We start from the raw sequence: 71,192 nt of genomic DNA, 5'->3' as shown, positions 1-71,192 counted from the left end.
TCCATAGTGACCCCTGCACACAGTATTATGTCCAATAGTGGTCCCTGCACACAGTATTATCCCCCATAGTGGCCCCTGCACACAGTATTATGTCCCCATAGTGGCCCCTGCACACAGTATTATGTCCCATAGTGGCCCCTGCACACAGTATTATGTCCCATAGTGGCCCCTGCACACAGTATTATGTCCCCATAGTGGCCCCTGCACACAGTATTATGTCCCATAGTGGCCCCTGCACACAGTATTATGTCCCATAGTGGCCCCTGCACACAGTATTATGTCCCATAGTGACCCCTGCACACAGTATTATGTCCCATAGTGGCCCCTGCACACAGTATTATGTCCCATAGTGACCCCTGCACACAGTATTATGTCCCATAGTGGTCCCTGCACACAGTATTATGTCCCATAGTGGCCCCTGCACACAGTATTATGTCCCCATAGTGACCCCTGCACACAGTATTATGTCCCATAGTGGCCCCTGCACACAGTATTATGTCCAATAGTGGCCCCTGCACACAGTATTATGCCCCATAGTGGCCCCTGCACACAGTATTATGTCCCATAGTGGCCCCTGCACACAGTATTATCCCCCATAGTGACCCCTGCACACAGTATTATCCCCCATAGTGGCCCCTGCACACAGTATTATGTCCCATAGTGGCCCCTGCACACAGTATTATGTCCAATAGTGGCCCCTGCACACAGTATTATCCCCCATAGTGACCCCTGCACACAGTATTATGTCCCATAGTGGCCCCTGCACACAGTATTATCCCCCATAGTGACCCCTGCACACAGTATTATGTCCCATAGTGGCCCCTGCACACAGTATTATGTCCCATAGTGGCCCCTGCACACAGTATTATCCCCCATAGTGGCCCCTGCACACAGTATTATGTCCCATAGTGGCCCCTGCACACAGTATTATCCCCCATAGTGACCCCTGCACACAGTATTATGTCCCATAGTGGCCCCTGCACACAGTATTATGTCCCATAGTGGCCCCTGCACACAGTATTATGTCCCATAGTGACCCCTGCACACAGTATTATACCCCATAGTGACCCCTGCACACAGTATTATGTCCCATAGTGACCCCTGCACACAGTATTATCCCCCATAGTGACCCCTGCACACAGTATTATCCCCCATAGTAGCCCCTGCACACAGTATTATGTCCCATAGTGGTCCCTGCACACAGTATTATGTCCCATAGTGACCCCTGCACACAGTATTATCCCCCATAGTGACCCCTGCACACAGTATTATGTCCCATAGTGGCTCCTGCACACAGTATTATGTCCCATAGTGTCCCCTGCACACAGTATTATCCCCCATAGTGGCCCCTGCACACAGTATTATGTCCCATAGTGACCCCTGCACACAGTATTATCCCCCATAGTGGCCCCCTGCACACAGTATTATGTCCCATAGTGGCCCCTGCACACAGTATTATGTCCCATAGTGGCCCCTGCACACAGTATTATGTCCCCATAGTGGCCCCTGCACACAGTATTATGTCCCCATAGTGGCCCCTGCACACAGTATTATCCCCCATAGTGGCCCCTGCACACAGTATTATGTCCCATAGTGGCCCCTGCACACAGTATTATGTCCCATAGTGACCCCTGCACACAGTATTATCCCCCATAGTGACCCCTGCACACATTATTATGTCCCATAGTGGCCCCTGCACACAGTATTATGTCCCATAGTGGCCCCTGCACACAGTATTATGTCCCATAGTGACCCCTGCACACAGTATTATCCCCCATAGTGGCCCCTGCACACAGTATTATGTCCCATAGTGGCCCCTGTACACAGTATTATGTCCCATAGTGACCCCTGCACACAGTATTATGTCCCATAGTGACCCCTGCACACAGTATTATGTCCCATAGTGGCCCCTGCACACAGTATTATCCCCCATAGTGACCCCTGCACACAGTATTATGTCCCATAGTGGCCCCTGCACACAGTATTATGTCCCATAGTGGCCCCTGCACACAGTATTATGTCCCATAGTGGCCCCTGCACACAGTATTATCCCCCATAGTGACCCCTGCACACAGTATTATGTCCCATAGTGGCCCCTGCATACAGTATTATGTCCCATAGTGACCCCTGCACACAGTATTATGTCCCATAGTGGCCCCTGCACACAGTATTATGTCCCATAGTGGCCCCTGCACACAGTATTATGTCCCATAGTGGCCCCTGCACACAGTATTATCCCCCATAGTGACCCCTGCACACAGTATTATGTCCCATAGTGACCCCTGCATACAGTATTATGTCCCATAGTGACCCCTGCACACAGTATTATGTCCCATAGTGGCCCCTGCACACAGTATTATGTCCCATAGTGGCCCCTGCACACAGTATTATCCCCCATAGTGGTCCCTGCACACAGTATTATCCCCCATAGTGGCCCCTGCACACAGTATTATGTCCCATAGTGGCCCCTGTACACAGTATTATGTCCCATAGTGACCCCTGCACACAGTATTATCCCCCATAGTGACCCCTGCACACAGTATTATGTCCCATAGTGACCCCTGTACACAGTATTATCCCCCATAGTGGCCCCTGTACACAGTATTATCCCCCATAGTGGCCCCTGCACACAGTATTATCCCCCATAGTGGCCCCTGCACACAGTATTATCCCCCATAGTGGCCCCCGCACACAGTATTATGTCCCATAGTGGCCCCTGTACACAGTATTATGTCCCATAGTGGCCCCTGTACACAGTATTATGTCCCATAGTGACCCCTGCACACAGTATTATGTCCCATAGTGGCCCCTGCACACAGTATTATCCCCCATAGTGACCCCTGCACACAGTATTATGTCCCATAGTGACCCCTGCACACAGTATTATCCCCCATAGTGGCCCCTGCACACAGTATTATCCCCCATAGTGGCTCCTGTACACAGTATTATCCCCCATAGTGGCCCCTGCACACAGTATTATCCCCCATAGTGGCCCCTGTACACAGTATTATCCCCCATAGTGGCCCCTGCACACAGTATTATGTCCCATAGTGGCCCCTGCACACAGTATTATGTCTCATAGTGGCCCCTGCACACAGTATTATGTCCCATAGTGGCTCCCGCACACAGTATTATCCCCCATAGTGACCCCTGCACACAGTATTATCCCCCATAGTGACCCCTGCACACAGTATTATCCCCCATAGTGACCCCTGCACACAGTATTATGTCCCATAGTGGCCCCTGTACACAGTATTATCCCCCATAGTGGCCCCTGCACACAGTATTATGTCCCATAGTGGCCCCTGCACACAGTATTATGTCTCATAGTGACCCCTGCACACAGTATTATGTCCCATAGTGGCCCCTGCACACAGTATTATGTCCCATAGTGGCCCCTGCACACAGTATTATGTCCCATAGTGACCCCTGCACACAGTATTATGTCCAATAGTGGCCCCTGCACACAGTATTATGCCCCATAGTGGCCCCTGCACACAGTATTATGTCCCATAGTGGTCCCTGCACACAGTATTATCCCCCATAGTGGCCCCTGTACACAGTATTATCCCCCATAGTGGCCCCTGCACACAGTATTATCCCCCATAGTGGCCCCTGTACACAGTATTATCCCCCATAGTGGCCCCTGCACACAGTATTATGTCCCATAGTGACCCCTGCACACAGTATTATGTCCCATAGTGGCCCCTGCACACAGTATTATGTCCCATAGTGGTCCCTGCACACAGTATTATGTCCAATAGTGGCCCCTGCACACAGTATTATGTCCCATAGTGGCCCCTGCACACAGTATTATGTCCCATAGTGACCCCTGCACACAGTATTATGTCCCATAGTGGTCCCTGCACACAGTATTATCCCCCATAGTGGCCCCTGTACACAGTATTATCCCCCATAGTGGCCCCTGCACACAGTATTATCCCCCATAGTGGCCCCTGTACACAGTATTATCCCCCATAGTGGCCCCTGCACACAGTATTATGTCCCATAGTGGCCCCTGCACACAGTATTATGTCCCATAGTGACCCCTGCACACAGTATTATGTCCCATAGTGGCCCCTGTACACAGTATTATCCCCCATAGTGGCCCCTGCACACAGTATTATGTCCCATAGTGACCCCTGCACACAGTATTATCCCCCATAGTGGCCCCTGCACACAGTATTATGTCCCATAGTGACCCCTGCACACAGTATTATGTCCCATAGTGGCCCCTGCACACAGTATTATGTCCCATAGTGGCCCCTGCACACAGTATTATGTCCCATAGTGGCCCCTGTACACAGTATTATGTCCCATAGTGGCCCCTGCACACAGTATTATCCCCCATAGTGGCCCCTGCACACAGTATTATCCTCCATAGTGGCCCCTGCATACAGTATTATCCCCCATAGTGTCCCCTGCACACAGTATTATGTCCCATAGTGACCCCTGCACACAGTATTATGTCCCATAGTGTCCCCTGCACACAGTATTATGTCCCATAGTGACCCCTGCACACAGTATTATGTCCCATAGTGGCCCCTGCACACAGTATTATGTCCCATAGTGGCCCCTGCACACAGTATTATGTCCAATAGTGGCCCCTGCACACAGTATTATGTCCCATAGTGGCCCCTGCACACAGTATTATGTCCCATAGTGGCCCCTGTACACAGTATTATCCCCCATAGTGGCCCCTGCGCACAGTATTATCCCCCATAGTGGCCCCTGCACACAGTATAACATCCCATAGTGACCCCTGCACACAGTATTATGTCCCATAGTGGCCCCTGCACACAGTATTATGTCCCATAGTGGCCCCTGCACACAGTATTATGTCCCATAGTGGCCCCTGCACACAGTATTATGTCCCATAGTGGCCCCTGCACACAGTATTATGTCCCATAGTGGCCCCTGCACACAGTATTATGTCCCATAGTGGCCCCTGCACACAGTATTATGTCCCATAGTGGCCCCTGTACACAGTATTATGTCCCATAGTGGCCCCTGCACACAGTATTATCCCCCATAGTGGTCCCTGCACACAGTATTATCCCCCCATAGTGGCCCCTGCACACAGTATAACATCCCATAGTGACCCCTGCACACAGTATTATGTCCCATAGTGGCCCCTGCACACAGTATTATGTCCCATAGTGGCCCCTGCACACAGTATTATGTCCCATAGTGGCCCCTGCACACAGTATTATGTCCCATAGTGGCCCCTGCACACAGTATTATGTCCCATAGTGGCCCCTGCACACAGTATTATGTCCCATAGTGACCCCTGCACACAGTATTATGTCCCATAGTGGCCCCTGCACACAGTATTATGTCCCATAGTGGCCCCTGCACACAGTATTATGTCCCATAGTGGCCCCTGCACACAGTATTATGTCCCATAGTGGCCCATGCACACAGTATTATGTCCCATAGTGGCCCCTGCACACAGTATTATCCCCCATAGTGGTCCCTGCACACAGTATTATCCCCCCATAGTGGCCCCTGCACACAGTATAACATCCCATAGTGACCCCTGCACACAGTATTATGTCCCATAGTGGCCCCTGCACACAGTATTATGTCCCATAGTGGCCCCTGCACACAGTATTATGTCCCATAGTGGCCCCTGCACACAGTATTATGTCCCATAGTGGCCCCTGCACACAGTATTATGTCCCATAGTGGCCCCTGCACACAGTATTATGTCCCATAGTGACCCCTGCACACAGTATTATGTCCCATAGTGGCCCCTGCACACAGTATTATGTCCCATAGTGGCCCCTGCACACAGTATTATGTCCCATAGTGGCCCCTGCACACAGTATTATGTCCCATAGTGACCCCTGCACACAGTATTATGTCCCATAGTGGCCCCTGCACACAGTATTATCCCCCATAGTGGCCCCTGCACACAGTATTATGTCCCATAGTGGCCCCTGCACACAGTATTATACCCCATAGTGGCCCCTGCACACAGTATTATGTCCCATAGTGGCCCCTGCACACAGTATTATATCCCATAGTGGCCCCTGCACACAGTATTATCCCCCATAGTGGTCCCTGCACACAGTATTATCCCCCATAGTGGCCCCTGCACACAGTATTATGCCCCATAGTGGCCCCTGCACACAGTATTATGTCCCATAGTGGCCCCTGCACACAGTATTATGTCCCATAGTGACCCCTGCACACAGTATTATGTCCCATAGTGGCCCCTGCACACAGTATTATCCCCCATAGTGGCCCCTGCACACAGTATTATCCCCCATAGTGGCCCCTGCACACAGTATTATCCCCCATAGTGGCCCCTGCACACAGTATTATCCCCCATAGTGGCCCCTGCACACAGTATTATGTCCCATAGTGGCCCCTACACACAGTATTATGTCCCATAGTGGCCCCTGCACACAGTATTATGTCCCATAGTGACCCCTGCACACAGTATTATGTCCCATAGTGGCCCCTGCACACAGTATAACATCCCATAGTGGCCCCTGCACACAGTATAACATCCCATAGTGGCCCCTGCACACAGTATAACATCCCATAGTGGCCCCTGCACACAGTATTATCCTCCATAGTGGCCCCTGCACACAGTATTATCCCCCATAGTGGCCCCTGCACACAGTATTATGTCCCATAGTGGCCCCTGCACACAGTATTATGTCCCATAGTGGCCCCTGCACACATTATTATGTCCCATAGTGACCCCTGCACACAGTATTATGTCCCATAGTGGCCCCTGCACACAGTATTATGTCCCATAGTGGCCCCTGCACGCAGTATTATGTCCCATAGTGACCCCTGCACACAGTATTATGTCCCATAGTGACCCCTGCACACAGTATTATGTCCCATAGTGACCCCTGCACACAGTATTATGTCCCATAGTGGCCCCTGCACACAGTATTATGTCCCATAGTGGCCCCTGCACACAGTATTATGTCCCATAGTGGCCCCTGCACACAGTATTATGTCCCATAGTGGCCCCTGCACACAGTATTATGTCCCATAGTGGCCCCTGCACACAGTATTATGTCCCATAGTGGCCCCTGCACACAGTATTATGTCCCATAGTGGCCCCTGCACACAGTATTATGTCCCATAGTGGCCCCTGCACACAGTATTATGTCCCATAGTGGCCCCTACACACAGTATTATGTCCCATAGTGGCCCCTGCACACAGTATTATGTCCCATAGTGGCCCCTGCACACAGTATTATGTCCCATAGTGGCCCCTGCACACAGTATTATGTCCCATAGTGGCCCCTGCACACAGTATTATCCCCCATAGTGGCCCCTGCACACAGTATTATGTCCCATAGTGGCCCCTGCACACAGTATTATGTCCCATAGTGGCCACTACACACAGTATTATGTCCTATAGTGGCCCCTGCACACAGTATTATGTCCCATAGTGGTCCCTGCACACAGTATTATCCCCCATAGTGGCCCCTGCACACAGTATTATGTCCCATAGTGGCCCCTGCACACAGTATTATGTCCCATAGTGGCCCCTGCACACAGTATTATGTCCCATAGTGGCCCCTGCACACAGTATTATGTCCCATAGTGGCCCATGCACACAGTATTATGTCCCATAGTGGCCCCTGCACACAGTATTATGTCCCATAGTGGCCCCTGCACACAGTATTATGTCCCATAGTGGCCCCTGCACACAGTATTATGTCCCATAGTGGCCACTACACACAGTATTATGTCCTATAGTGGCCCCTGCACACAGTATTATGTCCCATAGTGGTCCCTGCACACAGTATTATCCCCCATAGTGGCCCCTGCACACAGTATTATGTCCCATAGTGGCCCCTGCACACAGTATTATGTCCCATAGTGGCCCCTGCACACAGTATTATGTCCCATAGTGGCTCCTGCACACAGTATTATCCCCCATAGTGGCCCCTGCACACAGTATTATGTCCCATAGTGGTCCCTGCACACAGTATTATCCCCCATAGTGGTCCCTGCACACAGTATTATCCCCCCATAGTGGCCCCTGCACACAGTATAACATCCCATAGTGACCCCTGCACACAGTATTATGTCCCATAGTGGCCCCTGCACACAGTATTATGTCCCATAGTGGCCCCTGCACACAGTATTATGTCCCATAGTGACCCCTGCACACAGTATTATGTCCCATAGTGGCCCCTGCACACAGTATTATCCCCCATAGTGGTCCCTGCACACAGTATTATCCCCCCATAGTGGCCCCTGCACACAGTATAACATCCCATAGTGACCCCTGCACACAGTATTATGTCCCATAGTGGCCCCTGCACACAGTATTATGTCCCATAGTGGCCCCTGCACACAGTATTATGTCCCATAGTGGCCCCTGCACACAGTATTATGTCCCATAGTGGCCCCTGCACACAGTATTATGTCCCATAGTGGCCCCTGCACACAGTATTATGTCCCATAGTGACCCCTGCACACAGTATTATGTCCCATAGTGGCCCCTGCACACAGTATTATGTCCCATAGTGGCCCCTGCACACAGTATTATGTCCCATAGTGGCCCCTGCACACAGTATTATGTCCCATAGTGACCCCTGCACACAGTATTATGTCCCATAGTGGCCCCTGCACACAGTATTATCCCCCATAGTGGCCCCTGCACACAGTATTATGTCCCATAGTGGCCCCTGCACACAGTATTATCCCCCATAGTGGCCCCTGCACACAGTATTATATCCCATAGTGGCCCCTGCACACAGTATTATCCCCCATAGTGGTCCCTGCACACAGTATTATCCCCCATAGTGGCCCCTGCACACAGTATTATGCCCCATAGTGGCCCCTGCACACAGTATTATGTCCCATAGTGGCCCCTGCACACAGTATTATGTCCCATAGTGGCCCCTGCACACAGTATTATCCTCCATAGTGGCCCCTGCACACAGTATTATGTCCCATAGTGACCCCTGCACACAGTATTATGCCCCATAGTGGCCCCTGCACACAGTATTATCCCCCATAGTGGCCCCTGCACACAGTATTATGTCCCATAGTGGCCCCTGCACACAGTATTATCCCCCATAGTGGCCCCTGCACACAGTATTATCCCCCATAGTGGCCCCTGCACACAGTATTATCCCCCATAGTGGCCCCTGCACACAGTATTATCCCCCATAGTGGCCCCTGCACACAGTATTATCCCCCATAGTGGCCCCTGCACACAGTATTATGTCCCATAGTGGCCCCTGCACACAGTATTATGTCCCATAGTGGCCACTACACACAGTATTATGTCCTATAGTGGCCCCTGCACACAGTATTATGTCCCATAGTGGTCCCTGCACACAGTATTATCCCCCATAGTGGCCCCTGCACACAGTATTATGTCCCATAGTGGCCCCTGCACACAGTATTATGTCCCATAGTGGCCCCTGCACACAGTATTATGTCCCATAGTGACCCCTGCACACAGTATTATGTCCCATAGTGGTCCCTGCACACAGTATTATGTCCCATAGTGGCCCCTGCACACAGTATTATGTCCCATAGTGGCCCCTGCACACAGTATTATGTCCCATAGTGGCCCCTGCACACAGTATTATGAGCCCTGACAGTGTCATACACTATGTATTATAGATATATATATAGTCCTAGGAGTCCTGACAGTGTCATACACTATGTATTATAGATATATATATAGTCCTAGGAGTCCTGACAGTGTCATACACTATGTATTATAGATATACAGTCCTATGAAAAAGTTTGGGCACCCCTATTAATCTTAATCATTTTTAGTTCTAAATATTTTGGTGTTTATAACAGCCATTTCAGTTTGATATATCTAATAACTGATGGACACAGTAATATTTCAGGATTGAAATGAGGTTTATTGTACTAACAGAAAATGTGCAATATGCAATAAACCAAAATTTGACTGGTGCAAAAGTATGGGCACCTCAACAGAAAAGTGACATTAATATTTAGTACATCCTCCTTTTGCAGAGATAACAGCCTCTAGTCGCTTCCTGTAGCTTTTAATCAGTTCCTGGATCCTGGATAAAGGTATTTTGGACAAACAATTTGCGTTCAGTTAAGTTAGATGGTCGCCGAGCATGGACAGCCCGCTTCCAATCATCCCACAGATGTTCAATGATATTCAGGTCTGGGGACTGGGATGGCCATTCCAGAACATTGTAATTGTTCCTCTGCATGAATGCCTGAGGATTTGGAGCTTTGGTGTTTTGGATCATTGTCTTGCTGAAATATCCATCCCCGGTGTAACTTCAACTTCGTCACTGATTCTTGAACATTATTCTCAAGAATCTGCTGATACTGAGTGGAATCCATGCGACTCTCAACTTTAACAAGATTCCCGATGCCGGCATTGGCCACACAGCCCCAAAGCATGATGGAACCTCCACCAAATCTTACAGTGGGTAGCATGTGTTTTTCTTGGAATGCTGTTTCTTTTTGGACGCCATGCATAACGCCTTTTTTTATAACCAAACAACTCAATCTTTGTTTCCAAAATGAAGTTGGCTTGTCCAAATGTGCTTTTTCATACCTCAGGCAACTCTATTTGTGGCGTACGTGCAGAAACGGCTTCTTTCTCATCACTCTCCCATACAGCTTCTATTTGTGCAAAGTGCGCTGTATAGTTGACCGATGCACAGTGACACCATCTGCAGCAAGATGATGCTGCAGCTCTTTGGAGGTGGTCTGTGGATTGTCCTTGACTGTTCTCAGCATTCTTCTTCTCTGCCTTTCTGATATTTTTCTTGGCCTGCCACTTCTGGGCTTAACAAGAACTGTCCCTGTGGTCTTCCATCTCCTTACTATGTTCCTCACAGTGGAAACTGACAGGTTAAATCTCTGAGACAACGTTTTGTATCCTTCCCCTGAACAACTATGTTGAACAATCTTTGTTTTCAGATCATTTGAGAGCGGGCTGTCCATGCTCGGCGACCATCAAACTTAACTGAACTTGAATTGTTTTGTAGAAAGAAATGGTCCAAAATACCTTCATCCAGGATCCAGGAACTGATTAAAAGCTACAGGAAGCGACTAGAGGCTGTTATCTCTGCAAAAGGAGGATCCACTAAATATTAATGTCACTTTTCTGTTGAGGTGCCCATACTTTTGCACCGGTCAAATTTTGGTTTAATGCATATTGCACATTTTCTGTTAGTACAATAAACCTCATTTCTATCCTGAAATATTACTGTGTCCATCAGTTATTAGATATATCAAACTGAAATGGCTGCTGCAAACACCAAAATATTTAGAACTAAAAATGATTAAGATTAATAGGGGTGCCCAAACTTTTTCATAGGACTGTATATATATATAGTCCTAGGAGCCCTGACAGTGTCATACGCTATGTATTATATATATATATATATATATATATAGATATAGATATAGATATATACAGTCCTATGAAAAAGTTTGGGCACCCCTATTAATCTTAATCATTTTTAGTTCTAAATATTTTGGTATTTGCAGCAGCCATGTCAGTTTGATATATCTAATAACTGATGGACACAGTAATATTTCAGGATTGAAATGAGGTTTATTGTACTAACAGAAAATGTGCAATATGCATTAAACCAAAATTTGACCGGTGAAGCCGACGGCAACGAACAGTTTTCTTGATTGGTCTAGCTGTCACCCTGACCCCCTAAAAAAAGGTATACCTAGGGGACAATTTGTGAGGGCTCGACGTAACTGTTCAGCCTACTCTGATTTCTTGGAGGAATCAAGAACTCTTGCAAATCGGTTTGAAAGGAAGGGCTTCCCAAAAAAAGTGGTTGAAGATGCATTTATTAGAGCAAAACAGACGGATAGAAAAAATCTACTTGTGCCTAAGAAAGGAGATTCATCTCAGGGTCCCATAAGGCTCATTGGAACATTTGACTCAGGTCACCAAGAGGTTAGAAACATCATGAAAAAGTTCTGGAAAATTTTAACAGCCGATCCTGATGTAGGAGGCATGGTGGGGAAACAGCCCAGCATTACTTTTAGACGAGGAAAAAATCTTAAAGATCGTCTGGTGCATAGTGTCTTACCAATTGAAGAAGAGAAAGGGACTTGGTTATCAACAAAAAAAACCCTGGGAACCTACCCATGCGGAAAATGTACAGCATGTCCTTTTATCCTCAAAAAACCATCTTTTCAGAGTGTAGCCACTGGTGCAATCTATGAATGTAGGAGTTTCGCAAATTGCGAGACTGTCGGGGTGGTGTATCTGCTAAGTTGCCCATGCCCTCGTGTCACGGGATGGTTAGAGTCCGGCAATAGGCAATGTGTAATATATATTTCATGTGGAATGTATTCTCTAACCTGTTGTAAATATCAGTGTGTAGTTGGCTGATTAGGGTCTAGTGTGTTAGCACATTGTATGCAAATACCTCTAACTAGTGAGGACAATGGGTGGAGATAATCTGATCGGTGTCTCCAAGAAGATGTTGGACTGTGCATTGTCCATAGTAGACAGGGAGTCTGCTCTCCTTGGTATAGGTGAGGGGGGAAGGATCTGTGACTCAGCCCTTCCCACCCCCAGGTATAGGAAGTAACAGTTTAGTATATAGTATATAGCTAGCAGTTAGTATGTGTTAGCCGGCCTGTGCACAGCTCTGCAGAGAGCCAGGACTTAGTTACAGGACCAAGGAACCAAAGTTATCATTGGATTGTGACTTCTGTGGACTTATTGTTATTACGGTTGATGTGACCGCCACCGGCTACTAACTTTGTGGATTACAATAAATTGCTGTTGTCTCCCGACCTCTTGCGTCCGTGTTGATTCAAAAGACCATCCGGAGGAAGACGTATACCTTTGCTCCGTGACAACTGGTTGGCAGCGGTGGGATCAACAGCGGACAGCGAGATGGACTACAGCAGCTCAGCGATTAATGGAGCCACAACCTCAGAATACAGGAACTGGACTATGGCACGTCTACAAGTAAGGGCCCGGGAACTAAACCTGAGTTACCAGGGAAGAACGAAAGATCAACTGATCGAGGCACTGGAGGAGATGACCCTGCAAAGCGACCATGAGGAGGGCTGCCCCCAGGAGACTGGAGAGATACGGGAGTGGCAGGTACAGACCCAAAAGAGCAGATGGGTTGTTTTGTATGAGGAGGAATTGGCAGTGCTGGGGCTAGGAGCAACTGCAGAGCAAAGGAGTAGAGCATTACAGAGGGCTCAGGAAACGGAGAAGGAGGAACAGAGAATGGCGTATGAAAAGGAAAGAATGGCGCATGAAATGCGAATGGCTGAGATAACTACGCGGAATTATAATCAAACGTCGACCCCCAGCCCAACAGTGAGAGAACCACCATATGTCTCCCATAAACACTTCAAGACCTTTGATGAAGCGGCTGGGGATGTTGATGGATATTTTCAGGACTTCGAACACCAGTGCCGCCTGATGGAAGTCCCAGAGAAGGATTGGGTCCGGTATCTGGTGGGGCACCTACGAGATGGGGCTGCGGAAGCTCTCAGAGCCATGGACCCTAGTGATCAGCGGGACTATGAGGCCATTAAAAGAGCGGTGCAGAAGTATTATGCAGTCACTCCAGAATCCTACCGAGTTCAGTTCCGCTCTTTGTCTTACAATGGGGGAAGCTCCTTCCACATGTTCGCCCACAAGTTGAAGCAAGCATGCAAGCGCTGGCTAGAAGGAGAGGAGGCTGTCACAGTCGATAAGATCCTCCAAGTCATACTTAAGGAACAGTTCTTTTCCCAGTGCCCCGCTGAGATCCGTGAGTGGGTGCTGGAACGGAACCCAGCCACAGTGGAGCAAGCTGCTTCTCTTGCAGATGAGGGCCTGACCATCAAGCCGCAGTGGAAGAGGTTGTTTGCAGAGGAGCGGAAAACTACCACAGTCCGCCAGACACCCTTCAGCCAGCCACCCACCTTTCGTGCCCGGCCTCAGGATTACAATTCCCCCTCTACCCCTGCCCCAGCCCATCGGCCTCCAGCTATGAACAACCCTGTCCCTAGACAACGACCTACTGGAAGAATGCTAGAGCGCAGATGTTTTGGGTGCGGGCGGCCTGGACATTTGCAAGCTAGTTGCCCTGTTAACATGGGGGCACGGGCCACCGTGGCATCCCGGCCTATTCACTACCTGGGAACCACCCCTAGGACAGAAAGTTTGGCCCCATTTCCAGATGACTCCATGAATGACACATCTGTTCCACCTCCAGGGGTCTATGGGATTCAGCCTTCCGCCACACATCCCGCAAACCTTCAGAGGAAGCACTTGCAGGAGGTCCTACTGAATGGCCGAACAGTTGTTGGATTCCGGGACTCGGGAGCTTTCCTAACGGTAGCGGACCCCCGAGTGGTTCGACCCGAGGCCCTAGAGGAGGGCCTGGCCTTTCTATCAAGTTGGCAGGGGGTACTCAAAGACGTATTCCTAAAGCTACCGTGGAACTCGACTATGGTTATGGACCAAAACGATGCACAATTGGTGTGATGAGCGGGCTGCCGGCCGATGTTCTGTTAGGCAACGATGTTGGAAATCTACAGTGCCACTTTGTGGGAGCAGTGACCCGAAGCCAAGCTCAGAGAGACGCCAACATGGATCCACCGGATTTTCTGCCAGATGCCAGCCCTTCAACCCTACAACTTTACCATTCAGTACCGCCGAGGGAACCAACACCAGAACGCAGATGGGTTATCCCGGCAGGAGGAAATATGAGCTATAGAGACTGATGTGCATTCCCCAATTTACCTGTGTAGGCCAATTGTGTCATGCACATGTTTTGACAGGGGGAGGGGTTGTCACGGGATGGTTAGAGTCCGGCAATAGGCAATGTGTAATATATATTTCATGTGGAATGTATTCTCTAACCTGTTATATACATCAATGTGTAGTTGGCTGATTCGGGTCTAGTGTGTTAGCACATTGTATGCAAATACCTCTAACTAGTGAGGACCAGTGAGGACAATGGGTGGAGATAATCTGATCAGTGTCTCCAAGAAGATGTTGGACGGTGCATTGTCCATAGTAGACAGGGAGTCTGCTCTCCTTGGCATAGGTGAGGGGGGAAGGATCTGTGACTCAGCCCTTCCCCCCCACAGATATAGGTGTAACAGTTTTAGTATATAGTTGTAGCTGGAGTTAGTATGTGTTAGCCGGCCTGTGCACAGCTCTGTAGAGAGCCAGGATTTAGTTACAGGACCAAGGAGCCAAAGCTATCATTGGATTGTGACTTCTGTGGACTTATTGTTATTACGGTTGATGTGACCGCCGCCGGCTACTAACTTTGTGGATTACAATAAATTGCTGTTGTCTCCCGACCTCTTGCGTCCGTGTTGATTCAAAAGACCATCCGGAGGAAGACGTATACCTTTGCTCCGTGACACCCCGTAATTATGTGGGCAAGACTCGTAGGCAATTAAGGAGAAGAATAAGAGAGCATGTTTGTGATATACAAAACCAAAGGGATACTCCGGTGGCTAGGCACTTTGTTAATCAACATTCAGGGGAAACAAGAGATTTGACTGTTCAGGTTGTAGAAGTTGTCAAACCCCCACGGAGAGGAGGGGACTGGGACAGGTTCCTTTTAAGGAAAGAAACTCAATGGATTTATAGAATGGGAAGCATGGTACCAATAGGATTGAATGAACAATTGGATTTTTCATGCTTTCTAGAATGAGTAGGTAAGCAGAGTGCTGTTTTTATGGGTGGTGTTCAGTAAGTCCCTCCTAATAAGTGCAGGACACTAAATCTAATGTTAATATGATGCCATATGTAATATGGCGTGTAAACTGTTGAGCATATATGTTGTTTAGTAGTATGCTCCACACCACTGCAGTCCCCACTGACATCTGTGGCTGAGTTAGGCCGTGTAACATAATACCCCCCAGTGGCGTTTGCCGCTGTATTTTCCTTATTCAATTGATTAGTTGGGGAAGAAATATTCCTCTTTACCCCACTTCAAATGGCACATTAGAAAGAAGGGCCCACTTTGAGGAGATGGATAATCCTATATGGAGTCTCACCTACTTGTTAGGTGAAGCGCTGGGTATGTAGAGGCTCTAAAAAAACTCTAAGTTCATGCGCAGGCGCGAGTTACTCGCTTCACAGTGTTCACCGATGGACACGGGCTTGTGTTTCTAGTGCGCATGTGCGTGGAATATGAAAGGAGCATTGTACTCCGTAAACTAGCCTGAATAGGCATGATATCAATACGCGCATGCGCGGGTGAGTTTTATTGCGCATGCGCGTAATAACAGGTGGGCGTTTTGTTTTTGTTCTCGGCCAATAGTAATCAAGGGCGGTACAGTCCTGTGACGAATCACCGCCGATATGTTATGCAGCGGCTATTGGCGGGCTATGAGGAGTGGGAGGGACCCCGGGCACGATAAAGAGGTGCCTTTCAGCTGGGCAATCTACCGCTGACAAAGGGAGCGGCGGTCCTGCTGGCGGTCAGAATATCAACCGCACTTTTTTCACAATAATGACAGCAGTCTCTACTGCTAATAGACAGAGGGAGAATTATTATGATTGACCCCTGATGAGTCAAACGAAACGCATTGGGTCAAAGAAAATACGCATTTTTTACTACAGTCGGCGTTTACTAATCTGTACTGGGTCTTAACCAGCATTTACCCTTCCCCCCCTGGTTGGCGCGGCATGTAGCCAGCACTCCAGAAGGCTGGGGAATGATATGCTGAGAATTACTGAGAGTCCCTTGCAGGAATTATATTAAGAGTTAGTCCGGCTGTATATGGCAGGGAGTTAGTGTGATTGGACACATGTGTCATACTCTCTCCCTGGTACCAAGTTGTTTCTCACGAAAAGGTGTGTGTTGTTTGTGCTAAAGTTTTAATAGCATAGATTAATAAAAGTTATATTTTATCTTTTTTATCCTATTTTTGAGATTTGATCAATCTCTTCAGAGAATATATTTAAATAATAGGACATTAGTGAAAACTATATAGCACTGTGAGCCATAGGGGGAGTCTGCCTAGCTCTGCCCTGCAGGCCATGTTGGTGGTGTTGCGATGGACATGGAGCAGGTATTTGCAGAACTCCAGGTGGAAGGTCTCTGTTGGGCTGGAATCCCACCTTGACTGGTCTGGGTAGGTGGCTGGGCCCCAAACCTCACTGCCATAGAGAAGGATCGGGGAGATGACAGCGTCAAATATCTTCAGCCAGACCCTCACCGGTGGTTTGAGGTGGTACAGTTGTCTTCTGATGGCGTAGAAGGTTCTGCAGGCTTTTGCTTTCAGGGTTTCTATTGCTGCTTTGAAGCTTCCTGATTGGCTGAGCTCCAGCCCCAGGTCGGTGTAGCTGTTGGTTTTCTCCAGTGTGGAGCCGTTCAGTGTGAATTGTGGGGTGGTGGAGGCTTTATTGTGGCCCTTCTTCTGGAATACCATGACTTTGGTCTTCTTCTGGTTGATGGGTAGGGCCCATGTGGTGCTGAATTTTTCCAGCACTGACAGGCTTTCTTGGAGGTCTTTCTCGGTGGGGGCCAGGAGTAGGAGGTCATCGGCGTATAGCAGGAACTTCACCTCTCGATTGTTCAGGGTGAGGCCTGGGGTTGGTGAGGCCTCCAGGGCTGTAGCCAGTTCATTGATATAGATGTTGAAGAGCGTTGGGCTCAGGCTACAGCCTTGTCTGACCCCTCGGGCCTGTTGGAAGTATGCTGTCCTTTTCCCATTCACCTTCACACTGCACTGGTTTCCGGTGTAGGAGCTCTTGATGACGTCGTACGTTCTTCCTCCTATTCCACTCTCTAGGAGTTTTAGGAGTAGGCCTGGGTGCCATACTGAATCAAACGCCTTCTTAAAGTCCACGAAGCAGGCGAATATCTTGCCTCTTCTGGTGTTGTGGACGTGCGTCTTGATGAGGCTGTGCAGGGTGTAGATATGGTCTGTGGTGCGGTGGTTTGGCATGAACCCTGCTTGGCTCTTGCTGAGGACCCCGTGTTGTGTGAGGAAGGTGAGGATTCTGTTATTGATGATGCTGTTGAACAGTTTCCCCAGCTATGTGCTGCTGACGCAGATCCCTCTGTAGTTGTTGGGGTCATATTGGTCCCCATTCTTGTAGATGGGGGTTATGAGCCCTTTGTTCCAGTCTTCGGGGAAGTGTCCAGCATTGAGCACGAGGGTGAATAGCTTTGCCAGTGCCGCGTGTATTGCTGGAGGGCTGTATTTCATCATCTCTGGTAGGATGCCGTCAGGGCCACTGGCCTTTTTGCCTTTCAGCAGGACAATTCTTTCCTGTATATCTTTTATGGTGATTGGTGAGTCCAGAGGGTTCTGGAAGTCTTTGATGACTTTCTCCATGTCCCTCAGTTTGGTGATTATCTGTTGCTGTTCTGGAGTTAGTTCTTCTTCTGGGATGTTTTTGTAGAGACCTCTGAAGTAGTTGAGCCAGATATTGCCATTTTGGATGTGGAGAGAGTTTTTCTTGGGCTTTGTGCCCATGTGGTGCCAGGTCTCCCAGAATGAGCTGTCCTGGAGGGAGTCCTCTAGTTGCTCTATTTATATAGTCCTAGGAGCCCTGACAGTGTCATACGCTATGTATTTATTATAGATTATATATATATATATATATACAGTCCTATGAAAAAGTTTGGGCACCCCTATTAATCTTAATCATTTTTAGTTCTAAATATTTTGGTGTTTGCAGCAGCCATTTCAGTTTGATATATCTAATAACTGATGGACACAGTAATATTTCAGGATTGAAATGAGGTTTATTGTACTAACAGAAAATGTGCAATATGCATTAAACCAAAATTTGACCGGTGCAAAAGTATGGGCACCCTTATCATTTTATTGATGTGAATTCCCCTAACTACTTTTTACTGACTTACTGAAGCACAAAATTGGTTTTGTAACCTCAGTGAGCTTTGAACTTCATAGCCAGATGTATCCAATCATAAGAAAAGGTATTTAAGGTGGCCAATTGCAAGTTGATCTCCTATTTGAATCACCTCTGAAGAGTGGCATCATGGGCTACTCAAAACAACTCTCAAATGATCTGAAAACAAAGATTGTTCAACATAGTTGTTCAGGGGAAGGATACAAAACGTTGTCTCAGAGATTTAACCTGTCAGTTTCCACTGTGAGGAACATAGTAAGGAAATGGAAGAGCACAGGGACAGTTCTTGTTAAGCCCAGAAGTGGCAGGCCAAGAAAAATATCAGAAAGGCAGAGAAGAAGAATGGTGAGAAGAGTCAAGGACAATCCACAGACACCTCCAAAGAGCTGCAGCATCATCTTGCTGCAGATGGTGTCACTGTGCATCGGTCAACTATACAGCGCACTTTGCACAAATAGAAGCTGTATGGGAGAGTGATGAGAAAGAAGCCGTTTCTGCACGTACGCCACAAATAGAGTTGCCTGAGGTATGAAAAAGCACATTTGGACAAGGCAGCTTCATTTTGGAAACAAAAATTGAGTTGTTTGGTTATAAAAAAAGGCGTTATGCATGGCGTCCAAAAAGAAACAGCATTCCAAGAAAAACACATGCTACCCACTGTAAGATTTGGTGGAGGTTCCATCATGCTTTGGGGCTGTGTGGCCAATGCCGGCATCGGGAATCTTGGTAAAGTTGAGGGTCGCATGGATTCCACTCAGTATCAGCAGATTCTTGAGAATAATGTTCAAGAATCAGTGACGAAGTTGAAGTTACGCCGGGGATGGATATTTCAGCAAGACAATGATCCAAAACACCAAAGCTCCAAATCCTCAGGCATTCATGCAGAGGAACAATTACAATGTTCTGGAATGGCCATCCCAGTCCCCAGACCTGAATATCATTGAACATCTGTGGGATGATTGGAAGCGGGCTGTCCATGCTCGGCGACCATCAAACTTAACTGAACGCGAATTGTTTGTCCAAAATCCCTTCATCCAGGATCCAGGAACTGATTAAAAGCTACAGGAAGCGACTAGAGGCTGTTATCTCTGCAAAAGGAGGATCTACTAAATATTAATGTCACTTTTCTGTTGAGGTGCCCATACTTTTGCACCGGTCAAATTTTGGTTTAATGCATATTGCACATTTTCTGTTAGTACAATAAACCTCATTTCAATCCTGAAATATTACTGTGTCCATCAGTTATTAGATATATCAAACTGAAATGGCTGCTGCAAACACCAAAATATTTAGAACTAAAAATGATTAAGATTAATAGGGGTGCCCAAACTTTTTCATAGGACTGTATATATATATAGTCCTAGGAGCCCTGACAGTGTCATACACTATGTATTATAGATATATATATATAGTCCTAGGAGCCCTGACAGTGTCATACGCTATGTATTTATTATAGATATATATAGTCCTAGGAGCCCTGACAGTGTCATACACTATGTATTATAGATATATATAGTCCTAGGAGCCCTGACAGTATCATACACTATGTATTATAGATATATATAGTCCTAGGAGTCCTGACAGTGTCATACACTATGTATTATAGATATATATAGTCCTAGGAGTCCTGACAGTGTCATACACTATGTATTATAGATATATATAGTCCTAGGAGCCCTGACAGTGTCATACACTATGTATTATAGATATATATAGTCCTAGGAGCCCTGACAGTGTCATACACTATGTATTATAGATATATATAGTCCTAGGAGTCCTGACAGTGTCATACACTATGTATTATAGATATATATAGTCCTAGGAGCCCTGACAGTGTCATACACTATGTATTATAGATATATATATAGTCCTAGGAGCCCTGACAGTGTCATACACTATGTATTATATATATATATATAGTCCTAGGAGCCCTGACAGTGTCATACACTATGTATTATAGATATATATAGTCCTAGGAGCCCTGACAGTGTCATACACTATGTATTATAGATATATATAGTCCTAGGAGCCCTGACAGTGTCATACACTATGTATTATAGATATATATAGTCCTAGGAGCCCTGACAGTGTCATACACTATGTATTATAGATATATATAGTCCTAGGAGCCCTGACACTGTCATACACTATGTGTTTTTCCGTGAGTACAATAACAGTGGGTGGTCCATTATGGGGCTGAGGGGGGACTGGGCACTGTATACGCCATTGATCACTGTATACACCACAGAGCACCCGGAGAGCTGCAGCTAAACATAATCTTTACTGATAGGAGATTGGAGGACAGTTGACAGTCTGATCATTGTGTGATGGCGCCCCCCAGAGGTGAGGCACAGCAGGCGGAGCTCTAAGTAAATCACGTCCCGTCCCTGTAGCCACTATGGATCCATTATGGCGGAGTCATCTGGTCAGCTGGAAGGATTCGATGTAATCTGCAGCAGATCCTCCGGGAGGAAGCGGAACATTCTCCAGCCTTCCTGCTCGGTCAGGTCTCGGGCTCCTCGGGAGCGGTAGAAGGAGATGGCGGTGTGATTCCAATCCAGGACAGAGAGCTGCAGCCGAGCGCAGCCCAGAGACAGGCAGGACTATAGGGGCAAGGAGAGAGGACGGGATTATACAGAGAAGGAAAAAAAGAAGAAACGCCGAGCGCCAATGATAGTCTAGGAAATTCACACGTGAAGTCATGGTCATCAAGACCAAAACATGGCCTCTTACCTTCTCACGTCATGAGATGTCACAACAACAGAATCAGCCAAAAATAGGATCGTGGTGGCAGTGACTAGCCCCCCTCTTGTGAGCCGAGGTGCACCGCAATATTAGGAATACAACGTCCCTCCGGGTCTGGACCCAAACAGGCGTGGAGGTGTGGGGATGAGCGCGCACAAAACCGGTATCAGCCCAAAGAGCTTCCAACACTTTCATTATAATAAACAAGCGCACAACGCGTTTCTGGCCAGTCGCCCTTCTTCAGGTGCATATACAACTACAAATATATATATATATACAGTATATACACACATACATTGGTGAAAATAAAAAACTTCATCCTAAAAGCAAAATAGATGATCGATGACGATGTGAAGCAGCAGGTGATTCCACACATAGTCATATTCACAGGCCATGAAGAACATACACACACACATATAAAGGATAAGATGGAACGGAACCAGGCAGATCCCTGAAGGCGAGCCTATAAGAATTACAGCTATATCCACCAGTACGGCTCCTTAAGGAGTCCAAAGAAACCTCGGGGAATCCAATAGCTGAAACCTATTCCCTTTCTTACCTTGGCTGGCGGGATTAATCTCTGCAGGTAAGGCATGGCACCAATGTATGTGTGTGTATATATATATACTGTAGTTGTATATGCACCTGAAGAAGGGCGACTGGCCAGAAACGCGTCCTGCTTGTTTATTGTAATGAAAGTGTTGGAAGCTCTTTGGGCTGATACCGGTTTTGTGCGCACTCGTCCCCACACCTCCACGCCTGTTTGGGTCCAGACCCTGAGGGACGTTTTATTCCTAGGATTATATAGAGGTATGTGATAACACAAGACCTGGGATTATATACAGGCCGGGGATTATATAGGGGTATCTGGTAACATAGGAGCTGGGATTATATACAGGCCGGGGATTATATACAGGCCGGGGATTATATACAGGCCAGGGATCATATACAGGCCGGGGATTATATACAGACCTGGGATTATATACAGGCCGGGGATTATATACAGGCCGGGGATTATATACAGGCCAGGGATCATATACAGGCCGGGGATTATATACAGACCTGGGATTATATACAGGCCGGGGATTATATAGGGGTATCTGGTAACATAGGAGCTGGGATTATATACAGGCCGGGGATTATATACAGGCCGGAGATTATATACAGGCCAGGGATCATATACAGGCCGGGGATTATATACAGGCCGGGGATTATATACAGACCTGGGATTATATACAGGCTGGGGATCATATACAGGCCGGGGATTATATACAGACCTGGGATTATATACAGGCCGGGGATTATATAGGGGTATCTGGTAACATAGGAGCTGGGATTATATACAGGCCGGGGATTATATACAGGCCAGGGATCATATACAGGCCGGGGATCATATACAGGCCGGGGATCATATACAGGCCCGGGATCATATACAGGCCGGGGATCATATACAGGCCGGGGATCATATACAGGCCGGGGATCATATACAGGCCGGGGATCATATACAGGCCAGGGATTATATACAGACCTGGGATTATATACAGGCCGGGGATTATATACAGACCTGGGATCATATACAGGCCGGGGATCATATACAGGCCGGGGATCATATACAGACCTGGGATTATATACAGACCTGGGATTATATAGGGGTATCTGGTAACATAGGAGCTGGGATTATATACAGGCCAGGGATCATATACAGGCCGGGGATCATATACAGGCCGGGGATCATATACAGGCCGGGGATCATATACAGGCCGGGGATCATATACAGGCCGGGGATTATATACAGACCTGGGATTATATACAGGCCGGGGATTATATACAGACCTGGGATTATATACAGGCCGGGGATTATATAGGGGTATCTGGTAACATAGGAGCTGGGATTATAGACAGGCCGGGGATCATATACGGGCCGGGGATTATATACAGGCCAGGGATCATATACAGGCCGGGGATTATATACAGACCTGGGATTATATACAGGCCGGGGATTATATAGGGGTATCTGGTAACATAGGAGCTGGGATTATATACAGGCCGGGGATTATATACAGGCCGGGGATTATATACAGGCCGGGGATCATATACAGGCCGGGGATTATATACAGACCTGGGATTATATACAGGCCGGGGATTATATAGGGGTATCTGGTAACATAGGAGCTGGGATTATATACAGGCCGGGGATTATATACAGGCCAAGGATCATATACAGGCCGGGGATCATATACAGGCCGGGGATCATATACAGGCCGGGGATTATATACAGGCCGGGGATCATATACAGGCCGGGGATTATATACAGGCCGGGGATCATATACAGGCCGGGGATCATATACAGGCCGGGGATTATATACAGGCTGGGGATCATACACAGGCCGGGGATCATATACAGGCCGGGGATCATATACAGGCCGGGGATTATATACAGGCTGGGGATCATATACAGGCTGGGGATCATATACAGGCCGGGGATTATATACAGACCTGGGATTATATACAGACCTGGGATTATATAGGGGTATCTGGTAACATAGGAGCTGGGATTATATACAGGCCGGGTATCATATACAGGCAGGGGATTATATACAGGCTGGGGATCATATACAGGCCGGGGATTATATACAGGCTGGGGATCATATACAGGCTGGGGATCATATACAGGCCGGGGATTATATACAGACCTGGGATTATATACAGACCTGGGATTATATAGGGGTATCTGGTAACATAGGAGCTGGGATTATATACAGGCCGGGTATCATATACAGGCAGGGGATTATATACAGGCCGGGGATCATATACGGGCCGGGGATTATATACGGGCCGGGGATTATATACGGGCCGGGGATCATATACGGGCCGGGGATTATATACGGGCCGGGGATTATATACGGGCCGGGGATCATATACGGGCAGGGGATTATATACGGGCCGGGGATTATATACGGGCCGGGGATTATATACAGGCCGGGGATCATATACAGGCAGGGGATCATATACAGGCCGGGAATTATATACAGGCCGGGGATCATATACAGGCCGGGGATCATATACAGGCCGGGGATCATATACAGGCCGGGGATCATATACAGGCCGGGGATCATATACAGGCCGGGGATCATATACAGGCCGGGGATCATATACAGGCCGGGGATCATATACAGGCCGGGGATCATATACAGGCCGAGGATCATATACAGGCCGGGGATTATATACAGACCGGGGATTATATACAGGCCGGGGATTATATACAGACCTGGGATTATATAGGGGTATCTGGTAACATAGGAGCTGGGATTATATACAGGCCGGGGATCATATACAGGCCAGGGATCATATACAGGCCGGGGATCATATACGGGCTGGGGATCATATACGGGCCGGGGATCATATACGGGCCGGGGATCATATACGGGCCGGGGATCATATACGGGCCGGGGATTATATACGGGCCGGGTATCATATACAGGCCGGGTATCATATACAGGCCGGGGATCATATACAGGCAGGGGATCATATACAGGCCGGGGATTATATACAGGCCGGGGATCATATACAGGCCGGGGATTATATACAGGCCGGGGATTATATACGGCCCGGGGATCATATACGGGCCGGGGATCATATACGGGCCGGGGATTATATACAGGCCGGGGATTATATACAGGCCGGGGATCATATACAGGCCGGGGATTATATACGGGCCGGGGATCATATACAGGCAGGGGATCATATACAGGCCGGGGATCATATACAGGCCGGGGATCATATACAGGCCGGGGATCATATACAGGCCGGGGATCATATACAGGCCGGGGATCATATACAGGCCGGGGATCATATACAGGCCGGGGATCATATACAGGCCGGGGATCATATACAGGCCTGGGATCATATACAGGCCGGGGATCATATACAGGCCTGGGATCATATACAGGCCGGGGATTATATACAGGCCGGGGATCATATACAGGCCGGGGATCATATACAGGCCGGGGATCATATACAGGCCGGGGATCATATACAGGCCGGGGATCATATACAGGCCGGGGATCATATACAGGCCGGGGATCATATACAGGCCGGGGATTATATACAGGCCGGGGATCATATACAGGCCGGGGATCATATACAGGCCGGGGATCATATACAGGCCTGGGATCATATACAGGCCTGGGATCATATACAGGCCGGGATCATATACAGGCCTGGGATCATATACAGGCCTGGGATTATATACAGGCCGGGGATCATATACAGGCCGGGGATCATATACAGGCCTGGGATCATATACAGGCCTGGGATCATATACAGGCCGGGGATCATATACAGGCCGGGGATCATATACAGGCCGGGGATCATATACAGGCCGGGGATCATATACAGGCCGGGGATCATATACAGGCCGGGGATCATATACAGGCCGGGGATCATATACAGGCCGGGGATTATATACAGGCCGGGGATCATATACAGGCCGGGGATCATATACAGGCCGGGGATCATATACAGGCCGGGGATCATATACAGCTCTCCCAGTACTGCCTCACTCACCTCTGCAACTGCAGCAAAGAGCTTAGAACCGATCCCTTTCCCTGTAAAAGAAGAGGGGGGGGGGGGGCACTTATTTACTGACACTGAGGTTTAGGGTTGTCCCATCTAAAGGCCCCCTCTATACTGGTAATTATCTAAATTGAAGCCTTTTCCTAAATATATCCCTTTAGAAATGCTGCTTTGTTTGCCTGCGATGTGACCTTACTCCTCCCATTGATCACACAGCGTTGCTATAACAACAGACCTTTGGGCCAAGTGATGTCACTCAGTGCAGGCCAATCAGACAATTGCAGGTTGCCAATACAAGTCTATTATCTCTCTATGTAAAGACACAGATAACACGGAGTCCATTGTGTACAAGCATCTGCAGATTATCTGTATAAGAAGGTGGTGGGGGGGAGAAAAATATGTAACCCTGTGACCTCCCCTATAGTATCAGCACACTGCTCTCCTGACATCCTCTGTACTGCTGGGACCTGCTCCTCCACTATGTAACCCTGTGACCTCCCCTATAGTATCAGCACACTGCTCTCCTGACATCCTCTGTACTGCTGGGACCTGCTCCTCCACTATGTAACCCTGTGACCTCCCCTATAGTATCAGCACACTGCTCTCCTGACATCCTCTGTGCTGCTGGGACCTGCTCCTCCCACTATGTAACCCTGTGACCTCCCCTATAGTATCAGCACACTGCTCTCCTGACATCCTCTGTGCTGCTGTGACCTGCTCCTCCCACTATGTAACTCTGTGACCTCCCCTATAGTATCAGCACACTGCTCTCCTGACATCCTCTGTACTGCTGGGACCTGCTCCTCCACTATGTAACCCTGTGACCTCCCCTATAGTATCAGCACACTGCTCTCCTGACATCCTCTGTACTGCTGGGACCTGCTCCTCCCACTATGTAACCCTGTGACCTCCCCTATAGTATCAGCACACTGCTCTCCTGACATCCTCTGTGCTGCTGGGACCTGCTCCTCCACTATGTAACCCTGTGACCTCCCCTATAGTATCAGCACACTGCTCTCCTGACATCCTCTGTACTGCTGGGACCTGCTCCTCCACTATGTAACCCTGTGACCTCCCCTATAGTATCAGCACACTGCTCTCCTGACATCCTCTGTGCTGCTGGGACCTGCTCCTCCCACTATGTAACCCTGTGACCTCCCCTATAGTATCAGCACACTGCTCTCCTGACATCCTCTGTGCTGCTGGGACCTGCTCCTCCCACTATGTAACCCTGTGACCTCCTCTATAGTATCAGCACACTGCTCTCCTGACATCCTCTGTGCTGCTGGGACCTGCTCCTCCCACTATGTAACCCTGTGACCTCCTCTATAGTATCAGCACACTGCTCTCCTGACATCCTCTGTGCTGCTGGACCTGCTCCTCCACTATGTAACCCTGTGACCTCCCCTATAGTATCAGCACACTGCTCTCCTGACATCCTCTGTGCTGCTGGGATCTGCTCCTCCACTATGTAACTCTGTGACCTCCTATAGTATCAGCACACTGCTCTCCTGACATCCTCTGTGCTGCTGGGACCTGCTCCTCCCACTATGTAACCCTGTGACCTCCCCTATAGTATCAGCACACTGCTCTCCTGACATCCTCTGTGCTGCTGGGACCTGCTCCTCCACTATGTAACCCTGTGACCTCCTCTATAGTATCAGCACACTGCTCTCCTGACATCCTCTGTACTGCTGGGACCTGCTCCTCCACTATGTAACCCTGTGACCTCCTCTATAGTATCAGCACACTGCTCTCCTGACATCCTCTGTGCTGCTGGGAGCTGCTCCTCCACTATGTAACTCTGTGACCTCCTATAGTATCAGCACACTGCTCTCCTGACATCCTCTGTACTGCTGGGACCTGCTCCTCCCACTATGTAACCCTGTGACCTCCTCTATAGTATCAGCACACTGCTCTCCTGACATCCTCTGTACTGCTGGGACCTGCTCCTCCCACTATGTAACCCTGTGACCTCCCCTATAGTATCAGCACACTGCTCTCCTGACATCCTCTGGACTGCTGTGACATTGCTCCTCCCACTATGTAACCCTGTGACCTCCTCTATAGTGTAAGCACACTGCTCTCCTGACATCCTCTGTGCTGCTGGGACCTGCTCCTCCCACTATGTAACCCTGTGACCTCCCCTATAGTATCAGCACACTGCTCTCCTGACATCCTCTGTGCTGCTGGGACCTGCTCCTCCACTATGTAACCCTGTGACCTCCTCTATAGTATCAGCACACTGCTCTCCTGACATCCTCTGTGCTGCTGGGACCTGCTCCTCCCACTATGTAACCCTGTGACCTCCTCTATAGTATCAGCACACTGCTCTCCTGACATCCTCTGTGCTGCTGGGACCTGCTCCTCCCACTATGTAACCCTGTGACCTCCTCTATAGTATCAGCACACTGCTCTCCTGACATCCTCTGTGCTGCTGGGACCTGCTCCTCCACTATGTAACCCTGTGACCTCCCCTATAGTATCAGCACACTGCTCTCCTGACATCCTCTGTGCTGCTGGGATCTGCTCCTCCACTATGTAACTCTGTGACCTCCTATAGTATCAGCACACTGCTCTCCTGACATCCTCTGTGCTGCTGGGACCTGCTCCTCCCACTATGTAACCCTGTGACCTCCCCTATAGTATCAGCACACTGCTCTCCTGACATCCTCTGTGCTGCTGGGACCTGCTCCTCCACTATGTAACCCTGTGACCTCCTCTATAGTATCAGCACACTGCTCTCCTGACATCCTCTGTGCTGCTGGGACCTGCTCCTCCCACTATGTAACCCTGTGACCTCCTCTATAGTATCAGCACACTGCTCTCCTGACATCCTCTGTACTGCTGGGACCTGCTCCTCCACTATGTAACCCTGTGACCTCCTCTATAGTATCAGCACACTGCTCTCCTGACATCCTCTGTACTGCTGGACCTGCTCCTCCCACTATGTAACTCTGTGACCTCCTATAGTATCAGCACACTGCTCTCCTGACATCCTCTGTACTGCTGGGACCTGCTCCTCCCACTTATGTAACCCTGTGACCTCCTCTATAGTATCAGCACACTGCTCTCCTGACATCCTCTGTACTGCTGGGACCTGCTCCTCCACTATGTAACCCTGTGACCTCCTCTATAGTATCAGCACACTGCTCTCCTGACATCCTCTGTGCTGCTGGGAGCTGCTCCTCCCACTATGTAACCCTGTGACCTCCCCTATAGTATCAGCACACTGCTCTCCTGACATCCTCTGGACTGCTGTGACATTGCTCCTCCCACTATGTAACCCTGTGACCTCCTCTATAGTGTAAGTACACTGCTCTCCTGACATCCTCTGTACTGCTGGGACCTGCTCCTCCCACTATGTAACCCTGTGACCTCCCCTATAGTATCAGCACACTGCTCTCCTGACATCCTCTGGACTGCTGTGACATTGCTCCTCCCACTATGTAACCCTGTGACCTCCTCTATAGTGTAAGCACACTGCTCTCCTGACATCCTCTGTGCTGCTGGGACCTGCTCCTCCCACTATGTAACCCTGTGACCTCCCCTATAGTATCAGCACACTGCTCTCCTGACATCCTCTGTGCTGCTGGGACCTGCTCCTCCACTATGTAACCCTGTGACCTCCTCTATAGTATCAGCACACTGCTCTCCTGACATCCTCTGTGCTGCTGGGACCTGCTCCTCCCACTATGTAACCCTGTGACCTCCTCTATAGTATCAGCACACTGCTCTCCTGACATCCTCTGTGCTGCTGGGAGCTGCTCCTCCACTATGTAACTCTGTGACCTCCTATAGTATCAGCACACTGCTCTCCTGACATCCTCTGTACTGCTGGGACCTGCTCCTCCCACTATGTAACCCTGTGACCTCCCCTATAGTATCAGCACACTGCTCTCCTGACATCCTCTGTACTGCTGGGACCTGCTCCTCCACTATGTAACCCTGTGACCTCCTCTATAGTATCAGCACACTGCTCTCCTGACATCCTCTGTGCTGCTGGGATCTGCTCCTCCACTATGTAACTCTGTGACCTCCTATAGTATCAGCACACTGCTCTCCTGACATCCTCTGTGCTGCTGTGTGCTCCTGCCTGTAGGGCTGTACCTCGGTACTCTGGCATGATGTATAGATCCTCCAGGTATAGTGACCTCCCCTCCCAGGTGCTGTAGGTGAAGAAGGAGAGTGCGTACCCCAGGAGCCTCGGACCTAGAAGACATAACGGGGGGGGGGGGGGGGGGGGGGGGGGGATACAGGTCAGTATAGCGGGGGAAGGGGGATCAGGTGAGAACTTGTGTGAAGGACCCGACACTATAGAAGGTCCTGACTGTGACTGGAGGAGCCCAGAGCCCAAATGTCAGGAGGGGGAGGGGGGGGGGGTGATAACTATAGGGCCACCGGATCCTCCAGGTCAGGTGGGCGTGGCTTGACTATATTATAATACAATCCAAAAAGAGCAATGAAGATGTAAGACGGAATGTTTAGTGATATAAATATACACAGAAATATATAAAAGTCAGTCCCTATAGGATAGTCCTGGGAAGGGACTAACATCACCCTAAAGCCTAATACAGGGTCATCGCCCCGGAGTGCCAGCGAGTGAGCATCTCTACCCCATGCCGACTTTATAGCCATCCTGAGTGCACATCAATCAGACATCGCACCTGAGAGCCCGCGCCCTACAGCAACCTGCGCACGCCCGCACTCACATTTATTGGAGAAGAGCCCGAAAAGGTGGATATAAGATCCTACCAAAGAGAGCAGTATATAGAACTATCCCGCAAACAAGGAACATCCCACCCAAGCAGGGGATATAATACAGACCCCAGACCAGAGCCCGAAACTAATACAGACCCCAAACCAGACCCCTAAACTAATACAGACCCCAAACCAGACCCCTAAACTAATACAAACCCCAGACCGGACCCCTAAACTAATACAGACCCCAAACCAGACCCCTAAACTAATACAGACCCCAGACCGGACCCCGAAACTAATACAGACCCCAGACCAGACCCCTAAACTAATACAGACCCCAGACCAGACCCCTAAACTAATACAGACCCCAGACCAGACCCCTAAACTAATACAGACCCCGAAACTAATACAGACCCCAGACCAGACCCCGAAACTAATACAGACCCCAGACCAGACCCCTAAACTAATACAGACCCCGAAACTAATACAGACCCCAGACCGGACCCCGAAACTAATACAGACCCCAGACCAGACCCCTAAACTAATACAGACCCCAGACCAGACCCCTAAACTAATACAGACCCCAGACCGGACCCCGAAACTAATACAGACCCCAGACCGGACCCCTAAACTAATACAGACCCCAGACCGGACCCCGAAACTAATACAGACCCCAGACCAGACCCCGAAACTAATACAGACCCCAGACCGGACCCCTAAACTAATACAGACCCCAGACAAGACCCCTGAACTAATACAGACCCCAGACCAGACCCCTGAACTAATACAGACCCCAGACCGGACCCCGAAACTAATACAGACCCCAGACCAGACCCCGAAACTAATACAGACCCCAGACCGGACCCCTAAACTAATACAGACCCCAGACCAGACCCCTGAACTAATACAGACCCCAAACCAGACCCCTAAACTAATACAGACCCCAGACCGGACCCCGAAACTAATACAGACCCCAGACCAGACCCCGAAACTAATACAGACCCCAGACCAGACCCCGAAACTAATACAGACCCCAGACCAGACCCCTAAACTAACACAGACCCCAGACCAGACCCCTAAACTAATACAGACCCCAGACCAGACCCCTAAACTAATACAGACCCCAGACCAGACCCCTAAACTAATACAGACCCCAGACCAGACCCCTAAACTAATACAGACCGCAGACCGGACCCCTAAACTAATACAGACCCCAGACCAGACCCCTAAACTAATACAGACCCCAGACCAGACCCCTAAACTAATACAGACCCCAGACCAGACCCCTAAACTAATACAGACCCCAGACCAGACCCCTAAACTAATACAGACCCCAGACCGGACCCCGAAACTAATACAGACCCCAGACCAGAGCCCGAAACTAATACAGACCCCAGACCGGACCCCTAAACTAATACAGACCCCAGACCAGACCTCTAAACTAATACAGACCCCAGACCAGACCCCTAAACTAATACAGACCCCAGACCAGACCCCTAAACTAATACAGACCCCAAACCAGACCCCTAAACTAATACAGACCCCAGACCGGACCCCGAAACTAATACAGACCCCAGACCAGACCCCGAAACTAATACAGACCCCAGACCAGACCCCGAAACTAATACAGACCCCAGACCAGACCCCTAAACTAATACAGACCCCAAACCAGACCCCTAAACTAATACAGACCCAGACCGGACCCGAAACTAATACAGACCCCAGACCAGACCCCGAAACTAATACAGACCCCAGACCAGACCCCGAAACTAATACAGACCCCAGACCAGACCCCTAAACTAACACAGACCCCAGACCAGACCCCTAAACTAATACAGACCCCAGACCAGACCCCTAAACTAATACAGACCCCAGACCAGACCCCTAAACTAATACAGACCCCAGACCAGACCCCTAAACTAATACAGACCGCAGACCGGACCCCTAAACTAATACAGACCCCAGACCAGACCCCTAAACTAATACAGACCCCAGACCAGACCCCTAAACTAATACAGACCCCAGACCAGACCCCTAAACTAATACAGACCCCAGACCAGACCTCTAAACTAATACAGACCCCAGACCAGACCTCTAAACTAATACAGACCCCAGACCAGACCTCTAAACTAATACAGACCCCAGACCAGAGCCCTAAACTAATACAGACCCCAGACCGGACCCCTAAACTAATACAGACCCCAGACCAGACCTCTAAACTAATACAGACCCCAGACCAGACCCCTAAACTAATACAGACCCCAGACCAGACCCCTAAACTAATACAGACCCCAGATCGGACCCCTAAACTAATACAGACCCCAGACCAGACCCCTAAACTAATACAGACCCCAGACCAGACCTCTAAACTAATACAGACCCCAGACCAGACCCCTAAACTAATACAGACCCCAGACAGGACCCCTAAACTAATACAGACCCCAGACCAGACCCCTAAACTAATACAGACCCCAGACCTGACCCCTAAACTAATACAGACCCCAGACCAGACCTCTAAACTAATACAGACCCCAGACCAGACCTCTAAACTAATACAGACCCCAAACCAGACCTCTAAACTAATACAGACCCCAGACCAGAGCCCTAAACTAATACAGACCCCAGACCGGACCCCTAAACTAATACAGACCCCAGACCAGACCCCGAAACTAATACAGACCCCAGACCAGACCCCTAAACTAATACAGACCCCTAAACTAATACAGACCCCAGACCAGACCTCTAAACTAATACAGACCCCAGACCCCTAAACTAATACAGACCCCAGACCAGACCCCTAAACTAATACAGACCCCAGACCGGACCCCTAAACTAATACAGACCACAGACCTCTAAACTAATACAGACCCCAGACCGGACCCCTAAACTAATACAGACCCCAAACCAGACCCCTAAACTAATACAGACCCCAGACCGAACCCCTAAACTAATACAGACCACAGACCCCTAAACTAATACAGACCCCAGACCGGACCTCTCAACTAATACAGACCCCAGACCGGACCCCTAAACTAATACAGACCCCAAACCAGACCCCTAAACTAATACAGACCCCAGACCGGACCCCTAAACTAATACAGACCCCAGACCAGACCCCTAAACTAATACAGACCCCAGACCGGACCCCTAAACTAATACAGACCACAGACCCCTAAACTAATACAGACCCCAGACCGGACCTCTCAACTAATACAGACCCCAGACCGGACCCCTAAACTAATACAGACCCCAAACCAGACCCCTAAACTAATACAGACCCCAGACCAGACCCCTAAACTAATACAGACCCCAGACCAGACCCCTAAACTAATACAGACCCCAGACCGGACCCGTAAACTAATACAGACCCCAGACCAGACCTCTAAACTAATACAGACCCCAGACCAGACCCATAAACTAATACAGACCCCAGACCGGACCCCGAAACTAATACAGACCCCAGACCAGAGCCCGAAACTAATACAGACCCCAGACCGGACCCCTAAACTAATACAGACCCCAGACCAGACCTCTAAACTAATACAGACCCCAGACCAGACCCCTAAACTAATACAGACCCCAGACCAGACCTCTAAACTAATACAGACCCCAGACCAGACCCATAAACTAATACAGACCCCAGACCGGACCCCGAAACTAATACAGACCCCAGACCAGAGCCCGAAACTAATACAGACCCCAGACCGGACCCCTAAACTAATACAGACCCCAGACCAGACCTCTAAACTAATACAGACCCCAGACCAGACCCCTAAACTAATACAGACCCCAGACCAGACCCCTAAACTAATACAGACCCCAAACCAGACCCCTAAACTAATACAGACCCCAGACCGGACCCCGAAACTAATACAGACCCCAGACCAGACCCCGAAACTAATACAGACTCCAGACCAGACCCCGAAACTAATACAGACCCCAGACCAGACCCCTAAACTAATACAGACCCCAAACCAGACCCCTAAACTAATACAGACCCCAGACCGGACCCCGAAACTAATACAGACCCCAGACCAGACCCCGAAACTAATACAGACCCCAGACCAGACCCCGAAACTAATACAGACCCCAGACCAGACCCCTAAACTAACACAGACCCCAGACCAGACCCCTAAACTAATACAGACCCCAGACCAGACCCCTAAACTAATACAGACCCCAGACCAGACCCCTAAACTAATACAGACCCCAGACCAGACCCCTAAACTAATACAGACCGCAGACCGGACCCCTAAACTAATACAGACCCCAGACCAGACCCCTAAACTAATACAGACCCCAGACCAGACCCCTAAACTAATACAGACCCCAGACCAGACCCCTAAACTAATACAGACCCCAGACCAGACCTCTAAACTAATACAGACCCCAGACCAGACCTCTAAACTAATACAGACCCCAGACCAGACCTCTAAACTAATACAGACCCCAGACCAGAGCCCTAAACTAATACAGACCCCAGACCGGACCCCTAAACTAATACAGACCCCAGACCAGACCTCTAAACTAATACAGACCCCAGACCAGACCCCTAAACTAATACAGACCCCAGACCAGACCCCTAAACTAATACAGACCCCAGATCGGACCCCTAAACTAATACAGACCCCAGACCAGACCCCTAAACTAATACAGACCCCAGACCAGACCTCTAAACTAATACAGACCCCAGACCAGACCCCTAAACTAATACAGACCCCAGACAGGACCCCTAAACTAATACAGACCCCAGACCAGACCCCTAAACTAATACAGACCCCAGACCTGACCCCTAAACTAATACAGACCCCAGACCAGACCTCTAAACTAATACAGACCCCAGACCAGACCTCTAAACTAATACAGACCCCAAACCAGACCTCTAAACTAATACAGACCCCAGACCAGAGCCCTAAACTAATACAGACCCCAGACCGGACCCCTAAACTAATACAGACCCCAGACCAGACCCCGAAACTAATACAGACCCCAGACCAGACCCCTAAACTAATACAGACCCCTAAACTAATACAGACCCCAGACCAGACCTCTAAACTAATACAGACCCCAGACCCCTAAACTAATACAGACCCCAGACCAGACCCCTAAACTAATACAGACCCCAGACCGGACCCCTAAACTAATACAGACCACAGACCTCTAAACTAATACAGACCCCAGACCGGACCCCTAAACTAATACAGACCCCAAACCAGACCCCTAAACTAATACAGACCCCAGACCGAACCCCTAAACTAATACAGACCACAGACCCCTAAACTAATACAGACCCCAGACCGGACCTCTCAACTAATACAGACCCCAGACCGGACCCCTAAACTAATACAGACCCCAAACCAGACCCCTAAACTAATACAGACCCCAGACCGGACCCCTAAACTAATACAGACCCCAGACCAGACCCCTAAACTAATACAGACCCCAGACCGGACCCCTAAACTAATACAGACCACAGACCCCTAAACTAATACAGACCCCAGACCGGACCTCTCAACTAATACAGACCCCAGACCGGACCCCTAAACTAATACAGACCCCAAACCAGACCCCTAAACTAATACAGACCCCAGACCAGACCCCTAAACTAATACAGACCCCAGACCAGACCCCTAAACTAATACAGACCCCAGACCGGACCCGTAAACTAATACAGACCCCAGACCAGACCTCTAAACTAATACAGACCCCAGACCAGACCCATAAACTAATACAGACCCCAGACCAGACCTCTAAACTAATACAGACCCCAGACCGAACCCCTAAACTAATACAGACCCCCAGACCAGACCCCTAAACTAATACAGACCCCAGACCGGACCCCTAAACTAATACAGACCCCAGACCAGACCCCTAAACTAATACAGACCCCAGACCAGACCCCTAAACTAATACAGACCCCAGACCGGACCCCTAAACTAATACAGACCCCAGACCAGACCCCTAAACTAATACAGACCCCAGACCAGACCCCTAAACTAATACAGACCCCAGACCAGACCTCTAAACTAATACAGACCCCAGACCAGACCCCTAAACTAATACAGACCCCAGACCAGACCCCTAAACTAATACAGACCCCAGACCAGACCTCTAAACTAATACAGACCCCAGACCAGAGCCCTAAACTAATACAGACCCCAGACCGGACCCCTAAACTAATACAGACCCCAGACCAGACCCCGAAACTAATACAGACCCCAGACCAGACCCCTAAACTAATACAGACCCCAGACCCCTAAACTAATACAGACCCCAGACCAGACCCCTAAACTAATACAGACCCCAGACCGGACCCCTAAACTAATACAGACCACAGACCTCTAAACTAATACAGACCCCAGACCGGACCCCTAAACTAATACAGACCCCAAACCAGACCCCTAAACTAATACAGACCCCAGACCGGACCTCTCAACTAATACAGACCCCAGACCGGACCCCTAAACTAATACAGACCCCAAACCAGACCCCTAAACTAATACAGACCCCAGACCGGACCCCTAAACTAATACAGACCCCAGACCGGACCCCTAAACTAATACAGACCCCAGACCGGACCCCTAAACTAATACAGACCACAGACCCCTAAACTAATACAGACCCCAGACCGGACCTCTCAACTAATACAGACCCCAGACCGGACCCCTAAACTAATACAGACCCCAAACCAGACCCCTAAACTAATACAGACCCCAGACCGGACCCCTAAACTAATACAGACCCCAGACCGGACCCCTAAACTAATACAGACCCCAGACCAGACCCCTAAACTAATACAGACCCCAGACCAGACCCCTAAACTAATACAGACCCCAGACCAGACCCCTAAACTAATACAGACCCCAGACCAGACCCCTAAACTAATACAGACCCCAGACCAGACCCCCTAAACTAATACAGACCCCAGACCAGACCCCTAAACTAATACAGACCCCAGACCAGACCCCTAAACTAATACAGACCCCAGACCAGAGCCCTAAACTAATACAGACCCCAGACCAGAGCCCTAAACTAATACAGACCCCAGACCGGACCCCTAAACTAATACAGACCCCAGACCAGACCTCTAAACTAATACAGACCCCAGACCGGACCCCTAAACTAATACAGACCCCAGACCAGACCCCTAAACTAATACAGACCCCAGACCGGACCTCTCAACTAATACAGACCCCAGACCGGACCCCTAAACTAATACAGACCCCAGACCGGACCCCTAAACTAATACAGACCCCAGACCAGACCCCTAAACTAATACAGACCCCAGACCAGACCTCTAAACTAATACAGACCCCAGACCGGACCCCTAAACTAATACAGACCCCAGACCGGACCCCTAAACTAATACAGACCCCAGACCGGACCCCTAAACTAATACAGACCCCAGACCGGACCCCTAAACTAATACAGACCCCAGACCAGACCCCTAAACTAATACAGACCCCAGACCAGACCCCTAAACTAATACAGACCCCAGACCGGACCCCTAAACTAATACAGACCCCAGACCAGACCCCTAAACTAATACAGACCCCAGACCAGACCTCTAAACTAATACAGACCACAGGCCACACCCCTAAACTAATACAGACCCCAGACAAGACCCCTAAACTAATACAGACCCCAGACCGGACCCCAAAACTAATACAGACCCCAGACCAGACCCCTAAACTAATACAGACCCCAGACCGGACCCCTAAACTAATACAGACCCCAGACCGGACCCCTAAACTAATACAGACCCCAGACCAGACCCCTAAACTAATACAGATCCCAGACCAGACCCCTAAACTAATACAGAACCCAGACCAGACCCCTAAACTAATACAGACCCCAGACCGGACCCCTAAACTAATACAGACCCCAGACCAGACCTCTAAACTAATACAGACCCCAGACCAGACCCATAAACTAATACAGACCACAGACCCCTAAACTAATACAGACCCCAGACCGGACCTCTCAACAAACACAGACCCCAGACCGGACCCCTAAACTAATACAGACCCCAAACCAGACCCCTAAACTAATACAGACCCCAGACCGGACCCCTAAACTAATACAGACCCCAGACCAGACCCCTAAACTAATACAGACCCCAGACCGGACCCCTAAACTAATACAGACCACAGACCCCTAAACTAATACAGACCCCAGACCGGACCCCTAAACTAATACAGACCCCAGACCGGACCCCTAAACTAATACAGACCCCAAACCAGACCCCTAAACTAATACAGACCCCAGACCAGACCCCTAAACTAATACAGACCCCAGACCAGACCCCTAAACTAATACAGAACCCAGACCGGACCCCTAAACTAATACAGACCCCAGACCAGACCCCTAAACTAATACAGACCCCAGACCAGACCTCTAAACTAATACAGACCCCAGACCGGACCCCTAAACTAATACAGACCCCAGACCAGACCCCTAAACTAATACAGACCCCAGACCAGACCTCTAAACTAATACAGACCCCAGACCGGACCCCTAAACTAATACAGACCCCAGACCAGACCCCTAAACTAATACAGACCCCAGACCGGACCCCTAAACTAATACAGACCACAGACCCCTAAACTAATACAGACCCCAGACCAGACCTCTCAACTAATACAGACCCCAGACCGGACCCCTAAACTAATACAGACCCCAAACCAGACCCCTAAACTAATACAGACCCCAGACCGGACCCCTAAACTAATACAGACCCCAGACCAGACCCCTAAACTAATACAGACCCCAGACTGGACCCCTAAACTAATACAGACCACAGACCCCTAAACTAATACAGACCCCAGACCGGACCTCTCAACTAATACAGACCCCAGACCGGACCCCTAAACTAATACAGACCCCAGACCGGACCCCTAAACTAATACAGACCCCAGACCGGACCCCTAAACTAATACGGACCCCAGACCCCTAAACTAATACAGACCCCAAACCAGACCCCTAAACTAATACAGACCCCAAACCGGACCCCTAAACTAATACAGACCCCAGACCGGACCCCTAAACTAATACAGACCCCAGACCAGACCCCTAAACTAATACAGACCCCAGACCAGACTCCTAAACTAATACAGACCCCAGACCAGACCCCTAAACTAATACAGACCCCAGACCAGACCCCTAAACTAATACAGACCCCAGACCCCTAAACTAATACAGACCCCAGACCAGAGCCCTAAACCAATACAGACCCCAGCCCTGACCCCTAAACTAATACAGACCCCAGACCAGACCCCTAAACTAATACAGACCACAGACCGGACCCCTAAACTAATACAGACCCCAGACCGGACCCCTAAACTAATACAGACCCCAGACCAGACCTCTAAACTAATACAGACCCCAGACCAGACCCCTAAACTAATACAGACCCCAGACCGGACCCCTAAACTAATACAGACCCCAGACCAGACCCCTAAACTAATACAGACCCCAGACCGGACCCCTAAACTAATACAGACCCCAGACCAGACCCCTAAACTAATACAGACCCCAGACCAGACCCCTAAACTATGTGACAACCTCTCAGACATGATATATACAGGGGGCGGGGCTGTGACTACCTCTCAGACATGATATATACAGGGGGCGGGGCTGTGACTACCTCTCAGACATGGTATATACAGGGGGCGGGGCTGTAACTACCTCTCAGACATGCTATATACAGGGGGCGGGGCTGTGACTACCTCTCACATATGCTATATACAGGGGGCGGGGCTGTGACTACCTCTCAGACATGATATATACAGGGGGCGGGGCTGTGACTACCTCTCAGACATGATATATACAGGGGGCGGGGCTGTGACTACCTCTCACACATGCTGTATACAGGGGGCGGGGCTGTGACTACCTCTCAGACATTCTATATACAGGGGGCGGGGCTGTGACTACCTCTCAGACATGCTATATACAGGGGGCGGGGCTGTGACTACCTCTCAGACATGCTATATACAGGGGGCGGGGCTGTGACTACCTCTCACATATGCTATATACAGGGGGCGGGGCTGTGACTACCTCTCAGACATGTTATATACAGGGGGCGGGGCTGTGACTACCTCTCAGACATGCTATATACAGGGGGCGGGGCTGTGACTACCTCTCACACATGATATATACAGGGGGCGGGGCTGTGACTACCTCTCAGACATGATATATACAGCTGGTTGTCAGTAACAGGGGTCGGGGCTGTGACTACCTCTCAGACATGATATATACAGGGGTCGGGGCTGTGACTACCTCTCAGACATGCTATATACAGGGGGCGGGGCTGTGACTACCTCTCAGACATGATATATACAGGGGGCGGGGCTGTGACTACCTCTCAGACATGCTATATACAGGGGGCGGGGCTGTGACTACCTCTCACACATGCTATACACAGGCTGGTTGTCAGTTGTCAGTCTCTCACCCGCCGCTCTCCTCTCCTCCTCATCACTTTCCACCACCAGACATCTGAATAGCGGGGAGGGCTCCTGGAATCCGTCTTGGCGCAGGCCTGTAAGGAGAGGAGATGACGTCACTGGGACATAGCGGATTAGGATTGTGCGCAGGATATGATGGATAGTGTGAACACAGGCGAGGAGAGTATTAACCCCTTCCAGACACTAGGAGACATCCTGCAGACTATTGCACCTCTGACAGTTCCCACCTTCTGCCGTGTTCTTCACTTGGTCTGACAACTTCTCATAATCCGCCAACTCCTAGAAGAGACAGACAAGAGGTGATACAGCAATAGCCCTGACTACTAAGGAAGCCCAGCAGCACAGAGGATGTCAGGAGAGCAGTGTGCTGATACTATAGGGGAGGTCACACGGTTACATAGTGGAGGAGCAGGTCCCAGCAGCACAGAGGATGTCAGGAGAGCAGTGTGCTGATACTATAGGGGAGGTCACAGAGTTACATAGTGGGAGGAGCAGGTCCCAGCAGTACAGAGGATGTCAGGAGAGCAGTGTGCTGATACTATAGAGGAGGTCACAGAGTTACATAGTGGGAGGAGCAGGTCCCAGCAGTACAGAGGATGTCAGGAGAGCAGTGTGCTGATACTATAGGAGAGGTCACAGGATTACATAGTGGAGGAGCAGGTCCCAGCAGCACAGAGGATGTCAGGAGAGCAGTGTGCTGATACTATAGGGGAGGTCACAGGGTTACATAGTGGGAGGAGCAGGACCCAGCAGCACAGAGGATGTCAGGAGAGCAGTGTGCTGATACTATAGGGGAGGTCACAGGGTTACATAGTGGAGGAGCAGGTCCCAGCAGCACAGAGGATGTCAGGAGAGCAGTGTGCTGATACTATAGAGGAGGTCACAGGGTTACATAATGGGAGGAGCAGGTCCCAGCAGCACAGAGGATGTCAGGAGAGCAGTGTGCTGATACTATAGAGGAGGTCACAGGGTTACATAGTGGAGGAGCAGGTCCCAGCAGCACAGAGGATGTCAGGAGAGCAGTGTGCTGATACTATAGGGGAGGTCACAGAGTTACATAGTGGGAGGAGCAGGTCCCAGCAGCACAGAGGATGTCAGGAGAGCAGTGTGCTTACACTATAGAGGAGGTCACAGGGTTACATAGTGGGAGGAGCAGGTCCCAGCAGCACAGAGGATGTCAGGAGAGCAGTGTGCTGATACTATAGGGGAGGTCACAGGGTTACATAGTGGGAGGAGCAGGTCCCAGCAGCACAGAGGATGTCAGGAGAGCAGTGTGCTGATACTATAGTGAAGGTCACAGGGTTACATAGTGGAGGAGCAGGTCCCAGCAGCACAGAGGATGTCAGGAGAGCAGTGTGCTGATACTATAGGAGAGGTCACAGGATTACATAGTGGGAGGAGCAGGTCCCAGCAGCACAGAGGATGTCAGGAGAGCAGTGTGCTGATACTATAGGGGAGGTCACAGAGTTACATAGTGGGAGGAGCAGGTCCCAGCAGTACAGAGGATGTCAGGAGAGCAGTGTGCTGATACTATAGGGGAGGTCACAGGGTTACATAGTGGGAGGAGCAGGTCCCAGCAGTACAGAGGATGTCAGGAGAGCAGTGTGCTGATACTATAGGGGAGGTCACAGGGTTACATAGTGGAGGAGCAGGTCCCAGCAGTACAGAGGATGTCAGGAGAGCAGTGTGCTGATACTATAGTGAAGGTCACAGGGTTACATAGTGGGAGGAGCAGGTCCCAGCAGCACAGAGGATGTCAGGAGAGCAGTGTGCTGATACTATAGAGGAGGTCACAGGGTTACATAGTGGAGGAGCAGGTCCCAGCAGTACAGAGGATGTCAGGAGAGCAGTGTGCTGATACTATAGAGGAGGTCACAGGGTTACATAGTGGAGGAGCAGGTCCCAGCAGCACAGAGGATGTCAGGAGAGCAGTGTGCTTACACTATAGGGGAGGTCACAGGGTTACATAGTGGAGGAGCAGGTCCCAGCAGCACAGAGGATGTCAGGAGAGCAGTGTGCTGATACTATAGGAGAGGTCACAGGATTACATAGTGGGAGGAGCAGGTCCCAGCAGCACAGAGGATGTCAGGAGAGCAGTGTGCTGATACTATAGAGGAGGTCACAGGGTTACATAGTGGAGGAGCAGGTCCCAGCAGTACAGAGGATGTCAGGAGAGCAGTGTGCTGATACTATAGGGGAGGTCACAGGGTTACATAGTGGAGGAGCAGGTCCCAGCAGTACAGAGGATGTCAGGAGAGCAGTGTGCTGATACTATAGGAGAGGTCACAGGATTACATAGTGGAGGAGCAGGTCCCAGCAGTACAGAGGATGTCAGGAGAGCAGTGTGCTGATCTTATAGAGGAGGTCACAGGGTTACATAGTGGGAGGAGCAGGTCCCAGCAGCACAGAGGATGTCAGGAGAGCAGTGTGCTGATCTTATAGAGGAGGTCACAGGGTTACATAGTGGGAGGAGCAGGTCCCAGCAGCACAGAGGATGTCAGGAGAGCAGTGTGCTGATCTTATAGAGGAGGTCACAGGGTTACATAGTGGGAGGAGCAGGTCCCAGCAGTACAGAGGATGTCAGGAGAGCAGTGTGCTGATACTATAGGGGAGGTCACAGGGTTACATAGTGGAGGAGCAGGTCCCAGCAGTACAGAGGATGTCAGGAGAGCAGTGTGCTGATACTATAGAGGAGGTCACAGAGTTACATAGTGGAGGAGCAGGTCCCAGCAGCACAGAGGATGTCAGGAGAGCAGTGAGCTGATACTATAGAGGAGGTCACAGGGTTACATAGTGGAGGAGCAGGTCCCAGCAGTACAGAGGATGTCAGGAGAGCAGTGTGCTTACACTATAGGGGAGGTCACAGGGTTACATAGTGGAGGAGCAGGTCCCAGCAGCACAGAGGATGCCAGGAGAGCAGTGTGCTGATACTATAGGGGAGGTCACAGGGTTACATAGTGGAGGAGCAGGTCCCAGCAGCACAGAGGATGTCAGGAGAGCAGTGTGCTGATACTATAGAGGAGGTCACAGGGTTACATAGTGGGAGGAGCAGGTCCCAGCAGTACAGAGGATGTCAGGAGAGCAGTGTGCTGATACTATAGGGGAGGTCACAGAGTTACATAGTGGGAGGAGCAGGTCCCAGCAGTACAGAGGATGTCAGGAGAGCAGTGTGCTGATACTATAGGAGGTCACAGGGTTACATAGTGGAGGAGCAGGTCCCAGCAGCACAGAGGATGCCAGGAGAGCAGTGTGCTGATACTATAGGAGGTCACAGGGTTACATAGTGGAGGAGCAGGTCCCAGCAGCACAGAGGATGTCAGGAGAGCAGTGTGCTGATACTATAGGAGGTCACAGGGTTACATAGTGGAGGAGCAGGTCCCAGCAGTACAGAGGATGTCAGGAGAGCAGTGTGCTGATACTATAGGAGGTCACAGGGTTACATAGTGGAGGAGCAGGTCCCAGCAGTACAGAGGATGTCAGGAGAGCAGTGTGCTGATACTATAGAGGAGGTCACAGGGTTACATAGTGGGAGGAGCAGGTCCCAGCAGTACAGAGGATGTCAGGAGAGCAGTGTGCTGATACTATAGGGAAGGTCACAGAGTTACATAGTGGAGGAGCAGGTCCCAGCAGTACAGAGGATGTCAGGAGAGCAGTGTGCTGATACTATAGAGGAGGTCACAGGGTTACATAGTGGGATGAGCAGGTCCCAGCAGCACAGAGGATGTCAGGAGAGCAGTGTGCAGATACTATATGGGAGGTCACAGGGTTACATAGTGGAGGAGCAGGTCCCAGCAGCACAGAGGATGTCAGGAGAGCAGTGTGCTGATACTATAGAGGAGGTCACAGGGTTGCATAGTGGAGGAGCAGGTCCCAGCAGCACAGAGGATGTCAGGAGAGCAGTGTGCTGATACTATAGGGGAGGTCACAGGGTTACATAGTGGGAGGAGCAGGTCCCAGCAGCACAGAGGATGTCAGGAGAGCAGTGTGCTGATCTTATAGAGGAGGTCACAGGGTTACATAGTGGAGGAGCAGGTCCCAGCAGCACAGAGGATGTCAGGAGAGCAGTGTGCTGATACTATAGAGGAGGTCACAGGGATACATAGTGGGAGGAGCAATGTCACAGCAGTACAGAGGATGTCAGGAGAGCAGTGTGCTGATACTATAGGGGAGGTCACAGGGTTACATAGTGGGAGGAGCAGGTCCCAGCAGTACAGAGGATGTCAGGAGAGCAGTGTGCTGATACTATAGGGGAGGTCACAGGGTTACATAGTGGAGGAGCAGGTCCCAGCAGCACAGAGGATGTCAGGAGAGCAGTGTGCTGATCTTACAGAGGAGGTCACAGGGTTACATAGTGGAGGAGCAGGTCCCAGCAGTACAGAGGATGTCAGGAGAGCAGTGTGCTGATACTATAGGGGAGGTCACAGGGTTACATAGTGGGAGGAGCAGGTCCCAGCAGTACAGAGGATGTCAGGAGAGCAGTGTGCTGATACTATAGAGGAGGTCACAGGGTTACATAGTGGGAGGAGCAGGTCCCAGCAGTACAGAGGATGTCAGGAGAGCAGTGTGCTTACACTATAGAGGAGGTCACAGGTTTACATAGTGGAGGAGCAGGTCCCAGCAGCACAGAGGATGTCAGGAGAGCAGTGTGCTGATACTATAGGGGAGGTCACAGGGTTACATAGTGGGAGGAGCAGGTCCCAGCAGCACAGAGGATGTCAGGAGAGCAGTGTGCTGATACTATAGGGGAGGTCACAGGGTTACATAGTGGAGGAGCAGGGTCCCAGCAGCACAGAGGATGTCAGGAAAGCAGTGTGCTGATACTATAGGGGAGGTCACAGGGTTACATAGTGGAGGAGCAGGTCCCAGCAGTACAGAGGTTGTCAGGAGAGCAGTGTGCTGATACTATAGGGGAGGTCACAGGGTTACATAGTGGAGGAGCAGGTCCCAGCAGTACAGAGGATGTCAGGAGAGCAGTGTGCTGATACTATAGAGGAGGTCACAGGGTTACATAGTGGGAGGAGCAGGTCCCAGCAGCACAGAGGATGTCAGGAGAGCAGTGTGCTGATACTATAGGAGGTCACAGGGTTACATAGTGGAGGAGCAGGTCCCAGCAGTACAGAGGATGTCAGGAGAGCAGTGTGCTGATACTATAGGGGAGGTCACAGGGTTACATAGTGGGAGGAGCAGGTCCCAGCAGTACAGAGGATGTCAGGAGAGCAGTGTGCTTACACTATAGAGGAGGTCACAGGTTTACATAGTGGAGGAGCAGGTCCCAGCAGCACAGAGGATGTCAGGAGAGCAGTGTGCTGATACTATAGGGGAGGTCACAGGGTTACATAGTGGGAGGAGCAGATCCCAGCAGCACAGAGGATGTCAGGAGAGCAGTGTGCTGATACTATAGGGGAGGTCACAGGGTTACATAGTGGAGGAGCAGGGTCCCAGCAGCACAGAGGATGTCAGGAAAGCAGTGTGCTGATACTATAGGGGAGGTCACAGGGTTACATAGTGGAGGAGCAGGTCCCAGCAGTACAGAGGATGTCAGGAGAGCAGTGTGCTGATACTATAGAGGAGGTCACAGGGTTACATAGTGGGAGGAGCAGGTCCCAGCAGCACAGAGGATGTCAGGAGAGCAGTGTGCTGATACTATAGGAGGTCACAGGGTTACATAGTGGAGGAGCAGGTCCCAGCAGTACAGAGGATGTCAGGAGAGCAGTGTGCTGATACTATAGAGGAGGTCACAGGGTTGCATAGTGGAGGAGCAGGTCCCAGCAGTACAGAGGATGTCAGGAGAGCAGTGTGCTGATACTATAGGGGAGGTCACAGAGTTACATAGTGGGAGGAGCAGGTCCCAGCAGCACAGAGGATGTCAGGAGAGCAGTGTGCTGATACTATAGGGGAGGTCACAGGGTTACATAGTGGGAGGAGCAGGTCCCAGCAGCACAGAGGATGTCAGGAGAGCAGTGTGCTGATCTTATAGAGGAGGTCACAGGGTTACATAGTGGAGGAGCAGGTCCCAGCAGCACAGAGGATGTCAGGAGAGCAGTGTGCTGATACTATAGAGGAGGTCACAGGGATACATAGTGGGAGGAGCAATGTCACAGCAGTACAGAGGATGTCAGGAGAGCAGTGTGCTGATACTATAGGGGAGGTCACAGGGTTACATAGTGGGAGGAGCAGGTCCCAGCTGCACAGAGGATGTCAGGAGAGCAGTGTGCTGATCTTACAGAGGAGGTCACAGGGTTACATAGTGGAGGAGCAGGTCCCAGCAGTACAGAGGATGTCAGGAGAGCAGTGTGCTGATACTATAGGGGAGGTCACAGGGTTACATAGTGGGAGGAGCAGGTCCCAGCAGCACAGAGGATGTCAGGAGAGCAGTGTGCTGATACTATAGGGGAGGTCACAGGGTTACATAGTGGGAGGAGCAGGTCCCAGCAGTACAGAGGATGTCAGGAGAGCAGTGTGCTGATACTATAGAGGAGGTCACAGGGTTACATAGTGGAGGAGCAGGTCCCAGCAGCACAGAGGATGTCAGGAGAGCAGTGTGCTGATACTATAGGGGAGGTCACAGGGTTACATAGTGGGAGGAGCAGGTCCCAGCAGTACAGAGGATGTCAGGAGAGCAGTGTGCTTATACTATAGAGGAGGTCACAGGTTTACATAGTGGAGGAGCAGGTCCCAGCAGCACAGAGGATGTCAGGAGAGCAGTGTGCTGATACTATAGGGGAGGTCACAGGGTTACATAGTGGAGGAGCAGGTCCCAGCAGTACAGAGGATGTCAGGAGAGCAGTGTGCTGATACTATAGGGGAGGTCACAGGGTTACATAGTGGGAGGAGCAGGTCCCAGCAGCAAGGGGGGAGGTCAGGAGAGCAGTGTGCTGATACTATAGAGGAGGTCACAGGGTTACATAGTGGGAGGAGCAGGTCCCAGCAGCACAGAGGATGTCAGGAGAGCAGTGTGCTGATACTATAGGGGAGGTCACAGGGTTACATAGTGGGAGGAGCAGGGTCACAGCAGTACAGAGGTTGTCAGGAGAGCAGTGTGCTGATACTATAGGGGAGGTCACAGGGTTACATAGTGGAGGAGCAGGTCCCAGCAGTACAGAGGATGTCAGGAGAGCAGTGTGCTGATACTATAGAGGAGGTCACAGGGTTACATAGTGGGAGGAGCAGGTCCCAGCAGCACAGAGGATGCCAGGAGAGCAGTGTGCTAATACTATAGGGGAGGTCACAGGGTTACATAGTGGAGGAGCAGGTACCAGCAGCACAGAGGATGTCAGGAGAGCAGTGTGCTGATACTATAGAGGAGGTCACAGGGTTACATAGTGGAGGAGCAAGGTCCCAGCAGCACAGAGGATGTCAGGAGAGCAGTGTGCTGATACTATAGGGGAGGTCACAGGGTTACATAGTGGAGGAGCAGGTCCCAGCAGTACAGAGGATGTCAGGAGAGCAGTGTGCTGATACTATAGGAGGTCACGGGGTTACATAGTGGAGGAGCAGCTCCCAGCAGCACAGAGGATGTCAGGAAAGCAGTGTGCTGATACTATAGGAGGTCACAGAGTTACATAGTGGAGGAGCAGCTCCCAGCAGCACAGAGGATGTCAGGAGAGCAGTGTGCTGATACTATAGGGGAGGTCACAGGGTTACATAGTGGAGGAGCAGGTCCCAGCAGCACAGAGGATGTCAGGAGAGCAGTGTGCTGATACTATAGAGGAGGTCACAGGGTTACATAGTGGAGGAGCAGGTCCCAGCAGCACAGAGGATGTCAGGAGAGCAGTGTGCTGATACTATAGGGGAGGTCACAGGGTTACATAGTGGGAGGAGCAGGTCCCAGCAGCACAGAGGATGTCAGGAGAGCAGTGTGCTGATACTATAGAGGAGGTCACAGGGTTACATAGTGGGAGGAGCAGGTCCCAGCAGCACAGAGGATGTCAGGAGAGCAGTGTGCTGATACTATAGGGGAGGTCACAGGGTTACATAGTGGGAGGAGCAGGTCCCAGCAGCACAGAGGATGTCAGGAGAGCAGTGTGCTGATACTATAGGGGAGGTCACAGGGTTACATAGTGGAGGAGCAGGTCCCAGCAGTACAGAGGATGTCAGGAGAGCAGTGTGCTGATACTATAGGGGAGGTCACAGGGTTACATAGTGGAGGAGCAGGTCCCAGCAGCACAGAGGATGTCAGGAGAGCAGTGTGCTGATACTATAGGAGGTCACAGGGTTACATAGTGGGAGGAGCAGGTCCCAGCAGCACAGAGGATGTCAGGAGAGCAGTGTGCTTACACTATAGAGGAGGTCACAGGGTTACATAGTGGAGGAGCAGGTCCCAGCAGCACAGAGGATGTCAGGAGAGCAGTGTGCTGATACTATAGAGGAGGTCACAGGGTTACATAGTGGGAGGAGCAGGTCCCAGCAGCACAGAGGATGTCAGGAGAGCAGTGTGCTGATACTATAGGGGAGGTCACAGAGTTACATAGTGGGAGGAGCAGGTCCCAGCAGCACAGAGGATGTCAGGAGAGCAGTGTGCTGATACTATAGGGGAGGTCACAGGGTTACATAGTGGAGGAGCAGGTCCCAGCAGCACAGAGGATGTCAGGAGAGCAGTGTGCTTACACTATAGAGGAGGTCACAGGGTTACATAGTGGGAGGAGCAGGTCCAAGCAGCACAGAGGATGTCAGGAGAGCAGTGTGCTGATACTATAGGGGAGGTCACAGGGTTACATAGTGGGAGGAGCAGGTCCCAGCAGCACAGAGGATGTCAGGAGAGCAGTGTGCTGATACTATAGGGGAGGTCACAGGGTTACATAGTGGGAGGAGCAGGTCCCAGCAGCACAGAGGATGTCAGGAGAGCAGTGAGCTGATACTATAGAGGAGGTCACAGGGTTACATAGTGGGAGGAGCAGGTCCCAGCAGTACAGAGGATGTCAGGAGAGCAGTGTGCTGATCTTATAGAGGAGGTCACAGGGTTACATTGTGGAGGAGCAGGTCCCAGCAGCACAGAGGATGTCAGGAGAGCAGTGTGCTGATACTATAGGAGGTCACAGGGTTACATAGTGGAGGAGCAGGTCCCAGCAGTACAGAGGATGTCAGGAGAGCAGTGTGCTGATACTATAGGGGAGGTCACAGGGTTACATAGTGGGAGGAGCAGGTCCCAGCAGTACAGAGGATGTCAGGAGAGCAGTGTGCTGATACTATAGGGGAGGTCACAGGGTTACATAGTGGAGGAGCAGGTCCCAGCAGCACAGAGGATGTCAGGAGAGCAGTGTGCTTACACTATAGGGGAGGTCACAGGGTTACATAGTGGAGGAGCAGGTCCCAGCAGCACAGAGGATGTCAGGAGAGCAGTGTGCTGATACTATAGGGAAGGTCACAGGGTTACATAGTGGAGGAGCAGGGTCCCAGCAGCACAGAGGATGTCAGGAAAGCAGTGTGCTGATACTATAGGGGAGGTCACAGGGTTACATAGTGGAGGAGCAGGTCCCAGCAGTACAGAGGTTGTCAGGAGAGCAGTGTGCTGATACTATAGGGGAGGTCACAGGGTTACATAGTGGAGGAGCAGGGTCCCAGCAGCACAGAGGATGTCAGGAAAGCAGTGTGCTGATACTATAGGGAAGGTCACAGGGTTACATAGTGGAGGAGCAGGGTCCCAGCAGCACAGAGGATGTCAGGAAAGCAGTGTGCTGATACTATAGGGGAGGTCACAGGGTTACATAGTGGAGGAGCAGGTCCCAGCAGTACAGAGGTTGTCAGGAGAGCAGTGTGCTGATACTATAGAGGAGGTCACAGGGTTGCATAGTGGAGGAGCAGGTCCCAGCAGTACAGAGGTTGTCAGGAGAGCAGTGTGCTGATACTATAGAGGAGGTCACAGGGTTGCATAGTGGAGGAGCAGCTCCCAGCAGCACAGAGGATGTCAGGAGAGCAGTGTGCTGATACTATAGGGGAGGTCACAGGGTTACATAGTGGGAGGAGCAGGTCACAGCAGCACAGAGGATGTCAGGAGAGCAGTGTGCTGATACTATAGGGGAGGTCACAGGGTTACATAGTGGAGGAGCAGGTCCCAGCAGTACAGAGGATGTCAGGAGAGCAGTGTGCTGATACTATAGGGGAGGTCACAGGGTTACATAGTGGAGGAGCAGGTCCCAGCAGTACAGAGGATGTCAGGAGAGCAGTGTGCTGATACTATAGGGGAGGTCACAGGGTTACATAGTGGGAGGAGCAGGTACCAGCAGCACAGAGGATGTCAGGAGAGCAGTGTGCTGATACTATAGGGGAGGTCACAGGGTTACATAGTGGCAGGAGCAGGTCCCAGCAGCACAGAGGATGTCAGGAGAGCAGTGTGCTGATACTATAGAGGAGGTCACAGGGTTACATAGTGGGAGGAGCAGGTCCCAGCAGCACAGAGGATGTCAGGAGAGCAGTGTGCTGATACTATAGGGGAGGTCACAGAGTTACATAGTGGAGGAGCAGGTCCCAGCAGTACAGAGGATGTCAGGAGAGCAGTGTGCTGATACTATAGGGGAGGTCACAGGGTTACATAGTGGAGGAGCAGGTCCCAGCAGCACAGAGGATGTCAGGAGAGAAGTGCTGATACTATAGGAGGTCACAGGGTTACATAGTGGGAGGAGCAGGTCCCAGCAGCACAGAGGATGTCAGGAGAGCAGTGTGCTTACACTATAGAGGAGGTCACAGGGTTACATAGTGGGAGGAGCAGGTCCCAGCAGTACAGAGGATGTCAGGAGAGCAGTGTGCTGATACTATAGGGGAGGTCACAGGGTTACATAGTGGAGGAGCAGGTCCCAGCAGCACAGAGGATGTCAGGAGAGCAGTGTGCTGATACTATAGAGGAGGTCACAGGGTTACATAGTGGAGGAGCAGGTCCCAGCAGTACAGAGGATGTCAGGAGAGCAGTGTGCTGATACTATAGGGGAGGTCACAGGGTTACATAGTGGAGGAGCAGGTCCCAGCAGCACAGAGGATGTCAGGAGAGCAGTGTGCTGATACTATAGGGGAGGTCACAGGGTTACATAGTGGAGGAGCAGGTCCCAGCAGCACAGAGGATGTCAGGAGAGCAGTGTGCTGATACTATAGGAGGTCACAGGGTTACATAGTGGGAGGAGCAGGTCCCAGCAGCACAGAGGATGTCAGGAGAGCAGTGTGCTTACACTATAGAGGAGGTCACAGGGTTACATAGTGGAGGAGCAGGTCCCAGCAGCACAGAGGATGTCAGGAGAGCAGTGTGCTGATACTATAGAGGAGGTCACAGGGTTACATAGTGGAGGAGCAGGTCCCAGCAGCACAGAGGATGTCAGGAGAGCAGTGTGCTGATACTATAGAGGAGGTCACAGGGTTACATAGTGGAGGAGCAGGTCCCAGCAGCACAGAGGATGTCAGGAGAGCAGTGTGCTGATACTATAGGGGAGGTCACAGAGTTACATAGTGGGAGGAGCAGGTCCCAGCAGCACAGAGGATGTCAGGAGAGCAGTGTGCTGATACTATAGGGGAGGTCACAGGGTTACATAGTGGAGGAGCAGGTCCCAGCAGCACAGAGGATGTCAGGAGAGCAGTGTGCTTACACTATAGAGGAGGTCACAGGGTTACATAGTGGGAGGAGCAGGTCCAAGCAGCACAGAGGATGTCAGGAGAGCAGTGTGCTGATACTATAGGGGAGGTCACAGGGTTACATAGTGGGAGGAGCAGGTCCCAGCAGCACAGAGGATGTCAGGAGAGCAGTGTGCTGATACTATAGGGGAGGTCACAGGGTTACATAGTGGGAGGAGCAGGTCCCAGCAGCACAGAGGATGTCAGGAGAGCAGTGAGCTGATACTATAGAGGAGGTCACAGGGTTACATAGTGGAGGAGCAGGTCCCAGCAGCACAGAGGATGTCAGGAGAGCAGTGTGCTGATACTATAGAGGAGGTCACAGGGTTACATAGTGGAGGAGCAGGTCCCAGCAGCACAGAGGATGTCAGGAGAGCAGTGTGCTGATACTATAGGAGGTCACAGGGTTACATAGTGGAGGAGCAGGTCCCAGCAGCACAGAGGATGTCAGGAGAGCAGTGTGCTTACACTATAGAAGAGGTCACAGGGTTACATAGTGGAGGAGCAGATCCCAGCAGCACAGAGGATGTCAGGAGAGCAGTGTGCTGATACTATAGGGGAGGTCACAGGGTTACATAGTGGAGGAGCAGGTCCCAGCAGCACAGAGGATGTCAGGAGAGCAGTGTGCTGATACTATAGGAGGTCACAGGGTTACATAGTGGAGGAGCAGGTCCCAGCAGCACAGAGGATGTCAGGAGAGCAGTGTGCTGATACTATAGGAGGTCACAGGGTTACATAGTGGAGGAGCAGGTCCCAGCAGTACAGAGGATGTCAGGAGAGCAGTGTGCTGATACTATAGGGGAGGTCACAGGGTTACATAGTGGAGGAGCAGGTCCCAGCAGCACAGAGGATGTCAGGAGAGCAGTGTGCTGATACTATAGAGGAGGTCACAGGGTTACATAGTGGAGGAGCAGGTCCCAGCAGCACAGAGGATGTCAGGAGAGCAGTGTGCTGATACTATAGGAGGTCACAGGGTTACATAGTGGAGGAGCAGGTCCCAGCAGTACAGAGGATGTCAGGAGAGCAGTGTGCTGATACTATAGGGGAGGTCACAGGGTTACATAGTGGGAGGAGCAGGTCCCAGCAGCACAGAGGATGTCAGGAGAGCAGTGTGCTGATACTATAGAGGAGGTCACAGGGTTACATAGTGGAGGAGCAGGTCCCAGCAGCACAGAGGATGTCAGGAGAGCAGTGTGCTGATACTATAGGGGAGGTCACAGGGTTACATAGTGGAGGAGCAGGTCCCAGCAGCACAGAGGATATCAGGAGAGCAGTGTGCTGATACTATAGGAGGTCACAGGGTTACATAGTGGAGGAGCAGGTCCCAGCAGCACAGAGGATGTCAGGAGAGCAGTGTGCTGATACTATAGGGGAGGTCACAGGGTTACATAGTGGGAGGAGCAGGTCACAGCAGCACAGAGGATGTCAGGAGAGCAGTGTGCTGATACTATAGAGGAGGTCACAGGGTTACATAGTGGGAGGAGCAGGTCCCAGCAGCACAGAGGATGTCAGGAGAGCAGTGTGCTGATACTATAGGGGAGGTCACAGGGTTACATAGTGGGAGGAGCAGGTCCCAGCAGCACAGAGGATGTCAGGAGAGCAGTGTGCTTACACTATAGAGGAGGTCACAGGGTTACATAGTGGAGGAGCAGGTCCCAGCAGCACAGAGGATGTCAGGAGAGCAGTGTGCTGATACTATAGAGGAGGTCACAGGGTTACATAGTGGAGGAGCAGGTCCCAGCAGCACAGAGGATGTCAGGAGAGCAGTGTGCTGATACTATAGGGGAGGTCACAGGGTTACATAGTGGAGGAGCAGGTCCCAGCAGTACAGAGGATGTCAGGAGAGCAGTGTGCTGATACTATAGGGGAGGTCACAGGGTTACATAGTGGAGGAGCAGGTCCCAGCAGCACAGAGGATGTCAGGAGAGCAGTGTGCTGATACTATAGGAGGTCACAGGGTTACATAGTGGGAGGAGCAGGTCCCAGCAGCACAGAGGATGTCAGGAGAGCAGTGTGCTGATACTATAGGGGAGGTCACAGGGTTACATAGTGGGAGGAGCAGGTCCCAGCAGCACAGAGGATGTCAGGAGAGCAGTGTGCTGATACTATAGGGGAGGTCACAGGGTTACATAGTGGAGGAGCAGGTCCCAGCAGCACAGAGGATGTCAGGAGAGCAGTGTGCTTACACTATAGAGGAGGTCACAGGGTTACATAGTGGGAGGAGCAGGTCCAAGCAGCACAGAGGATGTCAGGAGAGCAGTGTGCTGATACTATAGGGGAGGTCACAGGGTTACATAGTGGGAGGAGCAGGTCCCAGCAGCACAGAGGATGTCAGGAGAGCAGTGTGCTGATACTATAGGGGAGGTCACAGGGTTACATAGTGGGAGGAGCAGGTCCCAGCAGCACAGAGGATGTCAGGAGAGCAGTGAGCTGATACTATAGAGGAGGTCACAGGGTTACATTGTGGAGGAGCAGGTCCCAGCAGCACAGAGGATGTCAGGAGAGCAGTGTGCTGATACTATAGGAGGTCACAGGGTTACATAGTGGAGGAGCAGGTCCCAGCAGTACAGAGGATGTCAGGAGAGCAGTGTGCTTACACTATAGGGGAGGTCACAGGGTTACATAGTGGAGGAGCAGGTCCCAGCAGCACAGAGGATGTCAGGAGAGCAGTGTGCTGATACTATAGGGAAGGTCACAGGGTTACATAGTGGAGGAGCAGGTCCCAGCAGTACAGAGGATGTCAGGAGAGCAGTGTGCTGATACTATAGGGGAGGTCACAGGGTTACATAGTGGAGAAGCAGGTCCCAGCAGCACAGAGGATGTCAGGAGAGAAGTGCTGATACTATAGGAGGTCACAGGGTTACATAGTGGGAGGAGCAGGTCCCAGCAGCACAGAGGATGTCAGGAGAGCAGTGTGCTTACACTATAGAGGAGGTCACAGGGTTACATAGTGGAGGAGCAGGTCCCAGCAGCACAGAGGATGTCAGGAGAGCAGTGTGCTGATACTATAGAGGAGGTCACAGGGTTACATAGTGGAGGAGCAGGTCCCAGCAGCACAGAGGATGTCAGGAGAGCAGTGTGCTGATACTATAGAGGAGGTCACAGGGTTACATAGTGGAGGAGCAGGTCCCAGCAGCACAGAGGATGTCAGGAGAGCAGTGTGCTGATACTATAGGGGAGGTCACAGGGTTACATAGTGGGAGGAGCAGGTCCCAGCAGTACAGAGGATGTCAGGAGAGCAGTGTGCTGATACTATAGGGGAGGTCACAGGGTTACATAGTGGGAGGAGCAGGTCCCAGCAGTACAGAGGATGTCAGGAGAGCAGTGTGCTTACACTATAGAGGAGGTCACAGGTTTACATAGTGGAGGAGCAGGTCCCAGCAGCACAGAGGATGTCAGGAGAGCAGTGTGCTGATACTATAGGGGAGGTCACAGGGTTACATAGTGGGAGGAGCAGGTCCCAGCAGCACAGAGGATGTCAGGAGAGCAGTGTGCTGATACTATAGGGGAGGTCACAGGGTTACATAGTGGAGGAGCAGGGTCCCAGCAGCACAGAGGATGTCAGGAAAGCAGTGTGCTGATACTATAGGGGAGGTCACAGGGTTACATAGTGGAGGAGCAGGTCCCAGCAGTACAGAGGTTGTCAGGAGAGCAGTGTGCTGATACTATAGGGGAGGTCACAGGGTTACATAGTGGAGGAGCAGGTCCCAGCAGTACAGAGGATGTCAGGAGAGCAGTGTGCTGATACTATAGAGGAGGTCACAGGGTTACATAGTGGGAGGAGCAGGTCCCAGCAGCACAGAGGATGTCAGGAGAGCAGTGTGCTGATACTATAGGAGGTCACAGGGTTACATAGTGGAGGAGCAGGTCCCAGCAGTACAGAGGATGTCAGGAGAGCAGTGTGCTGATACTATAGAGGAGGTCACAGGGTTGCATAGTGGAGGAGCAGGTCCCAGCAGTACAGAGGATGTCAGGAGAGCAGTGTGCTGATACTATAGGGGAGGTCACAGGGTTACATAGTGGGAGGAGCAGGTCCCAGCAGTACAGAGGATGTCAGGAGAGCAGTGTGCTTACACTATAGAGGAGGTCACAGGTTTACATAGTGGAGGAGCAGGTCCCAGCAGCACAGAGGATGTCAGGAGAGCAGTGTGCTGATACTATAGGGGAGGTCACAGGGTTACATAGTGGGAGGAGCAGGTCCCAGCAGCACAGAGGATGTCAGGAGAGCAGTGTGCTGATACTATAGGGGAGGTCACAGGGTTACATAGTGGAGGAGCAGGGTCCCAGCAGCACAGAGGATGTCAGGAAAGCAGTGTGCTGATACTATAGGGGAGGTCACAGGGTTACATAGTGGAGGAGCAGGTCCCAGCAGTACAGAGGATGTCAGGAGAGCAGTGTGCTGATACTATAGAGGAGGTCACAGGGTTACATAGTGGGAGGAGCAGGTCCCAGCAGCACAGAGGATGTCAGGAGAGCAGTGTGCTGATACTATAGGAGGTCACAGGGTTACATAGTGGAGGAGCAGGTCCCAGCAGTACAGAGGATGTCAGGAGAGCAGTGTGCTGATACTATAGAGGAGGTCACAGGGTTGCATAGTGGAGGAGCAGGTCCCAGCAGTACAGAGGATGTCAGGAGAGCAGTGTGCTGATACTATAGGGGAGGTCACAGAGTTACATAGTGGGAGGAGCAGGTCCCAGCAGCACAGAGGATGTCAGGAGAGCAGTGTGCTGATACTATAGGGGAGGTCACAGGGTTACATAGTGGGAGGAGCAGGTCCCAGCAGCACAGAGGATGTCAGGAGAGCAGTGTGCTGATCTTATAGAGGAGGTCACAGGGTTACATAGTGGAGGAGCAGGTCCCAGCAGCACAGAGGATGTCAGGAGAGCAGTGTGCTGATACTATAGAGGAGGTCACAGGGTTACATAGTGGGAGGAGCAGGTCCCAGCAGTACAGAGGATGTCAGGAGAGCAGTGTGCTTACACTATAGAGGAGGTCACAGGTTTACATAGTGGAGGAGCAGGTCCCAGCAGCACAGAGGATGTCAGGAGAGCAGTGTGCTGATACTATAGGGGAGGTCACAGGGTTACATAGTGGAGGAGCAGGGTCCCAGCAGCACAGAGGATGTCAGGAAAGCAGTGTGCTGATACTATAGGGGAGGTCACAGGGTTACATAGTGGGAGGAGCAGGTCCCAGCAGCACAGAGGATGTCAGGAGAGCAGTGTGCTGATACTATAGGGGAGGTCACAGGGTTACATAGTGGGAGGAGCAGGTCCCAGCAGTACAGAGGATGTCAGGAGAGCAGTGTGCTGATACTATAGAGGAGGTCACAGGGTTACATAGTGGAGGAGCAGGTCCCAGCAGCACAGAGGATGTCAGGAGAGCAGTGTGCTGATACTATAGGGGAGGTCACAGGGTTACATAGTGGGAGGAGCAGGTCCCAGCAGCACAGAGGATGTCAGGAGAGCAGTGTGCTGATACTATAGGGGAGGTCACAGGGTTACATAGTGGGAGGAGCAGGGTCACAGCAGTACAGAGGTTGTCAGGAGAGCAGTGTGCTGATACTATAGGGGAGGTCACAGGGTTACATAGTGGGAGGAGCAGGGTCACAGCAGTACAGAGGTTGTCAGGAGAGCAGTGTGCTGATACTATAGAGGAGGTCACAGGGTTACATAGTGGGAGGAGCAGGTCCCAGCAGCACAGAGGATGTCAGGAGAGCAGTGTGCTGATACTATAGGGGAGGTCACAGGGTTACATAGTGGGAGGAGCAGGGTCACAGCAGTACAGAGGTTGTCAGGAGAGCAGTGTGCTGATACTATAGGGGAGGTCACAGGGTTACATAGTGGAGGAGCAGGTCCCAGCAGTACAGAGGATGTCAGGAGAGCAGTGTGCTGATACTATAGAGGAGGTCACAGGGTTACATAGTGGAGGAGCAGGTCCCAGCAGCACAGAGGATGTCAGGAGAGCAGTGTGCTAATACTATAGGGGAGGTCACAGGGTTACATAGTGGAGGAGCAGGTCCCAGCAGTACAGAGGATGCCAGGAGAGCAGTGTGCTAATACTATAGGGGAGGTCACAGGGTTACATAGTGGAGAAGCAGGTACCAGCAGCACAGAGGATGTCAGGAGAGCAGTGTGCTGATACTATAGAGGAGGTCACAGGGTTACATAGTGGAGGAGCAAGGTCCCAGCAGCACAGAGGATGTCAGGAGAGCAGTGTGCTGATACTATAGGGGAGGTCACAGGGTTACATAGTGGAGGAGCAGGTCCCAGCAGTACAGAGGATGTCAGGAGAGCAGTGTGCTGATACTATAGGAGGTCACAGGGTTACATAGTGGAGGAGCAGCTCCCAGCAGCACAGAGGATGTCAGGAAAGCAGTGTGCTGATACTATAGGGAGGTCACAGAGTTACATAGTGGAGGAGCAGCTCCCAGCAGCACAGAGGATGTCAGGAGAGCAGTGTGCTGATACTATAGGGGAGGTCACAGGGTTACATAGTGGAGGAGCAGGTCCCAGCAGCACAGAGGATGTCAGGAGAGCAGTGTGCTGATACTATAGAGGAGGTCACAGGGTTACATAGTGGAGGAGCAGGTCCCAGCAGCACAGAGGATGTCAGGAGAGCAGTGTGCTGATACTATAGGGGAGGTCACAGGGTTACATAGTGGGAGGAGCAGGTCCCAGCAGCACAGAGGATGTCAGGAGAGCAGTGTGCTGATACTATAGAGGAGGTCACAGGGTTACATAGTGGGAGGAGCAGGTCCCAGCAGCACAGAGGATGTCAGGAGAGCAGTGTGCTGATACTATAGGGGAGGTCACAGGGTTACATAGTGGGAGGAGCAGGTCCCAGCAGCACAGAGGATGTCAGGAGAGCAGTGTGCTGATACTATAGGGGAGGTCACAGGGTTACATAGTGGGAGGAGCAGGTCCCAGCAGCACAGAGGATGTCAGGAGAGCAGTGTGCTGATACTATAGGGGAGGTCACAGGGTTACATAGTGGAGGAGCAGGTCCCAGCAGCACAGAGGATGTCAGGAGAGCAGTGTGCTGATACTATAGGAGGTCACAGGGTTACATAGTGGGAGGAGCAGGTCCCAGCAGCACAGAGGATGTCAGGAGAGCAGTGTGCTTACACTATAGAGGAGGTCACAGGGTTACATAGTGGAGGAGCAGGTCCCAGCAGCACAGAGGATGTCAGGAGAGCAGTGTGCTGATACTATAGAGGAGGTCACAGGGTTACATAGTGGGAGGAGCAGGTCCCAGCAGCACAGAGGATGTCAGGAGAGCAGTGTGCTGATACTATAGGGGAGGTCACAGAGTTACATAGTGGGAGGAGCAGGTCCCAGCAGCACAGAGGATGTCAGGAGAGCAGTGTGCTGATACTATAGGGGAGGTCACAGGGTTACATAGTGGAGGAGCAGGTCCCAGCAGCACAGAGGATGTCAGGAGAGCAGTGTGCTTACACTATAGAGGAGGTCACAGGGTTACATAGTGGGAGGAGCAGGTCCAAGCAGCACAGAGGATGTCAGGAGAGCAGTGTGCTGATACTATAGGGGAGGTCACAGGGTTACATAGTGGGAGGAGCAGGTCCCAGCAGCACAGAGGATGTCAGGAGAGCAGTGTGCTGATACTATAGGGGAGGTCACAGGGTTACATAGTGGGAGGAGCAGGTCCCAGCAGCACAGAGGATGTCAGGAGAGCAGTGAGCTGATACTATAGAGGAGGTCACAGGGTTACATAGTGGGAGGAGCAGGTCCCAGCAGTACAGAGGATGTCAGGAGAGCAGTGTGCTGATCTATAGAGGAGGTCACAGGGTTACATTGTGGAGGAGCAGGTCCCAGCAGCACAGAGGATGTCAGGAGAGCAGTGTGCTGATACTATAGGGGAGGTCACAGGGTTACATAGTGGAGGAGCAGGTCCCAGCAGCACAGAGGATGTCAGGAGAGCAGTGTGCTGATACTATAGGGGAGGTCACAGGGTTACATAGTGGAGGAGCAGGTCCCAGCAGCACAGAGGATGTCAGGAGAGCAGTGTGCTGATACTATAGGGGAGGTCACAGGGTTACATAGTGGAGGAGCAGGTCCCAGCAGTACAGAGGATGTCAGGAGAGCAGTGTGCTGATACTATAGGGGAGGTCACAGGGTTACATAGTGGGAGGAGCAGGTCCCAGCAGTACAGAGGATGTCAGGAGAGCAGTGTGCTGATACTATAGGGGAGGTCACAGGGTTACATAGTGGAGGAGCAGGGTCCCAGCAGCACAGAGGATGTCAGGAGAGCAGTGTGCTTACACTATAGGGGAGGATCACAGGGTTACATAGTGGAGGAGCAGGTCCCAGCAGCACAGAGGATGTCAGGAGAGCAGTGTGCTGATACTATAGGGAAGGTCACAGGGTTACATAGTGGAGGAGCAGGGTCCCAGCAGCACAGAGGATGTCAGGAAAGCAGTGTGCTGATACTATAGGGGAGGTCACAGGGTTACATAGTGGAGGAGCAGGTCCCAGCAGTACAGAGGTTGTCAGGAGAGCAGTGTGCTGATACTATAGGGGAGGTCACAGGGTTACATAGTGGAGGAGCAGGGTCCCAGCAGCACAGAGGATGTCAGGAAAGCAGTGTGCTGATACTATAGGGGAGGTCACAGGGTTACATAGTGGAGGAGCAGGTCCCAGCAGTACAGAGGTTGTCAGGAGAGCAGTGTGCTGATACTATAGGGGAGGTCACAGGGTTACATAGTGGAGGAGCAGCTCCCAGCAGCACAGAGGATGTCAGGAGAGCAGTGTGCTGATACTATAGGGAGGTCACAGGGTTACATAGTGGGAGGAGCAGGTCACAGCAGCACAGAGGATGTCAGGAGAGCAGTGTGCTTACACTATAGAGGAGGTCACAGGGTTACATAGTGGGAGGAGCAGGTCCCAGCAGTACAGAGGATGTCAGGAGAGCAGTGTGCTGATACTATAGGGGAGGTCACAGGGTTACATAGTGGAGGAGCAGGTCCCAGCAGCACAGAGGATGTCAGGAGAGCAGTGTGCTGATACTATAGGGGAGGTCACAGGGTTACATAGTGGAGGAGCAGGTCCCAGCAGCACAGAGGATGTCAGGAGAGCAGTGTGCTGATACTATAGGAGGTCACAGGGTTACATAGTGGGAGGAGCAGGTCCCAGCAGCACAGAGGATGTCAGGAGAGCAGTGTGCTTACACTATAGAGGAGGTCACAGGGTTACATAGTGGAGGAGCAGGTCCCAGCAGCACAGAGGATGTCAGGAGAGCAGTGTGCTGATACTATAGAGGAGGTCACAGGGTTACATAGTGGAGGAGCAGGTCCCAGCAGCACAGAGGATGTCAGGAGAGCAGTGTGCTGATACTATAGAGGAGGTCACAGGGTTACATAGTGGAGGAGCAGGTCCCAGCAGCACAGAGGATGTCAGGAGAGCAGTGTGCTGATACTATAGGGGAGGTCACAGAGTTACATAGTGGGAGGAGCAGGTCCCAGCAGCACAGAGGATGTCAGGAGAGCAGTGTGCTGATACTATAGGGGAGGTCACAGGGTTACATAGTGGAGGAGCAGGTCCCAGCAGCACAGAGGATGTCAGGAGAGCAGTGTGCTTACACTATAGAGGAGGTCACAGGGTTACATAGTGGAGGAGCAGGTCCAAGCAGCACAGAGGATGTCAGGAGAGCAGTGTGCTGATACTATAGGGGAGGTCACAGGGTTACATAGTGGAGGAGCAGGTCCCAGCAGCACAGAGGATGTCAGGAGAGCAGTGTGCTGATACTATAGGGGAGGTCACAGGGTTACATAGTGGGAGGAGCAGGTCCAGCAGCACAGAGGATGTCAGGAGAGCAGTGAGCTGATACTATAGAGGAGGTCACAGGGTTACATAGTGGAGGAGCAGGTCCCAGCAGCACAGAGGATGTCAGGAGAGCAGTGTGCTGATACTATAGAGGAGGTCACAGGGTTACATAGTGGAGGAGCAGGTCCCAGCAGCACAGAGGATGTCAGGAGAGCAGTGTGCTGATACTATAGGAGGTCACAGGGTTACATAGTGGAGGAGCAGGTCCCAGCAGCACAGAGGATGTCAGGAGAGCAGTGTGCTTACACTATAGAAGAGGTCACAGGGTTACATAGTGGAGGAGCAGATCCCAGCAGCACAGAGGATGTCAGGAGAGCAGTGTGCTGATACTATAGGGGAGGTCACAGGGTTACATAGTGGAGGAGCAGGTCCCAGCAGCACAGAGGATGTCAGGAAAGCAGTGTGCTGATACTATAGGAGGTCACAGGGTTACATAGTGGAGGAGCAGGTCCCAGCAGCACAGAGGATGTCAGGAGAGCAGTGTGCTGATACTATAGGAGGTCACAGGGTTACATAGTGGAGGAGCAGGTCCCAGCAGTACAGAGGATGTCAGGAGAGCAGTGTGCTGATACTATAGGGGAGGTCACAGGGTTACATAGTGGAGGAGCAGGTCCCAGCAGCACAGAGGATGTCAGGAGAGCAGTGTGCTGATACTATAGGAGGTCACAGGGTTACATAGTGGAGGAGCAGGTCCCAGCAGTACAGAGGATGTCAGGAGAGCAGTGTGCTGATACTATAGGGGAGGTCACAGGGTTACATAGTGGAGGAGCAGGTCCCAGCAGTACAGAGGATGTCAGGAGAGCAGTGTGCTGATACTATAGGAGGTCACAGGGTTACATAGTGGAGGAGCAGGTCCCAGCAGTACAGAGGATGTCAGGAGAGCAGTGTGCTGATACTATAGGGGAGGTCACAGGGTTACATAGTGGAGGAGCAGGTCCCAGCAGCACAGAGGATGTCAGGAGAGCAGTGTGCTGATACTATAGGGGAGGTCACAGGGTTACATAGTGGAGGAGCAGGTCCCAGCAGCACAGAGGATATCAGGAGAGCAGTGTGCTGATACTATAGGGAGGTCACAGGGTTACATAGTGGAGGAGCAGGTCCCAGCAGCACAGAGGATGTCAGGAGAGCAGTGTGCTGATACTATAGGGGAGGTCACAGGGTTACATAGTGGGAGGAGCAGGTCACAGCAGCACAGAGGATGTCAGGAGAGCAGTGTGCTGATACTATAGAGGGAGGTCACAGGGTTACATAGTGGGAGGAGCAGGTCCCAGCAGCACAGAGGATGTCAGGAGAGCAGTGTGCTGATACTATAGGGGAGGTCACAGGGTTACATAGTGGGAGGAGCAGGTCCCAGCAGCACAGAGGATGTCAGGAGAGCAGTGTGCTTACACTATAGAGGAGGTCACAGGGTTACATAGTGGAGGAGCAGGTCCAGCAGCACAGAGGATGTCAGGAGAGCAGTGTGCTGATACTATAGAGGAGGTCACAGGGTTACATAGTGGAGGAGCAGGTCCCAGCAGCACAGAGGATGTCAGGAGAGCAGTGTGCTGATACTATAGGGGAGGTCACAGGGTTACATAGTGGAGGAGCAGGTCCCAGCAGTACAGAGGATGTCAGGAGAGCAGTGTGCTGATACTATAGGGGAGGTCACAGGGTTACATAGTGGAGGAGCAGGTCCCAGCAGCACAGAGGATGTCAGGAGAGCAGTGTGCTGATACTATAGGGAGGTCACAGGGTTACATAGTGGGAGGAGCAGGTCCCAGCAGCACAGAGGATGTCAGGAGAGCAGTGTGCTGATACTATAGGGGAGGTCACAGGGTTACATAGTGGGAGGAGCAGGTCCCAGCAGCACAGAGGATGTCAGGAGAGCAGTGTGCTGATACTATAGGGGAGGTCACAGGGTTACATAGTGGAGGAGCAGGTCCCAGCAGCACAGAGGATGTCAGGAGAGCAGTGTGCTTACACTATAGAGGAGGTCACAGGGTTACATAGTGGGAGGAGCAGGTCCAAGCAGCACAGAGGATGTCAGGAGAGCAGTGTGCTGATACTATAGGGGAGGTCACAGGGTTACATAGTGGGAGGAGCAGGTCCCAGCAGCACAGAGGATGTCAGGAGAGCAGTGTGCTGATACTATAGGGGAGGTCACAGGGTTACATAGTGGGAGGAGCAGGTCCCAGCAGCACAGAGGATGTCAGGAGAGCAGTGAGCTGATACTATAGAGGAGGTCACAGGGTTACATTGTGGAGGAGCAGGTCCCAGCAGCACAGAGGATGTCAGGAGAGCAGTGTGCTGATACTATAGGAGGTCACAGGGTTACATAGTGGAGGAGCAGGTCCCAGCAGTACAGAGGATGTCAGGAGAGCAGTGTGCTTACACTATAGGGGAGGTCACAGGGTTACATAGTGGAGGAGCAGGTCCCAGCAGCACAGAGGATGTCAGGAGAGCAGTGTGCTTATACTATAGAGGAGGTCACAGGGTTACATAGTGGGAGGAGCAGGTCCCAGCAGCACAGAGGATGTCAGGAGAGCAGTGTGCTGATACTATAGGGAAGGTCACAGGGTTACATAGTGGAGGAGCAGGGTCCCAGCAGCACAGAGGATGTCAGGAAAGCAGTGTGCTGATACTATAGGGGAGGTCACAGGGTTACATAGTGGGAGGAGCAGGTCCCAGCAGTACAGAGGATGTCAGGAGAGCAGTGTGCTTACACTATAGAGGAGGTCACAGGGTTACATAGTGGAGGAGCAGGTCCCAGCAGTACAGAGGTTGTCAGGAGAGCAGTGTGCTGATACTATAGGGGAGGTCACAGGGTTACATAGTGGAGGAGCAGGTCCCAGCAGTACAGAGGATGTCAGGAAAGCAGTGTGCTGATACTATAGGAGGTCACAGAGTTACATAGTGGAGGAGCAGCTCCCAGCAGCACAGAGGATGTCAGGAGAGCAGTGTGCTGATACTATAGGGGAGGTCACAGGGTTACATAGTGGGAGGAGCAGGTCACAGCAGCACAGAGGATGTCAGGAGAGCAGTGTGCTGATACTATAGGGGAGGTCACAGGGTTACATAGTGGGAGGAGCAGGTCCCAGCAGCACAGAGGATGTCAGGAGAGCAGTGTGCTGATACTATAGAGGAGGTCACAGGGTTACATAGTGGAGGAGCAGGTCCCAGCAGTACAGAGGATGTCAGGAGAGCAGTGTGCTGATACTATAGGGGAGGTCACAGGGTTACATAGTGGGAGAAGCAGGTCCCAGCAGCACAGAGGATGTCAGGAGAGAAGTGCTGATACTATAGGAGGTCACAGGGTTACATAGTGGGAGGAGCAGGTCCCAGCAGCACAGAGGATGTCAGGAGAGCAGTGTGCTTACACTATAGAGGAGGTCACAGGGTTACATAGTGGAGGAGCAGGTCCCAGCAGCACAGAGGATGTCAGGAGAGCAGTGTGCTGATACTATAGAGGAGGTCACAGGGTTACATAGTGGGAGGAGCAGGTCCCAGCAGCACAGAGGATGTCAGGAGAGCAGTGTGCTGATACTATAGAGGAGGTCACAGGGTTACATAGTGGAGGAGCAGGTCCCAGCAGCACAGAGGATGTCAGGAGAGCAGTGTGCTGATACTATAGGGGAGGTCACAGAGTTACATAGTGGGAGGAGCAGGTCCCAGCAGCACAGAGGATGTCAGGAGAGCAGTGTGCTGATACTATAGGGGAGGTCACAGGGTTACATAGTGGAGGAGCAGGTCCCAGCAGCACAGAGGATGTCAGGAGAGCAGTGTGCTTACACTATAGAGGAGGTCACAGGGTTACATAGTGGGAGGAGCAGGTCCCAGCAGCACAGAGGATGTCAGGAGAGCAGTGTGCTGATACTATAGAGGAGGTCACAGGGTTACATAGTGGGAGGAGCAGGTCCCAGCAGCACAGAGGATGTCAGGAGAGCAGTGTGCTGATACTATAGAGGAGGTCACAGGGTTACATAGTGGGAGGAGCAGGTCCCAGCAGCACAGAGGATGTCAGGAGAGCAGTGTGCTGATACTATAGAGGAGGTCACAGGGTTACATAGTGGAGGAGCAGGTCCCAGCAGCACAGAGGATGTCAGGAGAGCAGTGTGCTGATACTATAGGAGGTCACAGGGTTACATAGTGGAGGAGCAGGTCCCAGCAGCACAGAGGATGTCAGGAGAGCAGTGTGCTTACACTATAGAGGAGGTCACAGGGTTACATAGTGGAGGAGCAGATCCCAGCAGCACAGAGGATGTCAGGAGAGCAGTGTGCTGATACTATAGGGGAGGTCACAGGGTTACATAGTGGAGGAGCAGGTCCCAGCAGCACAGAGGATGTCAGGAGAGCAGTGTGCTGATACTATAGGAGGTCACAGGGTTACATAGTGGAGGAGCAGGTCCCAGCAGTACAGAGGATGTCAGGAGAGCAGTGTGCTGATACTATAGGGGAGGTCACAGGGTTACATAGTGGAGGAGCAGGTCCCAGCAGCACAGAGGATGTCAGGAGAGCAGTGTGCTGATACTATAGGGAGGTCACAGGGTTACATAGTGGAGGAGCAGGTCCCAGCAGTACAGAGGATGTCAGGAGAGCAGTGTGCTGATACTATAGGGGAGGTCACAGGGTTACATAGTGGAGGAGCAGGTCCCAGCAGCACAGAGGATGTCAGGAGAGCAGTGTGCTGATACTATAGGGGAGGTCACAGGGTTACATAGTGGAGGAGCAGGTCCCAGCAGCACAGAGGATGATCAGGAGAGCAGTGTGCTGATACTATAGGGGAGGTCACAGGGTTACATAGTGGGAGGAGCAGGTCACAGCAGCACAGAGGATGTCAGGAGAGCAGTGTGCTGATACTATAGGGGAGGTCACAGAGTTACATAGTGGGAGGAGCAGGTCCCAGCAGCACAGAGGATGTCAGGAGAGCAGTGTGCTGATACTATAGGGGAGGTCACAGGGTTACATAGTGGGAGGAGCAGGTCCCAGCAGCACAGAGGATGTCAGGAGAGCAGTGTGCTGATACTATAGAGGAGGTCACAGGGTTACATAGTGGGAGGAGCAGGTCCCAGCAGCACAGAGGATGTCAGGAGAGCAGTGTGCTGATACTATAGGGGAGGTCACAGGGTTACATAGTGGGAGGAGCAGGTCCCAGCAGCACAGAGGATGTCAGGAGAGCAGTGTGCTTACACTATAGAGGAGGTCACAGGGTTACATAGTGGAGGAGCAGGTCCCAGCAGCACAGAGGATGTCAGGAGAGCAGTGTGCTGATACTATAGGGGAGGTCACAGGGTTACATAGTGGGAGGAGCAGGTCCCAGCAGCACAGAGGATGTCAGGAGAGCAGTGTGCTGATACTATAGGGGAGGTTACAGGGTTACATAGTGGGAGGAGCAGGTCCCAGCAGCACAGAGGATGTCAGGAGAGCAGTGTGCTGATACTATAGGGGAGGTCACAGGGTTACATAGTGGGAGGAGCAGGTCCCAGCAGCACAGAGGATGTCAGGAGAGCAGTGAGCTGATACTATAGAGGAGGTCACAGGGTTACATAGTGGAGGAGCAGGTCCCAGCAGCACAGAGGATGTCAGGAGAGCAGTGTGCTGATACTATAGAGGAGGTCACAGGGTTACATAGTGGAGGAGCAGGTCCCAGCAGCACAGAGGATGTCAGGAGAGCAGTGTGCTTACACTATAGAGGGAGGTCACAGGGTTACATAGTGGGAGGAGCAGGTCCAAGCAGCACAGAGGATGTCAGGAGAGCAGTGTGCTGATACTATAGGGGAGGTCACAGGGTTACATAGTGGGAGGAGCAGGTCCCAGCAGCACAGAGGATGTCAGGAGAGCAGTGTGCTGATACTATAGGGGAGGTCACAGGGTTACATAGTGGAGGAGCAGGTCCCAGCAGCACAGAGGATGTCAGGAGAGCAGTGTGCTGATACTATAGAGGAGGTCACAGGGTTACATAGTGGGAGGAGCAGGTCCCAGCAGCACAGAGGATGTCAGGAGAGCAGTGTGCTGATACTATAGAGGAGGTCACAGGGTTACATAGTGGAGGAGCAGGATCCCAGCAGCACAGAGGATGTCAGGAGAGCAGTGTGCTGATACTATAGGGGAGGTCACAGGGTTACATAGTGGAGGAGCAGGTCCCAGCAGCACAGAGGATGTCAGGAGAGCAGTGTGCTGATACTATAGGGAGGTCACAGGGTTACATAGTGGAGGAGCAGTCAGCAGTACAGAGGATGTCAGGAGCAGTGTGCTGATACTATAGGGAGGTCACAGGTTACATAGTGGAGGAGCAGGTCCCAGCAGTACAGAGGATGTCAGGAGAGCAGTGTGCTGATACTATAGGAGGTCAGGTACAAGTGCTAGTGAGGAGCAGGTCCCAGCAGTACAGAGGATGTCAGGAGAGCAGTGTGCTGATACTATAGAGGAGGTCACAGGGTCATAGGGTGAGCAGTAAGATGTAGGAGAGCAGTGTCCCAGCTGTACATATAGGAGGTCACAGGGTTACATAGTGAGGCAGTGTGCTGATACAGTACTGAGTGTCAGGGTTACACTAGTGAGGTCACCGTACATAGGAGAGCGGGTCCCAGCAGTACAGAGGATGTCAGAGAAGCAGTGTGCTGATACTATACTATAGGGGAGGTCACAGGGTTACATAGTGGAGGAGCAGGTCCCAGCAGCTACAGAGGATGTCAGGAGAGCAGTGTGCTGATCTATGGAGTCACAGGGTTCATAGTCATAAGAGTCAACAGGTTGTATACTATAGGAGAGGTCACAGGTACAAGTCGGAGGAGCAGGTCCAGCCTCTCAGTACTATGAGTCAACCCACACTTGCTGATACTATAGGGGAGGTCACAGGGTTACATAGTGACAGAGTCCCAGCAGCACAGAGATGTCAGGAGAGCAGTGTGCTGATACTATAGGGAGGTCACAGGGTTACATAGTGGAGGAGCAGGTCCCAGCAGCACAGAGGATGTCAGGAGAGCAGTGTGCTTACATATACTAGGGAGGTCACAGGGTTACATAGTGGAGGAGCAGGTCCCAGCAGCACAGAGGATGTCAGGAGAGCAGTGTGCTGATACTATAGGGAGGTCACAGGGTTACATAGTGGAGGAGCAGGTCCCAGCAGCACACGAGGATGTCAGGAGAGCAGTGTGCAGTTCTACTATAGGAGTCACAGCACAGGGTTACATAGTGGGAGGATATCAGGTCAGCCCACAGTCACAGGAGATGTCAGGAGTCGGAGAGCAGTGCTTACTGATAGGAGGTCAGAGGGTTACTGGGAATAGTGGGAGGAGCAGGTCCCAGCAGCACAGAGGATGTGTCAGGAGAGCAGTGTGCTGATACTATAGAGGAGGTCACAGGGTTACATAGTGGGAGGAGCAGGTCCCAGCAGCACAGAGGATGTCAGGAGAGCATGTGCTGATACTATAGGGAGGTCACAGGGTTACATAGTGGAGGAGCAGGTCCCAGCAGCACAGAGGATGTCAGGAGAGCAGTGTGCTGATACTATAGAGGAGGTCACAGGGTTACATAGTGGAGGAGCAGGTCCCAGCAGCACAGAGGATGTCAGGAGAGCAGTGTGCTGATACTATAGGGAGGTCACAGGGTTACATAGTGGAGGAGCAGGTCCCAGCAGCACAGAGGATGTCAGGAGAGCAGTGTGCTGATACTATAGGGAGGTCACAGGGTTACATAGTGGAGGAGCAGGTCCCAGCAGCACAGAGGATGTCAGGAGAGCAGTGTGCTGATACTATAGGGGAGGTCACAGGGTTACATAGTGGAGGAGCAGGTCCCAGCAGCACAGAGGATGTCAGGAGAGCAGTGTGCTGATACTATAGGGAGGTCACAGGGTTACATAGTGGGAGGAGCAGGTCCCAGCAGCACAGAGGATGTCAGGAGAGCAGTGTGCTGATACTATAGGGGAGGTCACAGGGTTACATAGTGGGAGGAGCAGGTCCCAGCAGCACAGAGGATGTCAGGAGAGCAGTGTGCTGATACTATAGGGGAGGTCACAGGGTTACATAGTGGAGGAGCAGGTCCCAGCAGCACAGAGGATGTCAGGAGAGCAGTGTGCTGATACTATAGGGAGGTCACAGGGTTACATAGTGGAGGAGCAGGTCCCAGCAGCACAGAGGATGTCAGGAGAGCAGTGTGCTGATACTATAGGGAGGTCACAGGGTTACATAGTGGAGGAGGCAGGTCCCAGCAGCACAGAGGATGTCAGGAGAGCAGTGTGCTGATACTATAGGGAGGTCACAGGGTTACATAGTGGAGGAGCAGGTCCCAGCAGTACAGAGGATGTCAGGAGAGCAGTGTGCTGATACTATAGAGGAGGTCACAGGGTTACATTGTGGAGGAGCAGGTCCAGCAGCACAGAGGATGTCAGGAGAGCAGTGTGCTGATACTATAGGAGGTCACAGGGTTAACATAGTGGAGGAGCAGGTCCCAGCAGTACAGAGGATA

General features: G+C 51.2%; 1 protein-coding gene across 1 annotated transcript; it reads right to left on the bottom strand.

The window, feature by feature from the left end:
- Positions 1–21,117: 21,117 nt before the first annotated feature.
- SAT2 (spermidine/spermine N1-acetyltransferase family member 2) lies at positions 21,118–41,595 on the bottom strand (the record flags this gene model as incomplete). The annotated part of the gene is made up of 5 exons (XM_075261934.1): positions 21,118–21,435; positions 26,144–26,184; positions 30,263–30,364; positions 41,304–41,390; positions 41,544–41,595. Coding segments are annotated over 5 exons (459 nt in total), but the record flags the coding sequence as incomplete, so codon positions are not given.
- Positions 41,596–71,192: the final 29,597 nt, after the last annotated feature.

This window comes from Leptodactylus fuscus, unplaced genomic scaffold, assembly GCF_031893055.1.
Source record: "Leptodactylus fuscus isolate aLepFus1 unplaced genomic scaffold, aLepFus1.hap2 HAP2_SCAFFOLD_653, whole genome shotgun sequence".
NCBI classification, from domain to species: domain Eukaryota; kingdom Metazoa; phylum Chordata; class Amphibia; order Anura; family Leptodactylidae; genus Leptodactylus; species Leptodactylus fuscus.
The sequence above is the reverse complement of the archived record's forward strand: the minus strand, read 5'-3'. Positions and strand labels throughout refer to the sequence as shown.